A 69,401-nucleotide genomic window follows, 5' to 3' on the forward strand; every position below is an offset into this window, starting at 1 on the left:
CATTCGTGAACCTGCCTTCCGAAGCAAATGCAGTTTCCCTAAACTTAATTGAAATTGTGCCAAGCATCTTTTTTTTTTTAAGGTGTAGGATATTGTAGAGGGATCCACCTCGATTGCCTGAATTATAGCCGCATCTTATTAGCTTTGAGTTAAAAATTATATACAATTTATTATAAGCAGAACACATTTGTAATAACTGCAAAAACGTAAATTAAGAAAATACATGTGATAATGAGTAAGAAAATGAAGAAAACATAATTATATTTTTGAATACATATGCTTATATGCATGGTGCAAATCAAATAAGGAAGGGAATGGAAATGGATGGTCCCACTTATAAACAAAGCTTATACATTATATAGGGCCCTCACGTTAGTATCAGGCCCTTCCGGTATTATTCTGATGCTGGAGAGAGATAAAACTCTAGCAGGTCCGTTTTTACTTGCGTGATGTTTGGCATCATCATGTACATATTATCAGTGTGACACTATAATTGCGCAGTACCTCTTTGCAGCACACACACAACCGTTAAACGCTGATTTCCACACTCTTGTGAAATACGCTGTTATTCCTTTGTGTGTTACATAATTATATTCCCAGTCCATAAGTACGTAAAATTTCTGCACAGTATTTCACGCGTTTGCACCGAAAAGGTTAAAGGTGAGCGACGAGTTCCTTCTGACATATCATTTGCATTATAAATACCAAGGCTTTGGTAAAAAAAAAAAGATGTAAAAACAAATGTTTTGCTACTTGGACGAGCCGTACTATACATGTATATCAATTTGGCAATAGAGTTAAAGAGGAGACACACCCCAAAATAAACAAACTTCGAAAGAAAAAGAAAAAATATTCCCTACAGAATTTAATTAGAAGTAAGGAAGATATGAAACTTCACATTTTTCTTGGAAAATATTTCTTGACCAGTCCTTATGAGCATTCAATTGAGCAAGTTGACGATGTCATGCTCTCACAATTTCTTACTCATATTAGTATATACAGAAATGACAGAAATCTCATATTTCAACTATTATTATTATTATTTCGTTTTATTTATACAGGGACGTGGCCCCGTCAGTAATCAAGTACTGTTTTCCAGGGGGCCCTGTAAACACATACATGCAAGGTAACAATCACAAAAATTAACATAACACAATAGGTCTACATCATACAGACCAGAACTGTTCATAAAAATGAGAAAATAAAGAATGAGACTAAATGCATCAATTTGCAACCAGAATGAAAAAAAGAAGATACTGACTGGGTTTCTAAAAAAATGAACCTTCTATAATAAATATGGGAATATCATATGTATCAAAATATATGTGCCTGAAAAAGTACACAACCATTGAATTCTGTTTCTATCAATATACAAAATCAATAACTATTTTCTATACTAAGATCTTATTTCACTTATACATTATCATATTATATACCTCAAAATTCTCCATTCATTTCTTATAACAAAAATCAGTTATAAACAACATCAATCATCTTACAATATTCAACAACATAACATTTGCTTCTTCTCCCCCCCCCCCCCCCAGTGTTGCCCCCATAATATGTGACGCCATGAAGGCAATGATGTCAACATCATGTCTGTCCACTTGTCGAACCAAAAACAAAATAATCCTAATTTACTGCACAACCAGAGAGCTGACACTGAGTTCCACAAGGTTCCACAAGGTCCACACTGTATGAATATAAAACGAGCTTTAAAACCAACCAGAATATGAAAGAACAAAAGATCTCTGACATATCACTGTGTATCATGGTATGAGAACATGCTTTTATTTGTTTTAGCTGGTTTAGAAATGAAAAAAAAAAAAGAATTTCATATATGACATACATGAAAAAGTGTTAGGGTATGACGTCATTAACCCGCTCATTTGAATAAGGACTGGTCAAGAAATGTTTTCCGAAAAAAAAAAATGAAGTTTTAAAATATCATATCTTCCTTATTTCTTATCCAATACTTATAATTTCTATGTCTTCTGTAGGGAATATTTTTCTCTTTCTTTTGAAGTTTATTCATTTTTCCTCTTTAAATAATATGGCTGCGGGTAGCCCTACTACACTAAAATCTCTTGGTATTATGATTTCAATTGGATCGTTTATTCCTGGCCTTTTTACTCGAGAAATACCCAGGTTTTTCCATTTAATGGCAATTCCTAACCATTGTTTGCACTCAAATCACGTGCTTATATAAATGACACTTGAAAACGCTTAAGTACCCCTTGTCAAATTCTGGAGCCATGACGATATACATTATATTGCCATCAAAGTGTAATTAACAACATTAACCCGGAAGTGATTATAACACCATTAGTGGAAGGATGATGCCAAAGTGTACATAAATATTCTACATCTACTTTGACCGATTCGCCGATACTTATTTTTTCTTTGTTCCCTCAGTTATCTATATTAATCCTACCCAGTCCAACCCATCCATGCATAAACATGCATACGCATATCATACTCACGCATATCACACTGCGTGTACGCACAGACATACAAACACAATCTCATGTGAAACTCGGGGACATGTTGTATAGAGATTTTTAACATACACAGTACACATTCAAGTTGCTTTCTGTTCCCATTTCTCCTCGCCTGTCTGTCAGATGATGTTTAGACGTTTGCACAATCTTTTGTCATTTGTCGAGACCTCCTCCAAGATCAAATAAAGATCTCGATCCTGCGTTTCTTTTCTCTTGTCAAATCCCCACAGCTTTATCTCGAAAGTTAAATAATCAACCGTATTGTTTCTATTTCGACGAAGTCTCATGATATTTGCCAAGGTGGGAGAGCAGATTTAGCTCATCTGATGGGAGAACATAATTGACATGATAGGGAAGATAAGAATGAGAACAAGAATAATACATTGTATGACAAAAAAAATGTGCAATTAAATGGCTTTACAGAATGTCGTCATGCAAGCTATCGATCTCCGTGTGCACCTCGGCCTCATCAGCGAACGTCCAGGGGCTAATCGACGAAATGAGGTCTCGCTTTAGGGATATCGTCGCCGATGTCGATTACTTCAAACTCCCGTACAACGACATCGACAAGTTCTCCGTCGCAGACAGCGGCATTGATGTCATGCTCTTGTGCCACTCCATACACAACAGGCGGTTCGCCATCACGGACGTGACTGACGCCCTCTATCAAAAGTTTCTGCCTAAAGCAGCAAGAGTTGTGGGTAAGGTTTATTGCCACTTGATCTACTTTACTATCAGATGGTCTGCTTCCCAGTTTGCTTAATACCACTATGGCTAAACTCATTTAGTCTATTGTCAATTTCTTCTGATGCCCGTGTGGTCTAATCGTCACTTGGTCTAATACCCAGTTTGGCTAATTATCGTTCCATCTAATAATCAGATGGTCTAATCTTAATATCTCCTTAGGGTTCCCCCCCCCCCCCCACTGTGGTCTAATAAACTGTGGGTTATACAAAATGAGCATAGCCAACCTGGGAGTAGGCCAACTGGTAATGAGTCTAAGTGGAAATTAGACTAAATTGTCACTAGACGAACTGGTTGTAGACGAAACGGGATTAGACCATGTGGGTTGAGATTAAATGGCTATTGGACGAAGTGGGAGTAGACCATGATTGTGATAAATCACCGTGGGTAAGACGAACGATTTATAGATAATGTGATTTATTCGTCCTGGAAATGATGACACATATCAATTGTTATAGTGTATGTCGATGTGAACGGAAATAGATTATATTTGTTGTGCTCCAGTGATATCCATTAGGTTTAGTCAGTCTGTAAACGGTTTGATCTGCAGTTTTATATTTGCGCATATCCTCTGTTGTCCAGTATAGATACGACTTCTTTCTCTCGCGTTATTAGATGCGGACTATTTTATCATGAGTGTTCTCCATCTTTATGTCATTTTCTTTCTCATTTTTCCTTCTTCTTTCTGTCTCTGTCTTTACTGTTTTGGTTCTGTTTTCTGTCTTTTCGTTATGTATGGTCTCAATTATGAACGATACTCTTTACAACAATAATCCTCGAGAATTTGAGGAAATAAAGATCATGTCCACGATTATGAATATCTTGTTCATAAAATCCTGCCTTATTTACTGATTCTCGACTTCACTCGCCGTAGATCTTACTTTTACATCTCACGTCTGTTCTCCTTCAGAGTATCAATAAATATTGTTCCTTGCTGTCATTGGTTTTCTTATGTCTGATTGTGGCAGGAAAAAGCAGAGTTGGCGTGATAGTGCACGACATGCCCAAGGACAAGTTCGACCGACCCGACGTGTATGCCAGAGAAATGAATGTCTTCCGCAGACAGCAACCCAAGACGTTCAAAAATTCCGCGTTGGCGATGATCGCGGGAAAACTGGACTTTAAACCGGTGGAGATCATCCCCGATGACTGGGCGAGGCTGGAGGGGTTTGTGAGGGAGGCGTCATTACACTCAAGGCAGCAAACAGAAAGGGGCAATAATAAGTCACTCGACAGGCAATGTTTGATCGTCACCTTGGCTCTCATCGTCATTGCTCTGGTCGTTGGTTTAGTCTGCCACCTAATGCCGCCATCCAGGCTGGAATTCTCACCATTCAGAAATGATACGCAATGACCCCATGTGTTTCCGTTCACGTTAATGTGACCGCTGACTTGTACATTTTTTTCTTCCTATACATGTTATTATAACATTTCCGGTCTTATACGCAATCATCTTAATCCCCTCGTTAATGTGTGTGTGTGCGGTTTTCTTTGTGTGTGTGTGTTTTTGTTGCTGTTGATGTTGTTTTTATTTATGCTTTAAGATAAAGCTTATCTCCAAAAATGACCTGCTAATTGTAAACCACAAGTAATGTGTCTTTAAACGTCTGTAATATAAAGAGCACAACAATGTCAACATAATACATTATACAATGCCATATTTTTGTCTGTTCGCTAGTCATGCTTTTGCTCCTGGGTAGGAAAATAATGATGTAGATACCAAACGTGAAGAGTGAGACAATTCACAAGGTTAGAATAGCAGATATAAACGAACATCCAAATGTATAGGTTTTACCATTAAGACCTGTTGATTTTATTTGCATTCGTGCTGGTTATAATTATTGATGTCATTCCAACTTCAACGTTTTGCCTTAAAAAGAAGTTTTTTTGAACGTTTAATTGTGATGCAACTGTTGGCTCACAGACATACAGACACACACACACACAATATGTGCTTGTTTTATTGTTGCAGGGGTCTTATTGTTGTCTGTTTATTATCTCTTATCTTGACGAAGGATCCCATTTTACTTTCATTTTGATTTCGCACTAGCAAAACAATGATCCTATATATTATGCACTCCACTCCATGTATGAATTATCGTTATTATAATTAAAGAGTAAACTTTGCCAAAAGGAATGGTCGAGGCTTCTTCAAATAGAATGTGATATAAGAATGTTGCAAGGAACCTTGGCTAAACATGTTTTCATTGAGCGATGACATTGGTCGAATCCACCATGTATAAAATTTAATGATGTTAGCGGCTTGCTGTCATTTCTCACATGTACGAATTAAACGTGACCAGTATCATATTTGTGCAAACATGTGGAACTCTTTATGATCCTTGGCCAATTTATCACTACACTTATTCCACAACGTGTCTGCTAGCTGCACGTGCCCTGAACTCATCGAAGAGGCTTGCTTCACAGGTGACTGAAAAGGCAGTTTCACTGTGGAGACGCCCATTCCATTCCTGTAAATCAACTTTCGGTCGATTAGAACGTGCACAATGAATTTCCCGTCTGAATGTTGAGTTTCAAAAATTCGAATTTTGAAGTTAGATTTTTTTTAATCTAAAAGTTTGAGTCAGTGGCGGATCCAAGGGGGGCGCAACCGGCGCACGCCCCCCTTTATTTTTCGTTAAAAACAAAAGAAATAAAAAGAAAAAATATGAAATGAAACCCGGAAGTGGCACCATTACCAGAATTATTAGTCACGCCCCCCCCCCCCCTTTACAGAAGTTCTGGATCCGCCCCTGTGAATTTTACTTTGCTTTTGGCACGATTAAAGAACCTATACACCAACATCACTCTTGAATGATATTACTAAAAAGCAACATGAAACAAAACAATTTTGATTTTTGCGAGTACTTAAACACCTTTAAATTACACCACAATCTACAGTATGAGATGACAGCTAGTTTCCAAGAAAATGGGCAAGCAGGCTGTTTAATGAAGTTGCTGTTTTCTTGGCATCATTTTGCGCATGTCTTCAATGTTGTTTACGTTTGAGTCATATCATAACTGTGAAATTATATTCCTTCTTGCTCATTATATGAGCCATGAAGGTGCTCATGTGTTTGAATTAAGTTTCCATTGACTGACAACATGTTGGCAGTTACTGTATGTAGTATTGGCAGTTAGTATTGACAGGTAATAGTATTGACAGTTACTGTAGTATTAACAGTTATTGTCGTATTGACAGTTATTGTAGTATTGACATGCAACACATGCAGAATTGACAGATAATGACAGAAATTGTAGTATTGGCACTTACTGTAGTATTGATAGTTAATGAAGTATTGACATTTAATGTAGCATTGACAGATAATGTACTACGCCTAGTATTGCTTGTCAATGTTTTGCGTGTTTATTCAGGGGCGGATCTAGGAATTCCGTAAACACGGTAAAAGGGGGAGGGCGCAAGCAATATTTTGTGGTGCTCCTTCCGGGTTTCATCTCATTTTTTCTTTTTATTTATTTTGTTTTAAAAACAAATAAAGAGGGGGCGCCCCCATCCCCCTTTGGATCCGCCACTGCATGGTAGTAAAGGTTAATGTATAATGTTGACGGTCACTGCATGTAGTATTGACGATTAATGGTTAGCATTGACAGTTAAAGGGCTAGTACAGTTTTGGTGGAGATGAGAATTGGGCTTTTAACTTTTTTGCGAGATACCAAGAAAACACTTATGATATAGTACAGAACATACCATTTTGAGAGGAATTCAAAGTTTATTTGACGAATATCGGGTTTGGAATGACTGAAACATTCAAAAACAAAGTAAAACAAAGCGATCGTAATAAAGTGTGGGTACCACACTTTGTTAGAATCGCTCTTTTTTGATATCTCAGCCATTTCAAAATCAATTTTCATCAAATAAACGTTGAATTCCTCATAGAACTACATGTTCTTTCACATTTTATAAGAGGTTTCCCATTATCTCGCCAAAAAATGCTAGAAACCTGGAATAAGGTCTCAACCATAACTGTATACGATCCCTTTAATGTAGTATTGCATATCAGCTCACAGAGGTAGTTCCCACATAATGCTCTTTCCCCGCTCAACAAGATTACTAAGTATTTGTGGTGAACAGGAAATGCTTGCCATCTGGGCTATCACAAGCGACCCACCTTTGATCTGACTCCTTTCTTAATAATTGCCGTAATGTAGATAAGCTGTTAGTTTACCAGCCGCCTGGGTAATTAAAGGTCCAGTTTACCTTTGGGAACAGTGGTTTAAAAATTGTCAAGATATGACATTTAATGCATATGTGTAGGTCTGTTGTACCACAAAACATCCAATCATATATTATACAATTGCCACAATAAAGCCTGAAATATAAGGAGATATCTGTATTTTTCTCAATAAAAAATAACTGTAGATGGTTTAGTCTGGGAACAGTTTTATTATAACTATTGTTCACATTTTGTATATTTAACAGTACTTAACATCAATTTTACCAATTCAAGTTTTTACAGTGGTTGTTTCTAGGGTGCTGTTCGTTATTCCGAGGGGTCGTTAATCCGAAACACACAAATTCCCTATACCTAGAGGTTTGTTAAACCGAAAATGAAAAAGGGTTCGTTAATCCAAACATTTGTGGCGTTATTCCGAAGGTTCGTTATTCCGAAGATTCGTTCATTCGAAAATGAAATTCGGAAAAAACGATCCTTCGGAATAACGAATCTTCGGACTAAAGAGTCTTCGGAATAACGAACCTTCGGAATAACGAGCTGTAACCGTCTCTATCACTAACTCACATTTTAGAACTATTCTAAAGCACTAAAAAATGCTGGGTTTTTGTTTCATCTGCAAATAGTAGATTATGCTTTAAAGGTAACGTAATCCTGGAAGACTCGACCACGTAACTGACATAATTCAAGTAGGCCACATTGGCTATCGGATATAATCTTATCATTAATATTCGAGGAGAGTGGGGTAGGGTCAATAATTATCCTGGTCTTCCAAAGTTTAGTTGACATCTAGAGCATCCATCGTTAACTTGCTGGTTAGACCAATCATCCTCTCAACTCTCTCACATAAACTCGACCGTGAACACTTATGTGTATAATGTGAATAAAAATTATTATACAACACCTTAGAATGATGTCGAATTGTGATTGGCCAAGAACATGTCACATGACATTCAATAGAAAATACCTATCAAACTCATTGAGAGTGACAGCCGTGCAATAGTGCCCCTGGCATGGGCCTACTGCACGGCTCGAAGGGACTATAGCACGGCTTCGCGGGGAGCTAGTAATGCACGGCCGCTCACACTAGCAAAGCGCCAGCAAACTACGTGCTGGCCGGCTGCGCTGCCGGTATTAAGTCTCACAGACCAGGCGCGACGGAGTACTGCAACCATGTTAACGTGTACGCGCAGCTACTTTACCTAGCTAGTTGCATGTATTGCGGCCTTACCTACGGCTGTGTTTTTACTTTTGACTCTGATCTGCTACGTGGACCACAGTGATCCCAAAATCAAGACTTCATTTCAAGTTGAGAAACCGTAATTTGATTATTTTTCTGTGTTTTTATACAAAATCATTTTCGGAAATAGACAAAGTCTAGACCTTCTACTAGATCTACCGACATCTCAGATCGGCCTATAACGTTAGTGTAGAATGGGTATAGACCCTGCAGAGTTTGTGATTCCTGTGACTGTGTGGTCGAATCATGACGGGTGTTTGAAAGCAGTACACTGGGTGGTTTACAATTCTCGGCCTAATTGTTACATTTATTTTTGGGCCTTCCTGAGTTGGCAGTCACTAATTTTAGTACTGTGATTGTGGACAAGGTGTTGTATAAAACGAATAATTTATGATTTTGTTCGTGCATTGGGGCACGTAATATCGCACTCGGCGCGAGATTCGCCCCTGGTCTATTCAACATGGCGCTACGCGCCTTGTTGAATAGACCAGTGGCTTATCTCGCGCCTCGTGCGATATTCGTGCCCTAATGCACTCACAACTCCTAAATTATTCGTATAATAATTTACTTAAAACCCGGAATTGCTCATTGTCTATACAACGTTCGACCTGAAATCTGCCCAGATCAACAAACTCAACCACGCATATCATTATTGGGCAAATATACCCGTATACAACTACATAATAAATACACGCGCACAGACACACAGACACAGACACAGACACAGACACAGACACATACCCACACATATACATATATACATATATACATATATACACCTATCACATAATAAAATACACGCGCACAGACAGACAGACAGAGGCAGACACTCACACACACACACACGACACACACACACACACACACACACACACACACACACACACACATATATATATATATATATATATATATATATATATATATATTACATATACATATGTGTGTGTGTGTGTGTGTGTGTTATTGTGAGATATGAGAAAGGAAGGAGAAAACGGTGCGTAGCTTTGACATCATTATCCCTCTCCCTGTTCCTCCTTTTTCGGGAAAGTGCAAGAGTTGAAAAATTGGATGGTCTCCGCAGGGAATATAATGTGCATCAATCAAATTAATCTTTCTGCTGTTAAATATTTCATGCCAAAACTCGATAGGCAAAAAAAAACCCCCTCAAACATTATGCTCATTTTTTTCTTGTTTACTTGAATTTCTCATTTAGATAAGCTCAGTCCAAATCAAGCTTCCTGATTAGGTTACCCCAAAATAGCGATGCGAATACAATTTGTCTGTTTTGTTTGTTTGATTGATTGTTTTGTTTTGTTTTATTTCATTTCATTTCATTTCATTTTTTCTGTATGGTACAATACATTCAACTCTGATCACTTTCAGAAATAAACACATGATTTATAATAATTCATGGCTGATTTTGCACATGACAGGTAATCAAATCATTGTGACAAAGAACGAAGACATAATGATAATAAATAAAAAGTCAAGGTACCATACAGGAGGATGTTTTATTTTGTTTTATCTTTGCCATCAGTGGCCTTCCCTGTGATGTTAAAGAATTTTTGCTTCTTTCGTTTGTTTGTTTGTTTGTCTGTTTTATCTTTGCCATTGGCCTTTGATCCGTCTGTCTCATCTGAATTAATGTTTCGATGTTATTTCTTTGCCCCTTTTGAGGGGTTCCCTCATGGTATCCTTCTTTTATTCTCCATCAGAAACCTTTTTTTTTATCATCGGAATATTTTAATAAAATCACCCCGTTATGCTTCCACCCTTTCCTTCTCTTGGTGATCAGGAGTGGGACAAGCTGAACTATCCCCTTCACCTCCCTCTCCCCTCAGTGGGGGGGGGGGGGGGGGGGGATGGTGGCATCATCGGGGAACGTTGTGTTTTCCGCTGACACATTTCTATCTTTGTCGTAGGACTTAGGGTCCTCCGTCATCAATCGTCCTGTGTGTCTCTTATAGCAAAGATCGAATTAGGACGTGTCTTGTACATGTATTTCCTTTCCATTCATCCCAACCACAATTTTTCTACGAGGAGGAAAGGCTTTATAATACTGTACCTTAATTGTTTCTTTTTTAATATCATTAATATGACAATAATAATAATAATGATGATGATGATAATGATAATAATAAAAATGATAAAAACAATAAGAATAATAATAATATTAATGTTTACTTCCATATAGCGCAACAATGCATCAAAAAGATGCTCATAGCGATTTTAAGCTTTAAGGTTAAGAATTAAAAGAAAAAGAAGAAGAAGAAGACATTTACACGCACGTACAGACTGAAAAACAGACAGGCAATTGATTACCTTCTTTCAGTACAGTAAAACGTTTTATCGACACGACGAACGTTTGTTTATTAAAAAAAAAAAAAAAATCCGTAAACGGTCGGAAGTAGGCTAGGAATAGGTTGGGATTCCCCGAGATCGCATTCCCACTGATAGAATACGACTGAAATCAGGAACTGCCTCTCACAATTTTATGTCGGCTATTGTCACATTATAGCTTCTAGAAAACGAACTGTAGGAGTGGAATCATAATTGCTTTTCTTGCATACAATGGCGGACCGTATTACTCAAGAAACTACGCCAGAGTCGGAGGAAATACAGGTAAGCCAGTCGAACTCAGGCACTGTCGCTGATCACTGGGTGTAACTTTATGAGAAGTTATACGTTCTATGCTCATATTACAAGACCATTGTTCTTTGATCATATGATTGTCCTTAATTCTGTTCCGAAAGGAGCCTCGCCACTGCATAATACCATGGACTGGGTAGTAGGTCCATGATGATAGGAAGATATATAGCCATTGTGTGTGTGAACACGTGTGTGTATTTGTTTTTTTTGTTTTGTTTTGTTTCAGCTGTCATTTTACACAATAATAAACAATATCACCGTCATTTGTAGTAGGCCTAAAGTGCATGTAAGATTGAGAAGGGAGAGAGGGATAAGTTTGTATTAACATGAAGTATATATGGATATATCAGTGCAGATAATGTACCGCGTAGATATCACGTTGAAGTGAATGCGTTTCTCGGCTTGAAGTGCTTGCAGCAATGCAATCACAATGAATTCACTTGAGTCACTGCCGAAGTTACTTTCACTCTCATGATCCATTCATCTCCACTCAAAGACCTCAGGGGTGTTTTATAAAGCTAATCGTAAAGTTACGAACGACTTACGAGTTACTGGTGATCAGTTCTTGTGCCTAAATTATGGAAATTCTGATAAGTATAGCACATCAGAACTGATCACCAGTTGCTTGTTAGTTGTTCGTAACTTTACGAACAGCTTTATGAAACAGGGCCCAGGTCATCTACAGAGTTGATTTATTGGGACGTTGATCTTCGCAAACAGTTACATGAAAACAAAATATCTCATTTTGAGTGAAGAGCTACCGTAGTTGCCGAATGTTCTAAAAACATGAGAAGCTGATGATCCCCTTTAATAATAACCATTCCCAGGAAAGAGAGATGGAGAAAAAGGGAGGGAGATAAAGTGAAAGAGGTAAATATGGGTGAGCTGAAGGGAGTGACTGTCGTCCACGAATTATGAATTAATGATCTGTGCAGCTGCATGTAGCAGTTGTGTTTACAAAATCTTTTGTCGGTTTGTGTGTTTAAAGGGATGGTATAATTTTGGTTGAGATGGGGGATTCAGATCTTAACGTCGTAAGAGATATAGTGAAACCGCCTATGACATATGAAAGAGCATACACTGAAAATTCGTTTTGAAATGGCTGATACATGTACATATATCCAAAAACAGAATATGATAAAGTGCTCCTAAGAAAAGGCGGGTCAGAAATTTTGACATAGGACTCTTCATTAACTGTTATGTCTGGATATCTCATCCATTTTGAAATCAATTGTCATCAATTTAAGCTTGAATACCTTTTAGAATTCTATGTTCTTTCCAAGCGGCCTCTCATTGTCTCACAAAAAGGTTGAAAACCTAAAGTTCCATCTCAACCAAAACTATACCAGTGCCCTGTTGCATAAAACCTTTACCGCTGGACTTACCGCTCCTTTCTAGCGGTAAGTCTTCAAATTAGCGGTAAAGCTTATAATCCTTGATGCTGATTGGCTGTGACGCATAATTTTGACGGTAGTTACCATTGAAATTCAACGGTAAGTTTTATGCAACGGGCCACTGCCCTCTAACTGTCTACGTCTTCCATTTCCAGATGCAATCATCGCAATTACCGGGGAAAAGTAATAAGTCACAAGATTAGAATGGTTACGATAAACAATATATATATATATATATATATATATATATATATATATATATATATATATATATATTTCAAATGTATGTATACATATATATATATATATATATATATATATATATATGCATTACTTTATCATGGTTATATAGGTTCTCCTAACAGAATGACGAACTATTGCTTCCTTTTCGCAAATTGTACTTGCTTATGTTAATTTAAGCATCATGACACCCTCGAAATGCAAGAAAGGGTGTTAAATTGCTAATGAACGGTCAAGACAAACAGTCCTTCAGAACATTACACACCTTTCATTTACTTTTCCTATATTTTGGTTCTCTTTTTTTTTCGAGCAGGCAAACATGTCTGTTGGAAAGACACAGGAAAAGAAGAAGAAAAAGAAGAAGAGAGTGAAAGTCACCGTTGGCACTACAGGCGGCTCAGAACTAATTGCAGGCCTCATAGCATTACTTCGAAGCATGGACGATGTTGTAAAGAGTGTCAACTTCAGAGAGATACCCTACAACATCGCCGACATGGAGCAGCTCCAGTTCAGTGACGTGGGTGTGTTCATTCTCTGTCATTCCATCAACAACAGGCGGCTGTCTATCACTGATGTCACAGATGCTCTCTATGATCGATTACTGAGGAGAGCTCGTCGTAAACTAGGTACGAAAATGCCTTTAAAATAATTTTGATGATACTTGGCAGAATGGTACTTAAACTGCTTTTGTATATCTCGTGAGGAAAATAATCCAACTTTCTCCGTACCGAACTATAATCAACCATTTATCTGTAACTCAGATGAAAATGAAAAGAAGAAGTGAAAATGATAAAATCCCTAATTTTATGAAGTTTATTAGGCCAACTTGAAAATAATTTGTTTCACTTGAAATCTACTTTAAAGAAAAAACAACCAAAAGATAACCACAGATAAAGGAACGATACAAGGAAAAGAAAAAAATTCTCCACAGTTTTTCGTTTTGGTAGAATAATGAGTGAGCATGCACAAAGCTTACCTCCTTTAGAAGGCAAGAGGAATGGTATTACCCTAACGGCTAATCATGTAAGTTCCAAATGATTGTGCACTTTTCATAATTATGACACTTGTTGAATCTTATTTATATTTTCTCCATCATCCAGCGACCATAACATGACGGACTGCTATAGTCTTCATATTCATAGCGATATTCAGTCGTCCAAATCTGTTTAAAAAAAAGAAGAAACCCATTAAAAGAAGACCAGGGTGTAAATCAACGATTAAACGAGATTTGATAAACATGACTTTTGTTTGTTTGTTTAGTTGGTTGGTTGTTTTTTTGTTTGTTTGTTTGTTTTTTTGCAAATGATTAGTGAGGTTTTGTCGTTGTGTTGCTAGTAAAAGGTATGTATCTAAATATGCTTGAACGTAGCCTCAAGATCGGCTGCATAAAATCAAATGTACAGGAAAATGCAATGAAAATGTGATGTAATGACAAAATGAAAATAAGCAGATACAGTATTGCCAACCCAACTGAAAATAACGTGAAACTTTACACCGGCACCGTGGAAACTCGAAAGTGCGCAGAATCCATACTGAAGAAAAGGCATGCCTATACATTTATTCGATATTTTAGTTTGTCTATCTAATGTGTGTACTCATTCAGAGCCTGATCATACTTCTGCAATCGAAATAGCATACTAACTATGCGAAAACAGCAGTACCAGCAGCAACAACAGCAACAACTATATGATATCAAAATATCACTTTTCGGATTTTACATTTGATACATTAACTTGGAATAGATAAGAAATGAGGTGAACTAAAGGTTCCGTCAATCAGCACAATATACTTTTATATTAGCCTGATCGCATGCAGTGACACTACGCAAGGCATGCGCCCGCATAGAAGCCGTCTGCATGCAGTAAATAGTAACTTTTCCGGTACAATTTATTGGAAAATTTCTAACGTATTTTAATCAAATACGTATTACAGAGCAAAATTTAGACTTGGCAACAAGGAAAATGACATGAAACAAATATTTTCTGTTTTTGCAGTGTAGAAAATGAATTTGCAAGACCCGCCTCACAAAAAACTAGCCGATCTTTCCAACCATGTACCAATCCACAGTCTCTATTATAATACATGTATACGCGAGTGTACTCTGTGACACTCAAAATCAGGCAGGAAATATTCTTCATTTTCATTTCCTTCTTTTGTTGTTGTTGTTGTTAGGCAAGAGCAAGATGAACATCGTCGCTTACGACTTCAAATCAAATGATCTTCAAGCCGATGCTCTCGCAACCAAATTGGAATCGTTTAAGATCCAGCAGCCAACGGCATGCAGGAAAACGTCGGCTGTGGTGTTTGCCGGACAGTGTGCTTCGTCACCCCCGGAGCTCCCGCAGGATCAGCTCGAAAAACTCCAGAGCAGCTTGCAGGCAGCAGCGTCTCCGCCCTTGCGAGAAAAAGTTGCAGTTTTCTTTAACAACATTCGTCCTACAGTGTCTTGCGGCTCTTCCCGTCATTAGAGTTATTTTATGCGTCCTATATGGCGCATGAATTAAAAAAAAAGAAGAAAGGTGTAGGAGCCTTATTGTTCAATATTGTCGAATCTGTATAAATATACATTTTTCTGCCACCTGATTGCCTGTTTCTGAGGCAATTTGCCTTATAGTTTTGTCCATTATACTTTTTGCTACTGTTTATGACATTGTATGATGGGACTGCATTCTACAAGCCAGAATAATCTTTAAGAGTTCCCTCCGTTTCTGACAACCTTTCCTTCATAACAATCTGCCTGTCCATGATTACATTCTCGCAAACTATATTTTCTTTATTAAAAAAAAAAGAAGATATGAGCTGTGTTGATTCGTAAGGATATGCAAATGTTATTGTACTTTATACTTTTGTTGGAAATGAAATGAAGTGAAGTGAGGTGAGATGGACAATATATTTTTGATTTTAAAAATAATTGCAAGTAGTAAGTGTTGTGTATAGGTAGGCTGTAAACTTTTTGTGATGTTAGGTACACGAGCAAACATCTGTTTGATTATCATTCCAGCTTATTAAACTTTGAGTTATATCGTCATATTACATGAACTACATCGGTAAATTTAGTCAACTGGACTTACTTGTAATTTGGACTAGCGAAGTTTCACGTCTTTTCCGAGACGCTTCATCAGGCCGACTGATCTGCTATTGGCTGTTGACCCGTAACAGGGTCGGGGAATTTCGGATTGTAGGCTCCGGCTTAGTCTGGCTTCCAGACCCTCTGCCCATACTATTTCGCTATTCATGATATTGACGCCCTCAACGTCGAAAACTAGTATAGTTTAAGTTGAGTTGATGCGGCAAAGGCGGCGACTTCGTTTTTTAAAGTAAAATAGACTCTTTGACTCCCCGCTCGAACCACCGTGCCTCGCGATCTAAGATGACAACGTCCATGTTGTCAAAGGTGTGGTTATCACCGTTCATATGGGAGTATACGGCAGAGTCTCAACATCCAGACGACCTAGCTCGTCTGTGCTGCTTTGTCTCTCCTATGTACAGCTCTTCACACTCGTCATCCTTGCATTGGATAGCATTTACCGATTTACCAAATATATTCATGTGATACTTTACCTGGATGACTGAGAACATTCACAGACATATCCTCATATTACAGTTTATATCTTAATACAAATCTTACGTTGTTCTTGTGACCTTATAAATGCTGCAAACTTTTTCAGAAAAATGCCCTTCCAACATCCCACGAATATGAGCTGACTGATGCTGCATGGCGACGGGTTCAATGAATTTTACATAATTACATGACAGGGTTAGAATTACAATGTAAAATGGATGAGATGGATTGGCCAAGGAAGTTGGGAAATTGATGTTCCAAGTGACTATGATTATTCATAACAGATGTCACTTTTCTATAGGGATGCCCAAAAGAACTCCATAAGTTCACTGTGTATGTGTGTCTGTGTGTGTGTGTTTGATCTCAGTGCTTGATGCTGTCGTGTTTCTGACCAATGTTAAGTTTCATTTTCCATCGTGACATAATTCCGAATATATTTTGCTTGTATATATTCATGTAATGAAATGGAATTTCCCCCGAATGATAAATAAGCAAAACATTTTCTTTCCAATCCAGAAATATCTGCAAAAGTGTAAATCAGCGAAGTATGTTACGAGAGTGATGAATCTGTAGCCTCCTAGAAAACCGATAATATCCCTTTTCGCTTGATTTCAACAAATTAAATCTTCAAGAATAGTTCTTTACAAGTTACTAGTAGTATGTTAGATTATGCTCGGGCGCGTCCAGTTGAGTAATTTGATTTTCATATCATTAGTCTTTGCCCAATTTCTGTTCGCACATCCCTTTGTATTGAACATTATATAATACAGCTCACCTTGTTCAAGAAGGGATGGCGAAAAAAAGTAATTACCATCATCAAGACATATTTTTCTTAGAAAGTGTCTGGTCATTATGAAATGAAATTTGAATCAATTGTCTTCCTGTACTCTGTTAGGCAGATCCAATTTGGCACATACTTCAAACACTTTTGAACGTGAATGCAAGGGAAATAAAAACGCTGCGACTGGTTTGCTTTATCGTAATCATTTCGTTCTATTTTTAAGGAGCATCCAATCATTGGGGACGAAGCAGTTGGTACATGTGTATAGCTTGACAGATCACTAATTAAGAATTTCAGCTGAGATTGTTTGGTTCTGTGTTTGTTGGGCAATAATGGCACAATCTTATGATGCCTGTTCGCATGTCTGTATACAGCTTGGTATAAGCGTGTGTTTGATTGTAAATGAAGTTACACTCTGTCAGTGATAATGGTGGAGATAGATACATGATTGCCCTTCTGCCACTTAGTTGATCGAAGTGAAATATGAAAGGGGAATATGAGTCACACTTCACAGTTGGCGCCTTAAAAAATGAATAAAAACAAAAACCGCGGTGGAATATCTGATTATGAAAATGGTCATGAAAAAACGGCATGTATGCATGACGTCCCCGTCCCCCCCCCCCCTCCTCATTGTTGCCTTTGTATCATGGTCCTTTGTCTCTCTTGTTTTCGTCATTTAAGTCTGAGTTCACGTCCCCGTCATCGTCGATGTCCATTCATATTTTATGTTACTCTATTTTTGTCTACGTCTTAGTCCCTGTCCTTCTTGTCCTTGCCTGTATCTTCATCTCTCATAATTCCATACATTACTACATTATTTATAATGCCAAGCACCTGCCAAGGGCACACCCACCGCAAGTTCCTTACTTTAGGAAGGTGTCTCCAAAATATTCAAAATTATCGCATTGTTATTCGTACTTAATATACATGTCTGACAGCTGGAAATAAATATCATTTAACTGAACTAAACTGATCTTTTCAAACTTACAGTCTGCGATTATTCTTGAGTGACTTAATCTATGTCCGCAGGGTGTGTTGAATGTGTTTCCATATGAGGTGATGATGAGGTAGCCTCAATTATTATCTCACTTTGATAACGGTAAAAATGAATTATACATCACTAACGAGGAAACGGAATAGGCAATCAGGAGCATGAATAAACTGTATAACTAACCGACCACTATTCAGTTATTCAACCAGGAATAACATCATATTTTAGACTTAAATGAAAGAAACATTAAATTTTCTTCATTTTTTATACACGATCAATGGAAAGTTGTGAGGTTATGACATGGTCAGCTCACTCATTTGCATATTCATATCCACTGTACAAGAATTGTTTTGCAGAAATATGCAAAATTTCAAAATTTAATAACTTCCTTATTAATTATAATTCATTGCACAACGATAATATATGATAAGAAATTATTTGAACAATATACTGCTAAATATGAAATCTCCGCATTGCCCACAGTATCAGAGTTTGCATAAAGCCATCTGAATGATTGACACCCGTAAGTAACGAGTGCAATAGAAAAGCAATACCTAGGTATGAAATGTGAATCATGCACCGATTCAGAACTTGTGACTTCATAATTGTTTGACATCATGGTTGTGTTAGGAATTGGTTAAGGCCTATATTATTTCCTTTGATATTGCAGGAAATCATTTTGCTGACGGGATCGCAGTGCACAATGAAACGTTATTGCCATGCTTGCATTTCACCAATATGCTCAGTTTAAAATTTAGCCGACCACCATAAACTATCCAAAGAGTTACAACACACAACAAACTCGTGACTTTTGACGGGCACATGATCCTCTATAAATAAATCCTATAGCTCTCACTCCTTTGTGTTCTCAACTAGGTATACTTTGATCTTTTGAAATTCTATGTCATCTCTTTATCTAGTGTCTCAGTGGATTGTGGATCCGTCTCTGTACGTCATAGCGTATGTGTGTGTGTGTGTGTTTGTGTGTTTGTTTGTGACTCGCGTGTGTTTTCCTTTTTTGTCTATAAAGCCGTCATTTTCCTTTGATGGAGTAAAACTGTTCTATATTGCTATACCTAAAGTTGTTAATAGCTGTTGGTCGTGGTGAGCTTACATACAAATTACCTATGCATTAACAGACGTAGAAACAGACAGAGAAAAGATTGACAATCATTCAAAGACCCGCACAAAATAACCTTTATCATGATAGAACGTTGTAGTGTGGAAACAGCACTTGTAGATAAATGAAAACTGCGGCGTCATTGAATATTTACTGACCTTCGGGGCAAATTCAGGATTTGCTTATGTCATCGGTGCTTATATTATTATAGTGCATTTAGCCTCATGCACTACATAGACTCTATATAACAGGCATAGATGGTTCCTTATTATGCACCTCTCTATCTACCTATCCATCCATCTATCTATCTATCTATCTATCTATCTATCTATCTATCTACAATATCTGTATATGCATAAAGTATATATTATACACAGTGTAATCCAATACACGTAATTTTTATTGTTTATTATTTATCATTTTCATCATTATTGTAAATGCTACTATACTTGGTGATTGCTTTTGATCAGATACCTCTTTGCGTCTTCTGAAAATACGTCTAAATACCTCTAAGCTCATAACCCTGCATCCACCGGATTGATTTCTTAACCGTATTTCCTGCCCAGACAAAACGCAATACCGACAATTCATAACTATTTTTATAACGTACATTTCCCGTTTAGATTATTGTGGTCCAAGCCAAGCCATGAATTCTCGCTATCGCCAATGACGTAAAAAATACCAGGATGTGGCTTTTTCGTCAAGATTTCGTGCACTTGGTAGCAAGGGCACTTCCGGCGCGGGGCATATTTGCACAACGCTAGCGTGCGCGTACGTGTACCTTACCTACAGCGCAGCGCCGACCACGGATACTAGTACAGTAGGCCGCTGTACCGCCCGAGCCAGCGAGTGGCCAGGCCTGTCAAACTTGTACACTGTAGTCCCCGCCGCCGCCGGCGGCCGGCCTTGCATTTATAAGCAGGCACCACTGCACGCAGCGCATAAGCTAACACATACCGGTACAGCGTACTGCAGCTTGATCATGCGATCGATGTGCACATCACAGATCAGTCATCTCTGCATACGCTGAAAATATGCTGGAAAATATTCACCCACCTGGATATATAGTATAATATCGTCATGGAATGCCCATCTTTTTTTTTAATTTGTTCTCTGTCGAAATGTCGCGAACTCAATCGGGAACGAACAGTGATCTCGAACTTATCCTGTCTCCGAAGCAACTTCTTCCAAGTAAGTACGTACAATGTACGTAGGCACTAGGCCTATATTATCTAGTGCTACTACCACTACTAGTAAGTCGCGCGTGCACGTACTGCGCTGTGGAGTCACCCGTAAACTTCACCCACGCGGCCACGTCACAACTCGCATGCCAGTAAGGGTCCTATTTCTGCAGATTTTTTTTTTTCGTTTATTGTCGTGCGAACAACACATGGTAGCTTCGCAGCAACAACCAATAGTCGTATTAACAGCAATTTCTTAAGAATGGAGAAATTTCAAATCATATTAAAGCTGTAATTCAAGTCGAGAAAACCGGAAGTACACGTAGAATACAGTCGGTTGTGTGTGTAAATAGCATTAGTCACGTATCACGCGCGTACGAACGGAAGTGACTTTGCTACCGGACTATCCCATAATGCACCGTAAATGACGCTTAAATCAACATCCGGGTACTTTTTACGTCATTGGCGATAGCGAGAATTGTCGAGCTGATATGCTGGTTTCCAGCAGATCTATGCATGTCGAAACTTACAATTTCAGCAATAGCCTATGTTTACACATGACAAAGTTATGTGGAAACAGCATATTTCGTATATAGATAAGTAACCTAACACGGTTGCAATGTAAGCTAGGGATAGACTGCTATGAACGTGTGCCCTTTCGAACTGAGCGGACACTGGTAGAAATCAGTCCATCAGTGAAACATCCGGTAAACTATTTTCAATCAGACAAAATGGCTGGTCGTTTCCATCCAAATACTCCGCTACTTCAGAAGGAAACAGGGGTAAGTAGTTCGAATAATATAGTCACACTGACTTCATTTTGAGGATAGATCCTTTAAGCATAAGAGGGTGGAATTGTCCTCTTGTATAAACAAGTATAGAAAGGCACATTTACGTATTGCGAGGCTATTTGTTTCACGACTGCATTATACATACAGGCTACTCTTCGCAGAAATGCGAACAGCGTGTGCTTTTCAATCATGTATATGATAATAAGTGTGAGGGTACGGGGGTAATTGCCCTAGACCCATTTATCAGTGCTATTTGTAGTAACATACCCAAAACTGAGGGATAAGAGAAGTAATAGCTCGTCTAGTTTAACGCTATGTAATGTGTTTGTACATTAAGTTGATGTTGTGTTATTCATCACGACTTATCTCATCAAAATAGTCACTTACACAGCCATCCCACTCGACGATCTAATGAATTCTATCTCCCTCTCATGAGAACTATAAGTATGCATATCTAAAACAAAGTTGTTTATATTTATTTGATTTCCGTTTTATTTCAACAGGGTAGCCCTTTTAGTTAAAAGACTGCTCTACCAAGGGACCCTGCATAATAAGAAGATACAACAATATAATACACAACATTACAATCAAAACAAACGTACACATTATCAACCATATAATAACAAGAAAAAGGAATAATGTAACAAAATTACACTATAACAAAAATACAATAGGAATGAGAAAGAGACCGAGAGAAATACAATACACGAGTTAAAAACAAGTACAACAAAAACAACAGCAAAACAAAATACTGATGTGTCACTTTCCGGTGTTACAGAAATAAACATATATTGTGTTCTGTTTATCCAAAAACTACAAACAGTGTGTGCATTCTAATCATGTCATGATAATGCACGATTATATTGGACCCAGCTTTTGGAATGGCTTAAATAACAATAAGGTAAATCTTCATAAATCCAGTATACATTTGAATATAAACTAAACAGTTTTCTAGAAATAACATTAGATAATCGTGATAATCAAATCGCTTATGTAATAGCCCTCGTACACGTATAGTCACCTGTTTGGAGCAACGTGTTCACTAACCGCTCTCCCTTTCTTCTCTGTGTTTTCTCCTTTTACCGTGTTCTTCGTTGTGTTATAATGTCTCTGTGTTCTTTAACTGTTCTTGCTGTATACTGAAAAGACGTGGACACTCGTGGACAATGATTTTACCTAAACTATTGTATGTGGGCATTTTCCTTTTTTGGGGGCGGGGGGGGGGATCAACTTCTTCTCCTTCTTTGTATTCCTTTAAGCGTAAGTTGAAATCCTTTCTGTTAAACCCTCTCTGACAACCATCAATCAGTTAATCTCTGAACTCATTAATTCATGAAATAGCCATCATATTCTTTACACGGCTGTATGCAACCACCGGCTGTTTAAAGCATTTTTTCAATTCCCTCTTCAATTCCCTCTTTCGTTTCTTTGATCAGCATGTAGGCATTCTCTTTCTTCCTTCCTTCCTTCCTTCCTTCCATTTTCCACCTTTCTGTCGAGTCGTGTCATGTTATTGTGTGTCTCATGTTTTGTTCCGTCTTGTTTGAATTATACTTGTGTTAAGCATAAACAAATAAGTATTTCGTTAGAGTTTCTTGAGTGGTTCACAATCTACAAGCTTGCTTTTTAGTGGACCTCTCAGTTCTCCTTTATTTCCCAACTGAAACATAGACTTGTATTATTTTGCGTATATATGCATATATATGTAACTATATTATTGTATCATTTGATATCATTTCCAGGTTGTGTGTATACGATTGTGATAATAACCTAATTCATACTGTGTTGTGTTCTGTTGGAAAAAGGAGAATGAAATAAAATGAAATGAAATGAAATGAAATGAAATCAACTGTGTTTGTGTGTATGTATTGTTGTTTTTGTTACCATATTTTCTTGGTACACACGACTCGATGAATAGTGTCTATGCCATATCATTGATATCTTCCATCATGCTCTATCGTTGCATAGCCTGGATTTGGAAATATATTGGATAGATTATATTATTTGCCTATTGCCTATCGAGAGATCCACGTCTTTTCAGTATAGAACACTCCTTTCCATGCATTGCAAAATATACTTTTCTTTTACTCTTGCAAAGTATGCATTGTTTCTCTCATTGATTAATTTATCATTTATCATTAATTTATCATTCCGATAACAACCTGGGAAATAAAGGAGAACTGAGAGGTCCACTAAAAAGCAAGCTTGTAGATTGTGAACCACTCAAGAAACTCTAACGAAATATTTATTTGTTTATGCTTAACACAAGTATAATTCATTTTCGGATTAACGAATCTCCGGAATAACGAACCTTCGGTAAAACGCCAAAAATGTTCGGAATAACGAACCCTTTTTCATTTCCGGATAAACGAACCTTTAGGTATAGGTAATTTGGGTGTTTCTGATTAACGACCCTTCGGAATAACGAACCTTCGAAATAGCGACCCTTCGGAATAACGAACAGCACTCGGTATGGTTTGGTTTACCCCATAAAACAAGACCTGGAATAGCAGTTCTCCCAAACGAGAGATGATCTAATGTCACGAGACCTTAGAAATTCAGGCAATCGGATGTATCACTTAGCAGTCATTGTGTACAGCCTTGTGGAACAATGCAGTTTTCATTTCCCTCCATTTCGATTCCTTTTGTCTTGCAAAGAAAGTGGCAGTCACCGTTGGCACTCTTGGCAACTCAGAACATGTGGAAGGCCTCATAGAATTACTTCGAAGCATGACACACGTTGTAAGGAGTGTTGACTTCAAAGAGATCCCTTACAACGTCGCCGACATGGACCAGGTCAAGTTCAATGATGTGGACGTGTTCATTCTCTGCCATTCCATCAACAACAGACGGTTGTCAATCACTGACGTCACAGATGCTCTCTATGATCGATTACTTAGGAGAGCTCGTGGTGCCCTTGGTACTAATTAATGTTTTAATATGAGTTTGATGGTATGATACTTGGCAGCACAATATATTATCCTTTATTTCTGTAATACCTATTTGTGATGAAAACAGCAATTCTGTCCATATCGGACCCAGGTGTGCCATCCTATACGGTCAATTATTGTTATTCGTCTTTTCAGACAGGAATTTTAAAAAATGAAGAAAAAAAAATATCACGTTCATGAGGAAAAAAGTCGAAGGTAATTTGGAAACTCTACTTCAAGAAATATACATTTTCCCAGTGAATTCATCATTGCGTCATCTTAAAGTTCCTATTCCGAGCATACAATTTCGCGCATTCCACGCTCGCAGCACTGAATCAAATTCTTAATCCGGTCATTCAAATTCACCATTGGAGCATCTTATTGTTCATTTGCGTCATTCATATTTAAGATGGGGCATGCATTTTAGGAACGATCATTCAAATTCAAATCTCATCGATCATCAAAAATTCGGGAAAAGGCAACAATGTTTCAAATAAGTGCATTCAGTTTATAAGAAGTCTTGCATTTAATACTTTGAGGCCAAGTATAATGTGTGTCTTTCACTCAGCTTTGCATAGACTTGGGGTTCGTGATGAAGATTATCTATTTTGCCGTGGATAGGTCCACCTGTTCATACCAAGATGTTATATTCACTAGGGTAAAATGCCAGCTAACGCGGACGCTACATACAGGCACATACGTACAAACGAGCATATTATGTTCCGAGAGAAACAATTCAGACTATTGCTGAATGCGGCCAGTCACATAAACGAAGAATACGCGACTTAAAGAAGTCTAATAAGATCAAAGCAAAATGTTCCAAGCATTGTCGGCTCAAATTTGACTGTCAAAATGAAATGCGCGAGGAAATGCATGGAAAACTTGATGTCATGACAATATCAAAATAAATGGTTATTACCATCCCATCAGGAAAGAATAATCTTTATACCCGTACTGGAAATTCGAAAGTGAGCACAATTTACTCAAGAAGCAGACGCACGTCTTGTTCTTCGACATGTTCGACATCTTAGTTTGTGAAATGCTACTCTTGTAAGGCTTATCGTACTCCTGATACAAAAACACCATGGTCAGGGTGGTATGAGTGTAACGTACACAAATATTAAATCGTCGAATTTCGTCTTCATACGTCGTTTCAGAACAGGTAGGACACAGGGTGAGCTACAGATTTCCGCATAATCGACATGCAATATACTTACTGTGTATACCATGGAACTATGAAAGAATGTCTTTCTTTGATCCATCGTCACCGCCGCCACTGATAATGTGCGTATTGACGAGTACATTCAGATGTTTGGACAATGACGATTGTGCCATCGTGCGTCGTCGTTGACAAAAGGTCTGTTTTCCTTGTCTCGGTCTTGTTTAGCTGAGGTGATTTTTCAGACTAAACTGTCTGTTTGAATAAACACCAATGATAGGGAGCAGCAAACCTCAAAACATGAAATATTTTGTGTGACAAAAATAATAATAATTACTGAAGTGGACACTTGGAGACACGCATCCCGCATGTAACGTTGTTTGGTTTCGTTGATGGTAGGCCATACATTCGTCTACCGTTACTGTCCATGTTTACTCTGAAACAATGTGCGAAAAATTGCGAAACTTATATTATGAATCACAATCAATTTGCCAAAATGTTTGCTATTCGTTTGTTAGGTAAGTCCATGCTTATACGTTATGTATACTCATTACATACTCTGTGATAGGCACTCAATCACCTATCTATGTTTTTTTTTTTTCTTTATATGTTTTATTGATTTCATCTATTGGCATACAAACATAAATCATTTCCAATTATGGTATACAAATAACACAAACAAGAAAAATAAGTTTGCGAAAAAAAGAAAGAGAGAAAAAGAGAAAAAAGGCAGCAAAGTAAAGGTACCAGTCGGCAAAGGTGCAGACAGCAATATAACAAGAGTATTTGAAAGTTAACAGGATAAATATATAAGATATTTATCCAATCACCTATCTATGTTCCTGACATTATAATGTTTTCTTCTTCTTCTTCTTGGCCAGGTAAGAGAAAGGTGAACATTGTCCTATACGACTTTAAGTCAAATGAACTTCAAGACAATGTCCTTGCTCTCAAACTGAGTGATTTGGAGAGAAGTCAACCAACGGCGTGTGACATATCATCAGCTATAGTGTTTGCCGGAAAGTGTAATTCAGCACCACCTGAGCTTCCGCAGGATCAACGTGAGAAACTCCAGAGCAGCTTGGAGGTAGCAGCCCGGCGAGAAACATGCTGTTGTCACATTTTGTAAAAGTAACGACTTTCACAGGTTTCTTTGGTCACTGCCGCATCTGCTCGAGAACGGGGAACATTTTCTGTGACAACGAATATTGATTTTGCTTTCACAAATGCGTGATTATCCCATTGTCGCCTCCGCATTTCATTTTGGGTCTTTGACCCTTCCAAAGCCCAAAGGGGGGGGGGGGGGGGGTGTGATGGCACATTGTGCCCCCCATATAACTTTGTTATTGTTTCATGTTTCATCGTATCAATATTTGACGCATGGGTAGAGCAACTCACACTCTACATGACCGAATATTTGAACTTTTTGAAGGTCACCCATAGAGGGCGCTATTTACCAAAATAAAGAGATACATAGGAAATAATATTATGCTTTAAAAAAACCCCATGATTTTCCTTTATAGTTTCTCTATCCCCAATATGTATGTCTTATCGTAGACCAATATTTTTCACATTTGCCACAAATGATGGGCAAGTCAAAGCTCATTATTTGTTATGGTTGAAATTCCTCAAGGTCATCACATGGGGGCGCTATTCATAACCAAATAAGGAAATACATTATGAGATTATGATATATTGTTTGGGATAGGTACATGCATAGTTATCATATTTCATATTCCCATAATTCGATTATTGGAATTTTAAGTCTGCAGATTGATAATGTGATAAACAAATGATATTAGATGTATAACTTGGGTGAAGGAACCAAAATGACACAAAATACAAAAATGGAAAATACTCTTATTTTCAAGTATCTCTATTACATTTATTGTGTTATGCCGTTGTCACAGAAAAACAAAGGAAATAATAGGAAAAACACTTCAGAGTCATAACAACTTCACATTTAGCTTCTTCAGCAAATTTCAGCCCAGAAACGCCCATTTCATACATTATAATACTGTTAATTGGAATTGGAACAGAAAAATACGCAAAATCTGACTGACATGATTGTCAGTTTATGGTTGCCATGGCAACCAGCAATATCAAATATAGCTAAATTATATATCAAAATGTATGGAATAAGATTTTAGGAAAGGTCACTAAATTTGATTAAAATTGGATTAAGGGCGAAGGAGTGACGAATGAAAATCTGGTAGGGGAGCACAATGTGCCCCCCTTGGGCTTTATAGGGTTAAACGTAACCATGAACTTATCACCATGGTTACCTAATACTGATGACGTCACAAACTTACAAACTTCTTGTGACTTACACTTTCAAACTTGTTAAATGTGCATTTCCAACATTCCACATATAATGAATGTTAGCTCACGATGCCCTGATAGGTTACCTTTACACTGCCGAAAGTAACTTTATTTTTATCATTCATGTACATTAATAATTTACAACTTTAATCATTTTACAATTCTAATATTACCGCAATTGTCATACTGTAATATTGTATAGGGTAATTCCTCCTCATCTCATTCATCTGAACTTGTAAAGCTTCAGAAAAGAGCTATTCGAGTTATAACGCGCTCCGTGCGTGATGCTCCAACACTCCCATTATTCAAAGAAAATACAATTCTTCCATTTCAGGAATTGGTTATACTTAATACTTTAATATTCATGTATAATTTTCATATCAGTAATGTTCCTAGTATAGTTGAGATATGTTTAAGTGGAACTCATCTCTTCATATTTATAATACAAGGCAGAAAATATTGTTACATAAACCTAGTACATATACGACTCAAGCATTGAAATCGTTTTATACGCTACGCAGGAACAAACGTCATTATTATGGAATGATTTAAATGAGAATATATGAGTATGCTCAACTTTGTCAAATGTTAAAGTATTATGTAAAAGGCAAATATTTAACAAAAGGTGAATGTGGGAAGCGAAATACATAGCACACAGACGTGACTGTTGAGATTAAAAATTGATGGTACACTATTAATGATATGGATAATCGGAAAGTCACACTCCAGGGGTCCTTTTCATGACAGTCTTATGAATGACTTTTCGCTCATTAGACACACATACGAGAGACTTCATGAAATGGATTAACTTCTTTTTGAAAATCTCCCATAGCTACATGTTATATGAGGGACTTTGGCCATTCTATGATTTATGTAAAGCATTTTATATGATGATTTCATGAAACGGACTCCTGGTCCTCTTCCAAATTGATCGGTGCCTTCGATACGATCGATCATGACATACTGCTGACAACATTGCGAACATCATTATTGTACTGACGGTACAGTCTTCTTTTAGATCCTGTCGTATCTATCTGATAGACAACAACAGATCGGTAGATAATGATTGTGCTATTTAAGAATAGATTCCAGTACTCGTGGTGTACTTCAAAGGGTTGCATGTACTAGTACAAGTATAAGTCCAGGGGGTGTTTCATCAACGTTTGTCAGCGCTGACAACTGTCAGCACTGACAATTTCAGCAAAATGCTTGGTTTTGATTGGCTGACATGCTCTGGTCACTGACTGTTACTATGGTGATTCAAGTTGTCAGCGCTGACAAACGTTGATGAAACACCCCCTGTACTTTTCACTTCTATGCAAGCAATTTGATAAAGCAAATGAAAGTAGAATTTCCTGGTGTCACTTTTACGCTAGTGATCCAACGCTTTACATGTCTTTCAATCCAGCTATCACTCCACAGGAACAGACTTTTCTTTTCTAAAGCCTGTTTCCACGTATGTGCGTTCCTGGATGCTCCATCATAAAATGTTGAAGCTGAATGATAAAATGCAAAAACAAAAACATAGTTTATATTTGTTGTTCGTCTTTTAAAAGAAAGTATAAACAATTTCTTTTGATTCAGTAATCTCGTTTGACACACGCATGAATGACTTAGATATATTGCTTGCCTAATCACTTGTTTATTGTAATTTTTTTGTCATCTGTATATATAGTCCAATGTATTTTGTAATGTTTTATCATGTGATTGTTATTAACAATTGTATCATTTTTAATTGTCAGGGATCAGCCTTTGAAAGACCATTATGGCCTTTTGTAGATTCCCCCACATGTTATATATTTATTGCATCTTGCATGATGTAAGTTGCGCTCATTGTAATGTTTGTATGTATTTTTATTTACCCTGTGGAAATAAATGAATGAATGAACGCGATGAATGAATAAAGACAGGTAGATAGATCCTTGTAAAAACTTAATCGTAAGTTATTTCATCGTTGGAAAGGCACTATGTCGAGCTTAAAATGGAATATCAAACTTCCTCCGTTTGTATAACTCAATATATTATTTTACTTTCAATCAGTAATTATACACTTACAGTATCTTAGATTTAAAAAGTAGTAATGCAAATATTGTTCATATAATATTTTGATACTGCAAAATTTATTACTGCAACGGTATATTGTGTGGCTTACCTGAGGCACAACTATAAAGTTGCAACGTATACAAAACAACTGTGCAAAACTTGGACCTTAATCTTTGAAATATGATGATGATGATGATGATGATAATGATAATAATAATAATAATAATAATAATAATAATAATAATAATAATAATAATAATAATATTAACAATAACAATAATAATAATGATAATAATAATAATACATTGCATTTGAAATGCGCTTAATACAGTGTTTCTAAGCGCTAAGGGAAAAGAAGAAAGAAAAAAATGAAAAAAGGAGAGATAACAGACAAGTTAAAACACAAATAAGAGTTACTAAATAAATAAACACATACAATAACAATAATCATAATAATCAGAATGATAATCAGAATAATGATCATAAAAATAATAATAATCATATTACTTCTCTTTGAAAGAACTTTACTCGTTAAGGCCGTGTCACACCTTTCCGGGCAAGCCTTGCGTGCTACTTGTGAAGAACATTTTTAACTTCCCGGAGGTCCCCGCAGATGACCAGCACATGAGAGTACCCAGCACGTATCTCATATCACCCGTAGTCGCCCGGAGGTGCGCACGCAAATCTTTTTACCCGCAACCATGTTTAAGGCCGGGTCACACCTTTCCGGGCAAGTTACGCGGGCTTGTGGCGAGGAGGTAGTTTCCAGCACGCGGAAGATTTTCCGCGGGCGAACAAGAATGTTTGCAAGTTTCGCACTTGTTTCTTACCTGCTTGCTACTAAAGGCCGTGTCACACCAGCCTTGCGTGCGACTTCCGAATAACATTTTTGCTATCCGGAGGTCCCCGCAGATGACCCGCACATGACAGTACCTAGCATGTATCTCAAAAGTAGTTACCCGGAGGTGCGCACGCTGGCTCTATTTACCCGCTGCCAAAAAAGGCCCTGTCACACCAGCTAAGCGGGCTTATTGCGTATGGGGATTTTTCAGCACGCAGAATAATTTCTGCGGCCGGACAAGGTTTAGGGCGAGTTTGGCGTGGGTATTACATGATAAACGCGTGATACCTAAGTCCTTCTTGCGTGTATTCCGTTGAACTGCGTGTTAGGCGCGTGGGTGTCACGTGATAGCTTCGTGATAGCTTCGTTTATGTCAGTTACGGGCGACATACGGGCTCTGCGAAGTACCTGCGCCACAACTGCGTGTTATCTGCGTACTAGTCGCCTGCGAGGTGAGTGCTAGCCTGAACAATAGGCTGGTTCGAGTGGATGGGCAAACAATAATTTGTCAACTAGCTTTCAAAAAGTGAAGATGCCCCGTAGACGGAAAGTGCACAAGGGCAGAGAACGTCCAGTGGATGGACAGCCACAAAGCCCGGAAGATTAACAGCAAATGCATCAAATTGCTGCTGAAGTCCATTCGGCGGATGAAGTCCTGTCCGAAAGGGACCAGGTAGTCCTCGACGCCACAGAGGACAGAGGACAAAGAAGAGAATGAGCCCACAAATGGCACGCACTCCCTTCACATAGGCATAGATCAGCGGGCAACTTACCTACTTCAAGTGGGTCAAATGCCTGTGAATTGCGGCGGCTACGGCCCTCCTGCGGGTGTTCTGCGTGGAATTCTTCGGGCAATCCTCGCGACTCATCCGGAAATAGTTTTGGTCATGCTCAAAACTTTGCTGCGGGAAAATTGGACTAGCGTGCGCACCTTCGGGCAACTAAGGACGAGATAAGTGCTAGGTACTGTCAAGTTCGGGCCAACTGCGGAGAGCTCCGGGTAGCAAATTTGTTTCCCCGCAAGTCAAGCCGCAAAACTTCCCCAGATACGGTATGACAAGGCCTTGAGCATGCTCAAAACTTGTTCTGGAAGAGTCACGGGAGTTGCCCGTAGAGGAACGCGCAGAACACAAGTAGGAAACCCTTACCGGTAGCACCTCACAGGCAACTCCAAAGCAGGTACTTCGCAATCCCCGTAAGTCGCTCGTAACAGAAAATGGATCGGTTTCAAAGCTCTCACGCGAGTCACACGGAACGCACGCAAGTAGAAGCTAAGTAGCACGCGTCTAATAAGTAAGAAACAAGTGCGAAAATTGCAAACATTCTTATCCGCCCGCGGAAAATCTTCTACGTGCTTTAAACTACCTCCTCGCCACAAGCCCGCGTAGCTTGCCCGGACAGGTGTGACACCGCCTTTAGCTTCTACTTGCATGCATTCCGTGTGACCTGCGTGAGAGCTTTGAAATCATCCGTTTTCTGTTACGAGCGACTTATGGGTACCTTAAAGGCCGTGTCGCACCTTTCCGGGCAAGCCTTGCGTGCGACTTGCAAAGAACATTTTTTACTACCCGGAGGTCCCCGGAATGAGCCGCACATGAGAGTACCTAGCACGTATCTCACCCGTAGTCACCCGGAGGTGTGCACGAAAATCTTTTTACCCGCAACCATGTTTAGGCCCTGTCACACCTTTACGGGCAAGCTACGCAGGCTTGTTGCGTGTAGGGATTTTTTAGCATACCGGCAATTTTTGAGGGCGAACAAGGATTCGGGCGAGTCAGTGCATGTGTCTTACTTGCTGGACGCGTTCTACTTTATTCTACTTGCGGGTTTACAGTGTGACCTTTGTACCAGTCGCGTGGGGGCTGACAACTCAGTGAAAGAATTCCTCTGATGGAATGGCAAAGTCCCACGGAATGTCATTATCTTGGCTGCATACGGGGACTGCGAAGTACCTGCGTGGGGGTTGCCTGTGAAGTGTTGTCGCTAAGGGCCTCCTACTGGCGTTCTGCGTAGACCTCTCCGGGCATTCCCGCGACTCACCCGGAAAAAAGTGTTTTCCGGTTTTGGTCATGCTCAAAACTTGGCTGCGGTTAAATCGGACTTGCGTGAGCGCCTCCGGGCAACTACAGGCGAGATACGCGTTAGATACTGTCAGGTGCGGACCAACTGCGGAGAGCTCCGGGGAGTAGATTTGTTTCCCGCAAGTCGAGCCGCAAAATCCCCAGATACGGTATGACACGGTATGAATGAAATTGCAAACATCCTTGTTCGCCCGCTGAAAATCTTCTACGTGCTGGAAACAGCTTCCTCGCCAAAAGCCCGCGTAACTTGCCCGGAAAGGTGTGACACGGCCTTTAGTATTTAGCACACGTGCGAAACTCGCAAACATTCTTGTCCGCACGGGGAAATTCTCCTGCGTGCTGGAAAATTCCTCCTTGCAACAAGCCCGCGTAGCTTGCTCGGAAAGGTGTAACACGGCCTTTACAAGTATATACGAGAAAGAAGCGTGTTTAACGTGTCAAGCGTGTCTTGATTGTACACAAAATAACTTGGTGCGATCCAAGCTCATTCTCGGAATCTGCGGTGCTGAAATTATGATCAAGGGCCTACTTTTGAAAGTTTGCTCTTTTTGGAGAATAACGCCTATGCTAGGTGACAAGGCATGCATATTATACAGGTTGTCTATATAAAGCTCTGGAATTCTCTCCCAATAGTCAGTCAGTTTGTCAGTAGACGAGTTAAGTCAGTGGATGAGCATAACGCAAATTTGACTGAAGTCACATTTGTGCAATTTTTTTTTCTTTGTAGTGTGATAAGGTGAGCAAAATATGTATGCTCTGTTCTCTCTCTCCCTCTCTCTCTCCTATCCCCTCTGAAGGTACCCCTATTAGCTAGGTGGTTATGCCCATTCTGTAAGTAGGATTAGACGTGTCTGTTCTTATTTCACCAGCGCTGACATGCATAGTGCACTGATCACACATGCAGATCTCCATGTCGATGAATGGAACAGACGCATCTCCGCATTGTGGTACGGGGGTCGATGCTGACAGGACTTCCGTTTCCTGTCTCTATGGCACAGTGCTTCGTGGCAAAAATGTATAACATTTTGATAACTGAAAATTGTTTAAATTTGTAATCATTTTGAGTTTCATGACGTAAAAAAAAAACACATGAGTTTCCTTATGCAGTGCAGAAGAATTTTATGTTTGTATAACTGCACTAAAACAAAGTAATGCACACCTTGCTGTTATAGTTTACTATTAGCATTATTATTATTATCATTATTATTATTATTATCATCATCATCATCATCGTCGTCAATATCATTATCATGTATTTTAATTAAGAGATGGTTTGTTTTGTCGCGATCAATTAAATTAGCAGCGTTCAACACAACTCTGGGACAGAGCAGTTGATAAAGCCCATCAGTCACGCAGTATAACTTCAGCGAAGATTCCACGCCATTAATAAACATTGTAGTATGCAAAATTAAAGTGACTGTGCAGTTCTGGTTGAGGTGATGATTTAGCTGTTAACGTTTTGCGATATATTCAGAAATCACTCTATGAGATGTCAAAGAGCATGCAATTCTAATGGGTATCAAAAGTTTACTTGATGAAAATCGGTTTTGAAATGGCTGAGATGTCCCAAAACAAGGTGAAACAAAGAGATCCTGATAAAAAATGTGGCCAGTAGCCTTTTATTATTATCACTTTTTTTTGGATATCTCTGCCATTTGAAAACCGATTTGCATAAAGCATCAAATAAACATTGAATCCGTCTTAAAATCACATGCTCTTTCATATTTCATAAGAGGTTACTCATTATCTCACCGACAAATGTTAGAAACCTGAAATTAGGTCTCAACCAAAACTGTACGATCCCTTTAACCTATACACACAGATTCCTCTCCATCACGCTCGAAGCACATGACAAAGAATAATGGTCCCAACTTTATGACTCTTGCCTTTAAATGAATACAAAACCTTAAAAAAACAGTATGTAGCCATCATTACCTTTCTTCATGAAATATTATTATTGGTACAATTTTGCACCAATGATCATCAGCGAATATGCATATTATATCCCTGTTTCATTTCTGGAAAAAACCCCCTCCAAATATTCATGTAAATCAGTAAAAATGCAGATACAACTGCCGAAGTGATTTGCACTTGAATCATGCAAAGAGTAATTCTTATTCTGTTCTGATGTGCAGAGAGAGTCCCTATAGTTAATATTCATCTCCTATGTAAAGTAGACTAACTGGAAATTTGGGACAACCTGTATAATCGCATCTCAGCATGATGTTTAAATGTGAATATATACGATACCATAATGAATGGCCCGTAATTGATCCAAAGAAAGTAGAAAAATGTATAAAGAAAGAGTTGAAACATGATTAAGAATTCTCAGAAGATTTGAATTAGGTACAGAAAGTCATCAACACATGATTTTTTTTTTTGTGATGTTATAATTGCGTCATAGTTATATATGACAGTGTTACGGATGAAAAACTACTTAACTGCCTATACCCCTTCTGCAATCGCCCCTTTTTCGGAAAGCAAAACACAATAATAGAATTGAGGATCCATATCTTTTCAACATTGGTTGTCAACGTTTTAAAGGAAGCTTATTGAGTATTGAGCGTATAGGCTCATGTTTGGCTGCAAGTAATCGAACGAGCGAAAAAAAGCATTCAGAACGTGACGCTCTGACAAAGTGAAAGTAAGGGGATATTGCCATCCTGTCAGGAAATAACTTGAATCTTTACACGGCACTGTGAGAACCCCCCCCCCCCCAAAAAAAAAAAAGAAAAAAAAAAAGAAAAAGAAAAAAGGATGAGGGCAAATTCCACAATTAAGAAGAGACATGTATATTTGGTTCGACATTTTATTTTGCGTATAATGCGTATGCTGATTCAGAGCCTGATCATACTATAACAATGTCACATTACCTGGAACGAAAATGTTGAATGAGCTGCCAACACTCTCAATAAAACTTGCTGTGTATGTAGACGTGCCATGCTTATTCACTCAAAGTCAAGGTACATTTGATTAGAACGACATGTATGATGCTATTAATGAGTATACTTTATCTACTTTTTATGGTCACTCTTCTTTGTCAGTATATTACTGTCCTGCCTGATTAACGTGGCTTCGTTTCGTTCTCCAGTTCTCTTATTCTTTTCCTACAATTTTACTAAGCAATATCTCCCATTGACCACTTGATATTAATCGTTATGCAAGGCCTTGCGTGTTCACGTCCCAGTCAACGTCAACGTCCATTTTGTAAGTTTCTTTCTTCAGCTCTGTCTGCCTCTGTCTGTGTCCTTGTCCCTGTCCTTGTCTGTTTTTCAGAATATTGATTCCGTTTATATTTCTGCATAATAATCATTCATTGAAGGTCAAATTATCCACATGTTTCCTTGTTTGTTGTGCCCCAGTGCATTCACCATTATGACACTGTCACTTTATACTTTATATACATGTTGATTGCTAAAAATAATGTATTGAATTGAAATAAAATTTTGAAGTCTCAAAATTTTTTATCATTCTTGAGTGCCATTATCTATGCTTGCTGAATTTTATTGATTGCATTGCCTTCACACCATGAGATAGATTCACTTATCCATTATTTATGTTGTTATTGGTAAATATGAAATAAACTTTACGAATCAACACGGATTTTGATCTTCATAATTGCTTACTCCCCATATGCCTGTGTTGTATTCAGGATAGGAAATGTTTCATTTCGTCTTTCATATCATCAATATTACGCCTGCTGACGGCAAAAGCTACGATTAAGAATGTTATGTTTATTGTCTCGATTGTCAGCTTCTTATCTGCTCCGTATCCAAAGCCGAATACCCTGAACTATCCTAAGAGTTGCAGTACAAGCCCATGGTAATGCATTTCTATAAATACATAAATAATGCCCTTGCATGTAAAACATCCATCTATTTCTTTCTATATTGAAGTTAACATGCAAATAACACACACACGCACATATATATATATATATATATATATATATATATGTATATATATATATATATATATATAACATATATATATATATATATATATATATATATATATATATATATATATATATAAATTTATACACGACTGTATTATAAATAACGTCTTTGAGTTGTCAATTGTTCTTCTGTAGGTAAGACATTGGTTTCTTTGATTTTGTGTCATATATCTGTTTGTAGTTTCATTATCAAAAGAGTCCTTTTTTCGTTCTCTTATGTATTTTCTGAGGGTCCCATACCGTACAAGCTTTGCTTTTTAGTGGGACCCTCCATTTCCATTCCCATCCTTGTACTATGTATATGTTCTACCCATAAAATGCAACTACAATCAAACCTGTTTTAGCGGCCACCGTCCTGTCTATAGCGGCCACATGTATATGGCAGCCACTGAAAAATCCCCCGCACGAAATTGCTGTATGATAAACCCTTTATATTAAGGCCGTGTCACACCGTTCCGGGCAAGCTACACGGGCTTGTTGCGAGGAGGGTTTTCCAGCACGGAGGAGAATTTTCCGCGTGCGTACAAGAATGTTTGCGAGTTTCGCACTTGTGTCTTACCTACTAGACTCGTGCTACTTACATTCTACTTGCGTGTATTCCGTGTGACCTGCGTTGGAGCCTTGAAACCGATCCGTTTTCTGTTACGAGCGACGTACCGGTACTGAGATGTACCTATGTTGAAGTTGCCTGCGATGTGCTGCCGGTAAGGGTCTCCTACTGGTGTTATGCGTGTACCTCTGCGAGCGAACCCCTCCCCCCCCCCCGACTCACTCGGAACAAGTTTTGAGCATGCTCAAGGCATTGTCATACTGTATCTGGGGAAGTTTTGCGGCTTGACTTGCGGGGAAACAACTTTGCTACCCGGAGCTCTCCGCAGTTGGTCCGCACCTGACAGTACCTAGCGCGTATCTCGCCTGAAGTTGCCCGGAGGTGCCCACGCAAGTCCCATTTAACCGCAGCCAAGTTTTGAGCATGATCCTAACTTCTTCCGGGGGAGTCGCGGGGATGCCCGGAGAGGTCCACGCACAACGACAGTAGGAGGTCCGTATAGCGGCAGCACCTCGCAGGCAACTCCCACGCAGGTACCTCGCAGTCCCGTATGCAGCTACGATAATGACATTCTGTGGGATTTCTGCCATTCCTTTAGAGGAATTCCTTCACTGAGTTGTCAGCACCCACGCGACTGGTACACAGGTCACACAGTATACCCGCAAGTAGAATTTAAATAGAACGTGTCCAGCAAGTAAGACACATGCACTGACTATGGCCCAAATACTTGTACGTCCTCAGAAATTTCCGGTACCCTCGAAAATCCCCACACACAACAAGCCCGCGTAGCATGCCCGGAAAGATGTGACAGGGCCTAAACATGGTTGCGGGTAAAAAGATTTGCGTGCGCACCTCCGGGCGACTACGAGTGAGATACGTGCTAGGTACTGTCATGCGCGGGTCATCAGCGGGGACCTCCGGATAGTAAAAATTGTTCTTCACAAGTCGCACGCAAGGCTTACCCGGAAAGGTGTGACACGGCTTTAACGGTCACGTGCCTAACGCGGTCAGCGGCCACTCAGTTTGTATCCAGTGGTGAATATCTACCTGCGTATAGCGCCCATAAAATTTAGCTGAAGCGATAAATCATGATTGGCAAAATTAATGCAGCTCTTCGCCATGAAGAAGCTGTCTTACAATTCAATTCATGAGCAGTTAAGCTGAAGTAAACTGTACAGCAAAAATCACCATAGCTGCACATGCAAACTTATTTGCTGGTTGTTGGTTTTAAAGAATAACATGCGGTATTCTGCTATTATAAAATGCAAGTACATGTATTGAACAATCAAAATGGCCACCAACCTGTCTATAGCGTCCACCTGTCTATAACGGCCATCTTTGTTGTTTCTCTTGGTGGCCGCTATAGACAGGTTTGACTGTTTGTTCTAACTAATGATCTCGTGAATTTTGTTTATCTACTTTATTGAATTTATCATAAATATGTTTTGTTAATGCATTGTACATTTCCCTGTTTATTTCATGGAAATGAAAATAAGTTGAATTGAATTGAATTGAATTGTCTTCTCTGCTACGCATACTTATAGGGCCTATTTTCGTCTTTGAAAATTATGTTTTAGATGTCTTCTTTATTGCTAGTGTATGTTCGTTGAAGACTAATTATCTGTTACATTGAATATGGACGTGTCTCATTAATGGTTAATTCTGTTTGTTCGTTGTTTTGTTTTTTAGAGTCATTCTTGTCTGTGATGAAGAGGAATGTTCTATATTGCTATAGTTAAAGTCATTAAATTCACCCTGTAAAGTAGATATAGCTACAGAAGAACAATGAATTGACAAGACCTGCAATGATAACCTTTACGTAAATTATCAGAAAGGTCTGTGAAAATAACATCCTGTACATAGATAAAAACCTAGTAGCGACTGAACGCAGGCTACGAAATCATGACAATAGGCCGGGGATTCCCCGCACTGTAGCGATTCCCTCCGTACTAGTACATTTGTGTGTCCTTTTACACAATGCGACATGGGACATCTGTACACAAACTAATGTAGCTGAAACGTTGTAGCTCGTAACAAACGAACCAAACGAGTGCCTGACTTCATATCAAGTTAAGTGCATCTGTGAAACCGTTCAAAATGGTTGAAGGTATCGATCAAGAAGCTACACAGGTAAGCATTTCTAATGAGTCACGGTTACTGACTTCACTTATGGAACACTGTTGAGCTACATTGTATGATTGTAGTACAGTCATGTACGAACTACTATATAATATTATGTAGTAGGTCATAGATCACCTGACGGGTCGGGTCCCGTGACTGCGTTGGATTGTACTTTACATTCGCATATTATAGTGATGTACATAGCCTCTCTGTGTATAGATGAGACATGTATGCAAACAATATCTTCCCCTTTTCATGAGCAGAATCATGTCTGTAAGGTAAAGGAAAATAGAAGAAATTGCTCGTTCAGACATACATGTAATTTATGGGGTTCATCAACGCAGACAAATATTGTATTGGTGAATAGTTAACGCTGAAGTCGAGTGTTTTCATAGCCTGACCTAGCCTTATCTTGAATCCTATTGACTCCATCCGTTTTTATGAAATCTGTATAGCATAGACCTCCAGCACCTGTGGCAAGTTAAACGTAGCTCAAAGAAAGAAAGAAAGAAAGAAATGTTCCCCAGTATTTTGATTAGATTTTACGGCATAAACGCCTATTGATACTGCAAGGTCTTTATACTAATTCTTTGTATTATTATCTAACGGTGGGCATTCCGTTCCACATTCTAGCTTGCGTGATGTGCACTTTCAATTTTGTAATTGCCAGTCCGTAGACATTTTGTGATAAGCATGTAAGTATGCAACCTATTCGAAAACCTATGCGACATGCACATGTGTTGCCACCTTGCAACTATCTCGGTACCTAAGCCCCTTTATTATTTCATTATCTAATTTGATTCGGATGTGATTTTGTAACCTTCAGTACTACATTGGCCACATTGGGGCCACAACCGACAACAATTTAAATTTCGTAGTATTTTAATTTATACGGATTACCTTAGGTTTTTTCTACTGTTGTAACCCTTGTCGCCGTCCTACATCCATCTTATCAACCAATAATGACTAAAATCAGATATTGTTTATGTACGTCCTTGATTAAAACATGTTTTTTGCTCCATACAATTGTTATGTGCAATTTAGTAACAGCAGTGCAACTGCAAATTAATGCTACTGCATACTACAATAACAATAATCACCAAAAGTTTGTAGTATACATTTTTCAGAAGATAGACTTCTGTGAGGATGAGGATGGCGAAGTAGTTCTGGCATATTAAACTTTAAAGGTTCAACTCTGTTGGAATGATGAAATAAGCTTTGAATACAGGTGTAGGTATCAAAGGGAGAGTTCAGCTAGCTTAGACAGAGTTTGGAATAACCCCTTCGAGGTTGTATACGAAATCGCTTGGATTACGAAAACCTGTTCTTACGAAATATATTAACTTCATTTATATACTGTGAAATTAACAGAGAAAAAGAAATAAAATCTCACTAATTTGATATGTAAAAGTAATACATTTTGGTGTGTTATACAGTATATTCTAATCTATCAAAATTAATTGTAATTAATTTATAAGTAATCATATCTTTCAAATTTAATGCGTTTGGGAATGAAATTCGAGTGTCAATTTGATATTGTTTTCAGCCAGAACACCCTTCTACCAAAAATACTGAACTCCCCCTTTACACCAAGTATGTGGTTATATTGCATACCTTGCCCAGGTAAAGGGGCCTTAACAAATTATTCACGGGGCTGGTACGGCACCCGTACAGAGAGTGTTTTGATAGTAGCCAACCAATATCTTATTCGAAAACGTTATTAGCATGAAGGTTGGCCGATTATCACAACATGCCGACTCCAAGGCGATCCACAAATTCGTATTGGGCCAGGTGGATATCTGACCTAGGCTTTACTAACTTAATTCATTCACTCACCCCTATTCAATAGCAATATAATAGGGACGCCATCTCCCCTGTTTTGTTGTATACTTATCCGGAATCATGTCTTTCACGCAACAGTATTTATGTAGTCCCCCAATGATGCACCTGCGTAAACTCTCACAAATTTTCTTCAGCCAGAATATCTCCTTAATCAGGTGTTAATTGTAATTAAAATGATGTGAATTCATTGACTGCATTTCAAATGTCAGCCATTCTAAAAGTGTCACTGTAACGTGCATTATGATACAGAGTGCCGAAGTTTTGAAGCCACAATTTTATGCATGTGTATTGCAGTAGTTAAACGGTCTTAGTGGGGCCCTCGAGGATGATCTCGGGCTATGCATGTGAATCGCAAAAAAAAAAAAAAAAATCTTACCCTTTATTTTTAATTGTTCCACTCATCCTTGTATGCCTGGATTTGGCTTGTCTGTGGGAGCTACACTCGATAGGTTCCCAATGGTTATCAAACGAGCCTAAGTGGCACTACTGTGTTCTGTGGCCCCACTGTTAGGCACTCTGCATAGTTACATCTGACTCTACATTTTACTTTAAGGCATAACTTGTCATTATTTCCTATATCACATCCACTGTAAAGCTCCATTTCAGACAACGTTTGATTTTATATAATGTAGGTCCCTCTTTTTGATATCAACTGGTATACAATTGTAAATGTCATCTGTTTCTGAGTCCTTCATGGTTGTCCGCAATTTCTCTATAAATAAGATTTATATAGATTTAGTTCTACTCACTTTACGGGGAAAAAAAAAGACCCAACAAACTAACATTTGTATAATGTACGGTTGATAATACCTCGCATACAGTATACTGTTTATCAATAATTCATAGGTAATATAACATTTATACCTGTTTCTTAGTTGCATTCTAATTTCTGCAATTACTGTCTCATTTTGTAAATCAAATTTATAATTGCATTTCCTTAATTACACCCATAGTGTAGCAGGGAGCTTCCTCTGGTATCATGCTAATGTTTTGCATTGGTTTTTTTTTTTTTTTCCAGCTCATGTACATACCCAGACGCTGACCATGGCCTTGAGTACCATCCGTAACGATGTTGATTTTGTTTCATGTGTGTTCATGTTCGTTTCCTTGTTCTGTGTGTGTTTCATGTTTCTCTGTACACATTCCGTTTTCCTTTCTTCTTCTAGGTCTGCATACCCCCACGTAGCTGCTGATTCAGGTCCAGGCGAGAAGCCAGTTATTAACTCCCGAATGTTTTATTATAACCATGGCTAACATAACAAATTTTGTTTTCAATTCCTTGAATAGTGATGAATTTTATGACACAGTAAGGCATTCTGAATCTGACCATGCAAATATTACTTCCAGTTTGTATGAAGATTATATATCCAATAAATACAATACCTCAGCACAAGAATTTGAATATAATTTCGACTCAAATGATCCAGTTCAGAGTCCATCATGTGTTTATTTGACTGAAAATCAATATAAGAATCGTATTATGAATACAGTCAATGAAACATTGTTGTTAACTCACTTTAACATACGCAGTATCAACAGAAACTTTGACAAGTTGCGTTTACTCCTAGAAAACCCAGATCAAAAATCTTGCTCCATCATAGGGCTAACAGAAACATGGTTGAACTCTAATATAAGTCATTTGTTTTCTTTACCCGGATTCGAATTTGTATTTAGAAATAGAAACAACAAAGTCGGTGGTGGAGTTGGTTTGTACATCTCGAAAAAAATTAAATATATTACACATGAGGAGATCAGTGTTATGAACGATAAACTCGAATCCCTTTTTATTGAATTGATAAATCCACATGGAAAAAACATTGTGATTGGCGTAATTTACAGACCCCCTCGGTCGAATTTGAATGATTTTCTGACATATATGCAGGATTTAGTACAAAATCCCATTATACTTAACAAAGATACATTCTTAATGGGCGATTTTAATATTGATCTCATGAAATGTAATTCCCAAAACAACCCACAAGAATTTATAGAAACATTAATGTCTGCTTCGTTTTTACCATTAATTTCCAAGCCTACCCGAGTCGCCAGTCAATCGGCTACCCTCATAGACAACATTTTTTCTAACGTTCTTCCACTTCCTGAGTCTGGTATCGTTCTCTCAGACACCACTGACCATTATCCTATATTTGCCCAGGTTCCAATTAAACTGACTAAACAAAATAACTATCACAAACGACGTAAGATTACTGCAGATAAGCTTACAAGTCTCCAAAACAGCCTCAAAGAAATCGACTGGTCCTTTGTATACAACACCACCGATGCCAATTTGTCTTATGACTACTTCATATCTACTATTACCTCTGAAATCGATAACCATATTCCGCAGCGTAACATAAAAGATAGATATAAGCAAATTCCAAAACTCCCGTGGATAACCCAGTCCATATTAAGATCTATAAATAGAAAAAATAATTTATTTTATAAATACAGATGCAATCCTACTGAAAAAAATAAGAAAAAATATGTTTCATATAAAAACACACTCACCACATTATTACGTACGCGGAAGAAAAACTTTTATGTAAATCAGATAAATAAATATAAAAATGATATTAAAAACACATGGAAAATATTAAAAGATGCTATGAATACACCTAACAATTCATCCAATATTACTGAAGTTCGATGGGGCGATGCCTCCAGCAACACTCCCGCTGGCATGGCTGAAATTTTTAATGACTTCTTCTCTTCAATTGGACAAAATCTTTCTCAAAATATTCCTCTTTCTAGTAAAACTTTTACTGATTTTTTAGATACACCTAACTCCAAAACTATATTTTTTGACCCTACATATAAAGAAGAAATAGTAAGGATTGTTGCCAATTTGAAAGAAGGAAAAAGTCCTGGCCACGACGGAATTGATAACCACCTGATAAAAAACATAATTCCTCAAATAGTGGATCCCTTAGTACATATTATCAATTCATCGCTTACAACTGGCCATGTGCCAAATAGCATGAAAATTGCGAAAGTAATTCCTATTTTCAAGAAAGGGGAGAAGGATGATGTCAACAATTATAGACCTATATCTTTATTATCTTCTATCTCCAAGATTCTTGAAAAAATAGTTTACATCCGGACAGTACGTTTTCTTAAAACCTGTGACATATTTTCAAATGTTCAATTTGGATTCAGGGAAAACCACAGCACAACACACGCATTACTCGCCCTCATCGACAAAGTCACACACGCACTTGACACATTTTCACACACGATAGGTATCTTCTTGGACTTCTCCAAGGCCTTTGACACGATTAACCATGGAATACTTCTCGCAAAATTATCCCATTATGGCATACGTGGAAAGGCCTTGGAGTGGTTCACGAGTTACCTATCAAATAGATCCCAATTTGTACATGTCAATGGTTTTGATTCTCAAAATAAAACGATAACATGTGGTGTCCCACAAGGGAGCTTACTAGGCCCGTTGTTATTCATTATTTATATCAATGATTTTCATAGATCCTCGGAGAAACTATCATTCATATTATTCGCGGATGACTCTAACCTTTTCTTTTCCCATCCCGACCCAAATATCTTAGCAAGAACAGTAAATGAAGAACTGAAAAAGGTTATACAATGGATATACGCAAATAAATTGTCACTTAATATTCAAAAAACAAAATTTATGCTTTTTAGTAACTCTTTAGATAGCCTCCCGGGCAATATATCATTTGATACTACTCCCCTAGAAGAAGTTTCTACTTTTAAATTTCTTGGTGTTTGCGTTGATAACAAGCTTTCATGGAGGAATCATATTGATAGCATATGTAAAACTATTTCACGAAACATTGGCGTAATGAACAGATTAAAATATTATCTTCCTTTATGTGCATTATTAACTCTTTACTCTAGTTTGATACTACCGTATCTAAATTACGGGATTCTTGCTTGGGGTAATACATATCAGATATTACTTGATAAACTTTTTTTATTGCAAAAGAAAGCACTCAGAACTGTTTTTAACCTAACTACACGAGAACATACAGATCCTTTGTTTTTTTACCATAAAATACTAAAAATAAAAGATTTGTATGTGTTTCAACTTGGTCAGTTCATGTTTAATTATAACAGCAACTTTTCACCCAAAATATTTCACGACTCTTTTCATCGAAACAGTCATGTACATAACTATCCTACGCGACGATCCAACGAATTCCATCTTCCATTCATGAGAACCGTACATGCCCAAAATACATTTCTGTATACCGGACCCAGACTTTGGAATAATCTAGATAATAGCTTAAAAGACTCACCCTCATTCCTCACATTTAAATACAAATTCAGAAAACATTTGTTAGCTACTTATAATTCTAGATAATCTGAATTAATTGTTTTAATTTATGCTTGAGGTTTCACCTGTCCTGATGTCGCAGCACTTGGCGTGTTCTGTATGCAGACCTCTCTTCTCTCTTTATTCTTCTTTCCTCTTCCTTCCTGTCTTTGTTCCTCGTAGACTTGTATTGTCACCGTCTTCTCTCTTCTCGGTACTGTCTCGCGTCGTATATGTGTGTGGGTAACTGAATGTCTGTACGAGTGTGTCGTCCTTCTTATATTTTCCCGGTACACCAGTTCAATGAACACCGTCTGGGCATTAGCATTGATACTTATTTCCTATTATTGTCGAAGCCAGCGTATAGCTATATTTTTACAAACGACTTAAGTAATCTATATTTAATATAAATGCTGTAAGAAAATAATAAAACAAACTTGAACAATATATTGCATACTCATCAATTATCTAGGGTTCCACGTCCTACAAGCTTTGCTTTTTTGTGGATCGCTATTTTCCAAAATTGAAGTTATTTTCTGAAAGCTCGCGAAGTATACATGTATACGCATCGTTCCTTCTGATTATTGTACATATGTTGATGTATATAATTTATTTCGTATATTACAAGAACCTTTTGTAAAAGTGTAGACAATATCATTTTATGATATGTATACTTTGCATTACGTTTTGATTTTCTTTGATTGGAAATAAACTATGATTGAACTTGAAACTTGAACTTGACTCGCTCTGCGTGCCCCCGTATAGCGCGTTTACCCCACAAACCTGTTGGCCGGCGAGTGGCTCGCTCCACTCGCCGGCCAACAGGTTTGTGGGGTAAACGCGCTATATGGGGGCACGCAGAGCGAGTTGCCTTGTTTAAAGGCTAAGCCTGACCAGACACCGTGGTGGGTAGCACAGCGAGAGGACTGTGTATGCATCTCTAGTATACTAGTAGTGTACATGTAGGTTAATTTATTGACTTTGCGTGCAGCGCATGCCATTATTGCCTACATCATTGGAAATAAGCCTTCAGTATACATGTAAGTCATTTTTGTTCCATTTAACAGTTCGTTTCCGCTGATAATCATCTAATCTTGAAAACGATTATTATTATCATTTTTTTTTTTTGGGGGGGGGGGGGGTTTGCCTGGAACCAACAAATTAATGTTGAATTTCATTCTTTCAGTCATTCACTCGTTCATTCATTCATTCATTCATTCATTTTTTTTTCCATTTTCAACAGAAACATATAAATACATTACAGAAATTGAATACATAGATTTCATCATAATACAGAATAAAGGATAAGTTAACAAAATATTGTAAATATTCGGAAATTTTGGAAATGGGGAGGACTGCTACAAAGCAATGCTTGTAGGGAGCATCCCCCCCCCCTCACGCGTAATACAAGAAATTATCGTAATGATCGACTCTACGTGACATTCGCAAATGAAAAAATGGTAATTTCCGACACGACAATGAACTGAAGGAGAGCGATAAGGAAGGAAATAGGAAAGGGGAGGGAGAGGGATTGTAATTAGGGGGGGGGGGGCTGGTAGGAGGGAGTGTCATCCATAAAAAGTTGTGCTACTATGTAGGCATGTGATAGGTGTAACTGCAAACTCTCGGCGTTATCATTATAGTTGCTATTTGATTTTGTCAATATATCTGATAAAGAAGCCGTGTTGTGTAGTTGCCATGGGACAATACAATGACATTGTGCTGAATTTACTCTAAATAAAAAGAATCGTGTTTTAAAAGCTCTAACAGTTCATTAAGAAATCTAGCAATGTTTGTCTAGTAGATAAATAATACGATTACTTTTTCTCGGTATCTCTACCTCGAGGCTGATGACTGATGCTTCAAAGTTATAAACAGTGAGTATCCAATTAACAAGCAGGCAAAAACAAAAGAACACATTTTGTCCATTTTATATTGTTGTTTCCAACTTGCATTGACTAGTTTCCTGCACATGCACCCGCACAATTCTCATCCCAGGAATATTTGAATATTTGATAATTACGTAAGGGGGTCATTCTATAACGATGATCGAACCAAATGACGTTGTGCGTAAAATAGTGTAACTTAAAGGGGCAATCCAGTCCAATTATTAGTCTGATATAAAAGAATAAAATCTTACGAGTTCAACGGTAAAAATTTGACTCAAATCGGATGAAAAATAAAGAAGTTACTATGACATTTTAAAGTTTTGCTAATCTCTGCAAAACAGTTCTTGCACAGTGGATACGAATATGCAAATGAGTGAGCTAACCATACATGTCACACCCTTACAATTTTCCATTGATCGTGTACAAGAAAAAAATGACGAAAACTCAATGTTTCTGCCATTGAAGTATGAAACACGATGCTATTCCTGGTTGAATAATCTCAGAATAATAATCAGTTAGATATCAGGATTTGATCCTCGTATTTGAGCCTCATAATAGCGTTTGAATGACAAACTAGAAATTTAATAATTTTATGTACAAACTATAAGTTGTGAGGGGATGACATGCTCGCTTTGTCATTTGCATATTCATATTGACTGTTCAAGAAATGTTTTCCCCAAAAATAGCAAATCTTCAAATGATAACTTCCGTATTTTTCATTCAATCTCGATCAAAATGATACCATTGAAATCGTAATATTTTAATCTTTCTTATCAGACTAACTTTGACTGGATTTCCCCTTTAAGTGTTCTTTTTTTTTTTAAACAAAGTAACAAAAAATAAAGAGACACTGTTGCAGCTCCCACTTCATCCTTATCATCGCGAAGTAATCATTGTTACCAGTGGACTACTGAACAGTCTGCTCAACATACCCATACTGGCCAGCCAGTATAAGTACATATTTAATTGGATAAGGAAGGAATGGTATATATCCAGACTTCTTCCTCTTTTTCTTTTTCTTTTTTTCACGGTGCTTCAATTTATCTTTCCTTCGATGTTCTCCTCCAGAGGGGCCAACATTCCACAAGCTCTGCTTTTTTAGTGGGTCCCTCCATATTTCGCACTTTAAGCAAGGTTATACATGTACACTAATTCGACCACTTCTGTTTCTGTGTTACTACAATGTGTAATTACTATAAGGTTCCTCAATTATGGTATAGTCTTTTCATTCTTCAATGTTCATTTAATATATTATTCTCTTTTATCAAAGGAAGTGAAATATATGTTTTGTCGAAAAATGAAATAAACTTTGATATTGAAATTGAAATATATATATATATATATATATATATATATATATATGTATATATATATGTCATATACTTAGACCTATACATTACAGCTGTATATACAGACATATTTAAACATGACTTTCAAAACTCTTTTTAAAACATGTCGCAAAATAATAACTTGCGATTTTATGTTACTACATGAACATCGAAAATCTACCTTTTATATTTATGCAGTCGTGCAATTAAAGTGGAATCCACAATCATTTGATAGCCTGGCATGAAAACGATAGCAAAAATAATATGTCGAGAGGTGCTAGTCCGTCAGACAACGCTTGGGAGAAGTCTCCATCAGGAATCAATGAAAGAAGTCCCCTTAAGGTATATCTGTTGTGTTCTTTATTCCGTTGCTGCGTCGAAGCAGTGCAAAGATATTTGGATAAAGAGTGGTTACTGTAACCGAAGTTCTTTTTCGACACGTTGAAGCAGTTGAATCTTATTATACGTTTTCCAATTAAACATCGAAGAAAAATAATGGATGTAAATTGGGATTCTATGTAACTTTCCTAAACGACCAAAAAAAAAAAATAATAATATCGAAACGTTGCACAAAAAAGAAATTATGATTTCTATAGTTCGTGAAGTTCAAAAAAGTGAAAATTTCCATATCATGTACGCTGTTCACGGAAAATTCTGGGTGATCACGTGACGTTTTAAAAGTGCTATTGTTTCTGTGGTATTTTTCCTTTTTTACAGTGGAATAATTTTACAAAGCAAACACTGTCGAAGACTTGTGATATTATGATGTAAAGCACAATAATTGAGACTGAAAACTAATATATTTGATCAGACAAATAAAAACAGTTAAAAAAACGAAAATGTTTCAATTTCACAGTTAACTGACATCAGTCGGTTGATAGTGCCACTACCGTCGGTGTCGGCGTCAAATCTAGGGCTGGTTTACTACTAATATTTATACACTTGGCCTTTCACAACATATCTAATGTTTTTCTTTTCTTTTTGGAAAGCAACAACAAATAACAGCCATGCATGTTATTTTAGATTATTCAAATACCGGTCACTCGACTGACATAGATGCATAAATGATCAACATGCTGAAAGAAACCGTCCGATTTTCCGTTCTTCGCACTAAACGAAAGTACATAATGATGTTGATTATATCTTCTCTAACTGATAAGATAACGAAAAATCAAGATGGGTTAATTTGATTTCTTTTTTTGTTCGTGATTCACATGCCATAAATTATGATTTGCGCCTCTTTTATTCTTTTTACTAATCCCTCATAACCATGTGCTGAAAAGAAGCTTAACAGAGTTGCATATACATGGCAAACTGCATTAATACATATAGGCCTACATGATAGATATACATACATTTTTTTTTTTAATTGGCACTATATTTTTGAAGGTATATCACTTGCTTGGAATGAAAGGGATAGTACAGTTTTGGTTGAGATGAGAATTTGGGCTTTTAAAGTTTTGCAAGATACCAGAAAACACTTATGATACAGCACAGAGCATACCATTTTAAGAGCATTTCAAAGTTTATTTGATGAAAATCGGGTTTGGAATAACCGAAACATCCAAAAACAAAATAAAACAAAGCGATCGTTCCAAAGTGTGGGTCCCACACTTTATTAGAATCGCTCTTTTTGGATATCTCAGCCATTTCAAAACCAATTTTTATCAAATAAACGTTGAATTCCTTATAGAATTGCATGCTCTTTCATATTTCGTACGAGATTTCTTATCTCACCTAAAAATGTTAGAAACCTGAAATTATTGTTGTTGTTGTTGTTCATTTTCCATCTGTGAAGATAGCCCATATTCAGCTACACTAAGCTGGTCTTCCATGGGGTCCAGTTGGATGTGGGGTGGGACCACTTCACCGGGTTAGACACCCTGCTCTTTGCGATGAATGAATGAAGCGGGATCTTTTACGTGCATGAGTTGTGACTCTCTCATACACGGGACCTCCATTTTATGTCCCATCCGAGGGACAGAGTGTTTTGCCTCTTGCTAGAGGGGACGGTATGTTTACACACAACATTGCTCAGTCCAGACTCGGGTTCGAACCCGGGCCGCGTGATCGTGAGGCAGACGCGCTACCGACTGAGCCAACTCACCGCCCTATTAGGTCTCAACCAGTACTGTACAATCCCTTTAACCTCGATATTTCTTGTGTATCTGTTGTTGTGTTATACCAGTATAATGACAGATAAAATGATGTGATTAAAAAAAAGATATTGAAACTTGAACATGAATTACGTTGTACAACATAGCATTAAACTTGATAATGTGCAATTTGTTTATAGCGAAGAGGTTGACAAACTATATACAGTATAGTTCAAGCAGTGGCGGATCCAGAGGGGGACGCAACCGGCGCACGCCCCCCCTTATTTTTTGTCAAAAACAAAAGAAAAAAAATGAAATGAAACCACTTTACAGAATTCCTGGATCCGCCCCTGTTCAGGGGTCAAGAGTTGCCATCGTATAGGGCCAATATAGCTGGTATCAAGATATCAAGACCCAAGCAGTGATGGTATATACATGTATACTACAGTCTTCAATATATCGCACAGGCACGACAGGGTTTGTGATAAACCCATTCTGATTCCTTTTGTCCAGCAGCCGCAGCCACAACCGCAGGCGCAGCCTCAGCAGAAGAGAGTTGATGTCACCGTTGGTACTACTGGAGGCTCAGAACTTGTGGCTGGCCTCATGCAAGTTTTACGTGAGCAAGGCGTTGTAGAGAGAGTCAACTTCAGAGAGATGCCCTATAACGTGAGAGACATGGATCACTTCGAGTTTGATGACGTGGACGTCTTCATTCTCTGTCATTCCATCAAAAACAGAAGGCTGTCTATCACTGACGTCACAGATGCTCTCTATGATCGGTTACTTCAGAGGGCTTGTTACAATCTTGGTATGCAGATATTCGAGTTTAAAGATACTTAGGAAAATAATGTTTCGATAAATGTAATCCTCGAATGAAGGTTGATGATATGTGAGGGAATCAAGGTGTAGTCGACCTTTAGTCTGTCCGTTGCAAAATAGACTACTTCCAAAGTTTGTCTTTGCAAATGATTTGCCCTTTAATGTTGGCGTGCACGACACATTTTTTTTTCTTTGAGGCAGGGGAAAATTTGTTGTATCATATAAATGTAATATCATATTATATTCAATTATTGTATCCCCCGAGCAGAGTTCGGAGGATACTATGAATTTGGCCTCGTTGCGCCGCGTCCGCGTCCGCAGCTTCCGCCGCAGAGATTTTCTTGTGAGCGCTCTTCTTCGATCATCTTCAAATTTGGCATGAAGGTGTATTATGGTAAGACGAAGAAGCCTATTGTTTTTGGTGATGGTGCCCTCGCTTGTTCCGTCTTTATACATGAAAACTAGGGTAAATTTAAAAGGGTCTGCTTGTGTGTGCGACGCTGGCCTTGTTTTTTGACCGATGTTTTTTTTTTTTTTTTTTTCAAATTTGGTATGTAAATGAATCATAGTCAAATCTATACACCTATACCCATCGATAATGCTGCCCCCACTGTTCCACCTTTTACAAGGTCAAAGGTCACCCTGATCATGTCAAAATTTGCAAAAGTGCTTATTCATGCAATAACATGATTGTTACTCAATGGATTTTATTCAGACTTGCTAAGGAGGTGTATGGGTGGTCATGCCACATGAAGGACACAACAGGTTGTGGTGACGGCGCCCTCAGTGTTCCGACTTGGATTCCAATGCACATTTCTTGTGTGTGCTCAATCAGCCATATTATTCTTATTATCAGATTTTCTTCAAATTTGGCAAAAGTGTATAGTGAGATGAAGATGCCTATATTGTTTTTGGTGATGGCGCCCTCGCTTGTTCCGTCTTTATACATGAAAAGGTAAATTCAACAGGGTCTGCTTGTGTGTGCGACGCTGGCCTTGTTTCTTGACCGATTTTTTATTTTTTTTTTCAGATTTGGTATGGAAATGTATCATAGTCAAATCTATACACCTACACTTAGTGATAATGCTGCCCTCACTGTTCCACCTTTTACAGGGCCAAAGGTCACCCTGATCATGTCAAAATTTGCAAAAATGCATGCTTATTTAGGCAATAACTTTATACAGTGTACTTGATTTTACTCAGACTTGCTAAAGAGGTGTATGGGTGGTCATTCTACATGAAGGACACAACAGTTTGTGGTGACGGCGCCCTCAGTGTTCTGACTTGGAGGCCATGTCACACTTCTTGTATATGCTCTATAAGCCACATTTCTTGTCGGATTTTATTCAAACTTGCTATGGAGGTTTATGGGGAGTTATTCTAGGTAACACTAGAAATGTCGCAATGGCAACTGGTATGCCTCCGCCATAATGCATGATTCTCCTAATAGGTCTAGATAGTACATGCGGACAATGAGGAATTACATTTTCACAAAATTGGCAAAATACTAAAATGACAAGTTTGTCACAAATGTGTTGAATGTTCACCTTCCTTGACCTAGGTTTACTTGGATGAAAAGGAGAGCATGTATTTGGGATTTAAGGACTTTAACTTGACTTAGACCCATTCATACGTTTATGCATTGAGTAATTTTCAAGGTATGGAGAAAAAGTGCAATTTCTGTATTGACTAGTAAATTGTTGCCATTTTCATCTGGCCTTTGACCCTAAAATTCATAAGATAATCACTGTCAGGCAGAACATGCATAAATATGTAGTAAGCTTCAAGATAACTTGAGCCACTTCCGAGATGGAGGAAAGAATTAGTTCAGCACTTTCACTTGATCTTTGACCTTTTGACCTTAGAGGCAAAAACAAAACAAAAAAAATTCCAGAGAATCTCTATTAGGTTATACATGCATTCACCAAGTGTAAAAAAAAAAATAATCCAGCTGGCATTCCATAAACATGAGGGAAATAGTAAAATTTTGAAGTGTTGCCCTTGACTTTTGACCCCTGACCTTTGACCCCATGAACCCTAAATTATCTACGTAATCACTACCAGTCAGTACATGTATATATACTATGTTCCATGAAGATACCATGAACAATTTCCAAGGTACAGAGAAAAAAGGTGAAGTTTTAATATTTTTACTTGACCTTTTGACCTTTGACCTTTGAAATCATGACCCAAACTTTCACCAGATAATCTTAATTGGGTAATACATGTATACACTAAGTTTCAAGAAAATATCTTCAGGCATTGCATAGATATGGTGGAAATTTTTATGTATTTGACCTTGACCTTTTGACCTTGAACATATGCCCCCAAAAGTTGATAGGCACAACTTCACCCCCTAATACACATACATGCCAAGTTTCATTAGGATACCTCAAAAGGTTTTGATAGTTACCCTGTCCACAAAATTCATTACGGACGGACGGAAGGACGGACGGACGGACAGATGGACGGACGGACGGCAGGACGGACGGACGGACAACCTGAAAACATAATGCCGTAAAGCTATGGAATGTCAGTTTTCGTATTAGTTTCATCTCCAATGCAAATGATTACGGTAATTTCTTAACCCACACACATTTTCACTGAAATTTATCTTTTCTGCTGAAATAGAAGACAAATAAACTTGCATCATTTCATACATTTTGCATAGTGACGATGGCTTTTACGGCCATGCAGGTGGTTGGAGGGAAGGAAGGGTTGCAAATAATCTACAAAAATGTATTTTGTGTAGACACAAAATTACAGGAAGAATTATGAATTAATCACATTATCACGTTTGCTTATGCCTTCAAAGTATAATGTGCAGTAATATTTCTCTTTGGCAAAACAAGTGAAATTCTAGATTGTAAAACATTGCAAATCCGAATTAGATAAAACTTCGTCTATCTGTTAGGCTTACTCTATATGTAGACTGTCAACATAGGTGATCCCAAGCATAGCGAATTCACATTACGTGAACACAACCTTGCATATCATCTGGCACTTTTACCTGTATACATCCGTACGTCTGGCATTTAGTTGCTTCTTTTTTTCAACGTGTTTTCTCCCGCCGCGATGATCCATCTCTCTCACTTTAACACCGAACCGACTCGAATATGCCTTGTCGACAATGTGAGGAAATTGATGGTAAAAACCATGTCATTACGATGCAAAATCATAATCAGCTGTTATCAAGTACAAGTATAAAGTGAACCGTTTACACGTATAAGATTTATCGTGAATTAAAAAAAAAAAAATTACTTCCCAGAAATCTAAGAGTAATTGTTGTACATGCGATCCTCATCTTTCTTGTGCAATGACTGGTAAGATTGATAACCAATCGTCAGAGCTTCGTTGTCTTTATACCATCCATCTCGTATGAATGAATACATCTAAGAACAAATGAGTAGGAACCCTTTTTACCTTTTAGTCCATTAAACTGTCCATGCCAGGCTGAGGGATTATGTATTTTATTTGTACTTTATGATAGACAAAATCAATTAGCGATTAACGATCTTCATTGAAATATGGGTTCTTTTTTTTTTTTTGGTCAGGAAAGAGCAAGGTGATCATTCTCGTGTACGACTTCAAATCGGGTGATCTTCAAGCCGAATTTCTCTGTAACAAACTGAAGAGCTTTGAGATCCAGCAGCCAACGGCGTGCAGGAAATCGTCGGCTGTGGTGTTTGCCGGACAGTGTGCTTCATCAACCCCGGAACTCCCGCAGGATCAGCTCGAAAAACTCCGGAGCAGCTTGCAGGCAGCAGCCTCGCCGCCAATCATTGAGAGAATTATTGTCTTCTTTAAAAAATGTTTTCCCTCTCCTTAACCCTTTACTACGCGTTCTAACATCTGTGCAATTTGCAGGAAAGGGCCTTTCATATAAAAGACATATTCTTCTTGTGACGTTGTTATACTGTTCATAAGTTACATCATAATAAATGTACTGGTTGTCACGTATTCCCGTTTCATCGTATTGTGTCTGCAAAACCTGCCTGCAGTAGACCTTGCCCATTTATTTTAACACCGGAACTATTTTACTCATCTATTCAATTCAACGGGAGATGATTGTCTGCCAGGCTGATAGTTCATTGGCGTGAGAAGGATATGAAGGGATCACTGATCACCACGCCCAATTCATTCAAGATGAATCACGAGTACAATGTAGCAATCTTGTATGCTCAATTACCGTGTGATTTGCTATTGTGAATCATGTTATAAGCATAATGCTATTATACCACTTCTATTAGCAAGAACATAATGGAATCACAGTGGTCTGGTAAGGGATCGTATCGTGGTCAGTACTTTGTATAGTAGTTGAAATTGTGCCCACAATGGATAATAGCAAAATCCTCGATGGTTGTTTTCCACTGAAACAAAATAAAGAACTAATTTCCATCCATGTCATTTGCATAAAATATTCTTAAAATGCTATAATTGCCATGCATCTCACTACTGAACGTATTCAGACCTGGACGTTTTTCTTTAAAACAACGAAATGAGAAAATATTTATCACTTTTCTTTTCATGGTTTATTCAACTGCACACCGCCACCTGTCTAGCTCAGGCTTTTATGGCGTGCGATGCATGAGGAAATAAGTTTTTATTTAATATGTTTATGTGGCTTTTAACCTTTTTGTGTATAAACTCTTCTCCTTTAGTCATTTTACCTCCTTAGTGCAAAAAGAAAGTGAATTTTAATAGGTTTTCAAAATATTAAGATGTGATGTAGCATCCATCAGTGTCAGAGAAAATTCAAGAGATTTTTTTTTCTTTTCTAAAAAGATAATCACTTCCAAAGGAAAGTTAAGGAAGGCTTCCATATAATGTATATGTATATATATATATATATGTATATATATATGTATAATATATATATATATTATATATATATATATATATATATATATACATAATATTTGTGTGTAAGTGTAAGTAAACGTGTGTATATCACCATTACACAAAAATGTGATGTCAGAAACGTGTCAGACCGAAACATTTTATATCTATCCATATGACTGCAAATAAGTTTGAAATTGATGATTTTAAAAATCGACGTATCAGTACCTATGTTCATGTACTATTGTAATATAGGATAATGATATCTTTATTATCTTCTATTATATAGCGATACTAATACTATTATCGTTATAACTTCAGTACAACTGTATATGTCTTTGGGTACATATTATGCAAATCACTTCCAATTATATATACTTTTCAAACATAATCACTTCCAACTATATATGGCTGGTGTTAATGATCGGTCTAATGTCTTTCACATAACATTGCAGGTATCAAAATGTGCAAAGAAGGGATGGCTTGTTTCATCGCGATGAGCAGCATTGAACTGACAAAGTAGTTTATACAGCTCAGTAGCAATGCAGTAATGATTTCTTCTGAAACTGGCTCTCTGGATCTGGAGAAAAAGGCCTGAATGACCATACTATATAATCTTGATCCTAGCTGCACTTGTGTGCTTGTGTATATTTTGGTTATATTCCATTGCAACGAATGTTAAGGAAGGCTTCCAATGTATATAGTATATATGATATATATATATATATATATATATATATATATATATGAATGAATATATATGATATATATATATACCTGTTTGTAAGTGTATGCATGCATGTGTATATCGCCATTACGCCAAAATGTGATGTCCAAAACGTGTTACAACTCATGAATGTAACACCGAAACATTGAATAACTATCCATATGGCTGCAAATAAGTTTGAAAGTGATGATTTCAAAAATCGACGTATCAGTACCTTTGTTCATGTACTATTATGACATGATAACAATATCATTACGATCTTACTATTATATAACGATAATAATACTACAGGGCCATTCTCAGATTAAGTGTTCAATTCCATGTGAGTAAAACCGAAAAATCAACCACAAAGTAATACATTCAAAGATGTGTTTTCGGAAACTTCAAAACCGGTCAAATACGAAACAGAAAGTGGAACATTCTAAATGATGGCCATTCATTGAGTAAAAATGAATTGAAATAGAGCATCATATATGATTTTTGATCACCAATCAGATACGTTACCGCAAATTTACATGTTGTAATGGACTCCTAACTCTGAATTAGATTTATTGTTTCGATCCAATTTCTGTTCAGGAAAAGACATCTGTCCCTCCTAAAGATATTGGGGTTTTTCAAGAGGTAAAGATGTTGTCATCCCTTGCTAATTGGTAGAAATTATTTCTGTGTGGTAGGTTGAAATATGCTTTTTGCTGAAATGAAATATAACCTTAAGATTCACTTTGCATTTTTTGCAAATTTCGCTTACAAATAAAGTTTCGAATCCCACAAATCATGCAAAGGGAACGATCCGATCTGGAATTTCCACAGGAAACAAATATGAATTGCTTTCCTGGGGAAATAACTATTGAAAAACATCGAATCACCTTTGGTAACGTATCTGGTAAAATATAAGTAATAATTTTAGTTGTATATGAATAAATAAATATCACCTGTTTAAGTATTTACCTCATGAATTGATGTAAAAATGAATGATGTAAGCCCAAATTAAGCATTTTAAACATTGTACGTAATATTTAAACTATGAAATGTAGTGGAAAAGAGCCCTAAATGTGAAAGCTGAGTTCTTCATTGACAGAATATTCTCATCTTACGTCTGAATGTATTTATCCATCTGACTATAAATATTCATTAAGTTTTGATGGATAATGCAAACAAGGTTTAAAAAATAATATTTTTGCAGGCACTTAGAAGGAAGTAGGTACAGTCTCTATGAACTCGATATGCTAAACAGTTGTTTGACCTATGGTAACGTATTTGGCTCATCCCTTTTAATGAAAATGAATAAGTAATTGTTCAACTTATCAATGAATCTTGAGTAGTTCTTCATATGTTGAAAAACACTAGAATACATATGCAACACAACACTGAAACTTTTCTCGGAAGCGTTTCATAAACTACTTTTTACTCTTTCAAAGTTTCAGGCTTTCAAGTGATCCTACTTTTCCTACTTTTTCCTACTTTTTCACTGCTGTTCCTACTTTTCCTACTTTTTTGCTCAAAATCCTACTTTTTCCTACTTTTTCCTACTTTTTTGGTGGAAAACCCCGCCAAAAAAAAAAAATGTGCAAGACTACTTGAATAGTTGATATTCAGAAATGATGAGTAGACTCTAGTTGCAGATTCTAACTGGTGGGGAGAGCCTCTATCTTCAACATGAAAGAGGGATAACACAAACCAATCAACCACAAGACTGCTGCCAGCCTCAGCTTTTGCTCCTGTGTAGATGTGATTGATCCCACTGATATTGCAGCCTAGGACTTGGAGCAGTGCTCAACCAGCTCTCATCATCGCTCAAAATTACCAGGTAAGCTTGCCATTTACTTAAAAGTAGAATTTGACATGTGACTTCCAAAGAATACAACTGAGGGAAAAATGCCACCTACAGCCAGTTTTAATGGATGTAGAGTTCAAGCATATCATGTCTCATGCATGTGCTGGCATGCAAATCCTCAGAAACCAGAAATTTCCTTTGCTAAAATATGACTTGCCACGTAAATCGTAAAGGTCATATTAAAACAAGAAATAACACCTTCAGATCCCCTTTGCCTGAAATCCTTCAATAATATATGTTTTGATAATAATTAACAATGATTGCAATGTGACAAACTTAATATGAAAGTAAGTTTTTCATCACAGAAACTAGATCTGGTTGATGTGAGGATGAGTAAAGCCCAAGAAAGCATGGATTGGTAGGGACCCATTTGCATGAAACTTGTGTATTACTGAAGCTAAATCAAAAGCACTCGGGTTACATCAGTTTGATCTTTTGGTAAGAGTTCAAGAAAAGAAAATGTAAGTTGCCAAATCTGTCAAAAGATAAAACTTTGAAGACTTGTGAGGTTTAACATGAGACATGACTTGCGATATCCATTTGAATCGTGGGCAGGTGGTAGATACGACTACTAGAAATCTTCCTTAATTCATCTGAAGTTAAATAGGTGAGGAAAGTTGCTGAAAAATCAGATGAACAAGAAGAAATGTTTAACAGATCCCACAAATTGTTAATAAGGAGTGAGAACAAAAGTAATTACTTAGCCATCTTGAAAGATAAAGACTAATAGGAGAGCAGAAACCTCTTCATGGAAAATCTTAAAAGTTGATGGCTTGTTACACCTAACAAGTATTATTTAAGAGGTTGAATTGTATCGTAGGTAAGACATACATTACCTCAAAGAAAGTAGGAAATGGAGGAATTTCATGGAAAATAAGTTTACACAAACAATATTTCGTTATCGTTTAAAGATTGATTGAAGTTGAAACCATGAGACGTTGAAGTCCACTTCCTGAAGACACTTACAGAACTATCAGAAATATATAGAGAGAAAAGCCATCTGAAGCATACCTGAAAAAACCCAAACAGTCAGGAAAGATAATGAATATTCCACAAATAAGAGCAAGTGTGTGAATGTTTTAAATTGACCCGCCAAGAACAGTTTGTTAAGTTTGGAGGAATCAACTTGCAGAAAAATTAGAAGCCATGACGTCTTTTTATTCGACAGATCTTGCAAATTTTAGTTAAGGCTGAACATCTTTTTATTACCCAGCTAGTTTGAACAAGATGTGAGAAAATGGTAGAACAGAAATCCCTTCATGAAAGTGGTTAAAGTGTGATGGATCATTTGAAGTGACATACCCAAAATATTGAACCATTTGAAAGTCTTGGTAAAATGTGAGACAGGGAAACTTCTTAAAGGAGAAAAAAGTGAAAGGATGGATGTGTATGCCAATTGTGTAAACATACAAAACTTAAGTTGAAGGTGAAAACCATAAGAACAATGGAGAGTATCAAAATTGAAAGGGTACAAGACACTGTATTTAAGGGGGGATGAGAACTGCATGGTAGATATACAGATCATCTAGAGTGTATTTGCTCTCAAATGGCCTAAAAAGTTTGTTAATTGGAATTTGCTGAGAAATCAGAGAAGCTAGCAAGGACTTAAATGATAATGACATTCACTGTTTATTCCCCACATCTTGCAAAGTGTAGTTTATAAAATTGACAAACTAAAATACTGAGCCAGCAAAATATCTGAAGAATGAAAAGCAAAATCTCAACCTTGTAAAATTTTAAAGGCTGAAGGATATAATCTCCAAATTATATGAAGAAGTTTGATTTCAAGAATGTTGAATGAGCTTAAAAGTGAGCTTAAAAGAATAATGAGCTTAAAAGAATAATATGGCAAATTGGAGAAACTTCCTGAAAAGATCAAATAGCTGTATGTGTATTCCACAAAAAAGGTCATGATGAGCTGAAAAAAAGTTGAATGTAAAGAATTATTAACTATCTACAGTGAATTTGGCAAAAATTGCAAACAGTAGAAAGTCATTGGAAAGTACAGAATGATAAGTTTCTACCATTCTTTCTAAATTAACAAATGTAAGTTCATTCAAGAATACATGGAATCTACCATCTACAGAACACCAAAGAATGAAAACTGATTTATTTGTTATCCACAGAAAATTATCAAAACATAGAGTCATTTTTGCTACCTATAAAGTCGGTAAAACTACAGACAGTAGAAAACAAAAAGCAGATGTGTACATGCTCCTCACATTTTGTAAAGTGGAGTCATTTGGTTATATTAATCTTCTGTAACTCTACATGTGACAATACTACATTTCCCTGATTGATACTGAAATGTTAAGTTTGCTGGGTTTTTTTTTCTCTCTGGATGTTTTGTGTTCTATTGGTTAAAGTGTTTCAAATTGAGCTTACCTTATGTTTCCATCTATATCATATGATTATACCAAGATAATCTATATCACTGGAAATTCAGTGGTGGACACTGTGCCATAAATTCACAGTATTTGAGTGTGTAGATTTGTAGTGGGCCAGGATTTGCAAAGTAAAGATGTTAATGCATTGGTAGATATAATTTCACTTCGTAAGGCCTGACTGTCGTGAGACAACCCATTCTTCATGCATGTCTTGCCAGAAATGTAATATGATAACACATGCTCTCAGAGACTAGACTGACCGCTACATCTAAGTACTTGGTAGTTTAAATTATTCTGTTATTTTAAAATGTTTGAACACATGTTACATGCTTACATAAATTTGAAATTGAAGGTCTCTTGGAAAGTTGGTGTATTGCTTATCTCATGGTCATTCAGCTGGAACTTGAAAGCATACTAACCTTGTCTTGAGCATCACTTGAATAGCTTTGTCAAACATCTTTATTTCCAGTCTTCTTCACACTTTGAAATGAAGCAAATCTTCACAGCTTCAAATGAATGTAGATAGAAGTCATCTTTTTTTTAGATTGCTTTTGTCAAAGATCCTTATTTCCAATCTTTTTCACATTTTGAAATGAAACACATATCTTCACAACTTCAAAACATTCAAAAGAATGCAGATAAAAGATGTCATCTTTTAATTATGGAAGTGTATAGCGTACAGGTACAATTGGCATTAGTGTATAACTTACACATCGTGGAATGTTTATGACATATTTTGTGGGATGATATGTGACCGTGCATCACAAAACCAACAAGAAGTTGCACACACTGATTTTGTGTTAGGACTGAAACTAGGTGATATGGGCCAACGCAGCCAATCTTGAGTTTTTCATATTTTCTGAAAGAGTAAGTCTTCTTCTATATTATACTAAAGTTTGGGATCATAAAATGAAAATGAAATAGTGTTTTTAGCATTTTTTTTTTCTGGAACACTTATGGGTAGAATAGTGTGATTAGATGTTTCTCATAGAGTCCTCTTTTCATTTTTAAAAAAATCCTGTCCATACTCCAATAACTTTAGAAAGGATGATGCTACTGCTTTGAAAGTTGGCATTGATCATCTACAGAATGTGTTAATAAAGCATGCACAGCTTAATCTGATAATCTCTTCATTGTTGTTGCTCCAGGGGTTAACATCCTGTTATTTGTTCCATTCATTGCAGAGCTAGCAGGGCTTGATAAAGCTATACTTCTGAGCCCATTTTCTTAGTTCACATTTTCCAGAGTGTGTGCTTTCATTCCAATATTAGGATAGGTTAGGAGAGTCCATTTGTATCGAGTTACACATCATTTTAAAGCTTAAAGTTTGCTTTCAGAATCTGCTCTTAACTAAAAAAATCCATGTCTAGCAACTTTTTGTTGGTGTTGGGACGCAGGGTCACATATATGGTAGGTGTTCATGTCAATCACAGAATGATGTCTCTTCTATGCAAGTATTGTAGTAAGTGATCAAGATTCATATTGCCTGTACAGTTGAATGTGCATTTGTGTTTGTTTCCGGACATTGTTCTAACGAATATCTGCCTTTGTTGTATTTTTCAGGCTCTACCAGGAGCAAAAGTGAGGCTGCGGCAGCAGGGTTGTGAGTACAAATTAAGATTTACATGTAACATCAAGAATTCTGGTGAGTATCGACGAAAACTACTCCAAAAAGCCTGCACATGTCCTGATTTATTCCTACATTTTTTCTCTAATGTCCTACTTTTTCCCCCTCATGTCCTACTTTTTCCTACTTTTTTAGAGATTCTGTTCCTACTTTATTCCTACTTTTTTACATTATCTCGCTTGAAAGCCTGAAGTTTGGTAACGTATCTGGCGTACCGTAAATGAATCTGTCGGTGAAGTTACAGAGCAATTTCTACTGAATATTCTTCATTTGAACATAACTTTAATTTTTTAATGGAAGCGTCATTCTATGCAGAATTGTTTTATGAACACTTTGTTTTACATAACATTATTTGTCACCGTGGGTGCCCTGAATTATACGTAACGTATCTGCTAAATCTGAAAAGCAAAAAACTGATATGCTGAATCTTAGCTTCGTCTTGTAAAATAAACGTTCAAAGTTGTTGCATAGAATATGAAAGTGGCTGGGTTTTATAGAATAGAACTTTGGAGTTTATGAGCACACAACAATTTGTTTGTACAAACATTTACAATTTCTTTTCAGCATTTTGATTATGTGGTAACGTATCTGTCGGAAAACTTGGCAGTAAGTTGTGAGACACTGACGCACAAAGAAAAATCATGTGGAAGTGTTGATCTTTTTCACCTCTCTGTCCTTTTGGTGTAAGAATATAATCCTGAGGTCCAACAAAACGAAGCATGTAATGTGTAGGGATGAATTTTGACCAGATTTGATCCCTAGAAAGCACAAGACCAATGAGTAAAATTCGGTCACGTATCTGGGGTAACGTATCTGTGGCAACGTATATGGTCGATCATATTATTATGAGAGCGATATCTACCATGGGCGTAAATCCCGGGGGGGATGGGGGGGATATATCCCCCCCTGAAATGGAGGAGGGGGGGATGGCCTGTACAATCATCCCCCCTGAATTTTGAGGGGAAAAAATGGAGGAAGCAGAAATGTGATTGTATCAATTTTGGCATATTGCATGACGTTTGTACGCCGGCCTTCAGACAGGTAACAGAGCTGAACAGTATTCTATCTTGTAGGAAAATGTATAATTTTCTCAAGCGCTCGCTCGCTTCGCTCGCTCGCGAAGAAAGTAACATCGACATACACTGTAAGGTATGGCTCAGGCGTTGACAACGTCAAATAGTATAGGTCTACATGTAAACATGCTATGACGCGAGTAACTGGGGACCATCTGCAAAATATGTACGAAAACATACAAACAAACAATAACAACAACTTTATCGCCATACAAAGAATCCCCTCCTTTTCCTGAATCATTCCTGAGAAACGACAGTGACTGATGACTCAGTCAGGATACATCTATGGGCATACCAAGGGAAGATCAGGGACGTCGAATCTATGGGGGGCAAAGGGGCATTTGCCCCGCCCCAAAGGAAGTGTTTAGACAGACAAATCATTTATCCCCCAAGCAATTCCCGAGATGAGGACAAATCTCGAACTTTCTTAATGGAAAATTGTCCAAATATCGCCAGAACTATGCACCAGATCGTTGTATTGCAATCATGAACATGCGAAAGGTCCGCTATACAGGATAAGGGATAAACTTTGTACACTTTTGACATAGACGTATATTCCCTAATTTATCAAAGAGTGTGCAGCAGATCTTTCACTTAACAAAAGCAACCTAATATGTATAGAGGCGTCGATGGGGGGGGGGGGGGGAGGGATGGTTCTCAAATAAAAGTGGGACAATCAAAAGCGAAAAATATAGCTACAAACGGCAGTTTTTGGAGTGTAAAATGTTAAAATATTAAAGCTCGCTCGCTCCGCTCGCTCGCATTTAACCGCTATGCCATTCTCCTGATGTTGCTGCCAGTGATTGACAGCAGGTGCTCCCGGTGCGCCCCCCTTAATTTCCAAAGCGAAAATATAGCTACAAACGGCAGTTTTTAGGACTGGAAAATGTCAAAATTTTCAAGCTCACTCGCTTCGCTCGCTAGCATTTAATCAGTATGCCATTCTCCTGATGTTGCTGCCAGTAATTGCCGGCAGTTGTGCCCGGTGTGCCCCCTTAATTTCCAAAGAGAAAAATACAGCCACAAACGGCAGTCTTTGGACTGTAAAATGTCAAAATTTTGAAGCTCGCTCGCTCCGCTCGCTCTCATTTAACCGCTATGCCATTCTCCTGATGTTGCTGCCAGTAATTGCCGGCAGTTGCACTCGGTGTGCCCCCTAAATTTCCAAAGCGAAAAAGTATAGCTACAAACGGCAGTTTTTAGACTGTAAAATGTCAAAATTTTCAAGCTCGCTCGCTCGCTCCGCTCGCTCGCATTTAATCGCTATGCCATTCTCCTGATGTTGCTACAAACGGCAGTTTGGGGACTGTAAAATGTCAAATTTTTGAAGCTCGCTCGCTTCGCTCGCTCGCATTTAATCATTATGCAATTCCTCTGATGTTGCTGCCAGTAATTGCCGGCAGTTGTGCCCGGTGTGCCCCCTTAATTTCCAAAGCGAAAAAATACAGCCACAAACGGCAGTCTTTGGACTGTAAAATGTCACAATTTTCAAGCTTGCTCGCTCCGCTCGCTCGCATCTAACCACTATGCCATTCTCCTGATGTTGCTGCCAGTGATTGTGAGCAGGTGCGCCCCCTTAATTTCCAAAGCGAAAAATATAGCTACAAACGGCAGTTTGGGGACTGTAAAATGTCAAATTTTTGAAGCTCGCTCGCTTCGCTCGCTCGCATTTAATTATTATTCCATTCTCCTGATGTTGCTGCCAGTAATTGCCAGCAGTTTTTGCCCGGTGCACCCCCTTAATTTCCAAAGCGAAAAAATACAGCCACAAACGACAGTTTTGGGACTGGAAAATGTCAAAATTTTCAAGCTCATTCGCTTCGCTCGATCGCATTTAATCATTATGCCATTCTCCTGATGTTGCTGCCAGTAATTGCCAGCAGTTTTCGCCCGGTGCGCCCCCCCCCCCCTTAATTTCCAAAGCGAAAAAATACTAGTACAGTCACAAAGGACATGTGGGACTGTAAAATATCAAAATTTTCAAGCTCACTCGCTTCGCTCGCTAGCATTTAATCGTTATGCCATTCTGATTTTGCTGCCCGATTGCCGGCAGTTGCGCCCGGTGTGCCCCCATAATTTCCAAAGCGAAAAAATACAGCCACAAACGGCAGTCTTTGGACTGTAAAATGTCAAAATTTTCAAGCTCGCTCGCCCCGCTCGCTCGCATTTAACTGGTATGCCATTCTCCTGATGTTGCTGCCAGTAATTGCCAGCAGTAGCGAGTTGCGCCTGATGCGGCCCCCCTTAATTTCCAAAGCGAAAAAGTATAGCTACAAACGGCAGTTTTTAGACTGTAAAATGTTAAAATTTTCATGCTCGCTCGCTCCGCTCGCTCACATTTAATCGCTATGCCATTCTCCTGATGTTGCTGCCAGTGATTGACAGCAGTTGCGCCTGGTGTGCCCCCCTTAATTTCCAAAGCGAAGAATATAGCTACAAACGGCAGTCTTTGGACTGAAAAATGTCAAAATTTTCAACGCAAAGAGATTTCACCGTAGGAGGGGGAAACCCCCCTACCATATACCCTCCCCCCTCGCTTGATTCGTTCCCTCACATAACCGCTCCTCCTAAGATCAAATCCTGTCTACGCCGATGATAGGCCCCATTATTTAGTAGGCCTTCACAGTGATGTCGCACAGCAAGAGCTGAAATACCACGATTTTGTCATTCAATAATGTATTGTGAATATTTCATTTTCGTATTGTTTTTTTAAAGAAAAGAAAACAAAATTTTCACCACAAGTGAGCACCAGATCGCTGAATTTCAGGTCTGAAAATGCAAAATCTTCCTCGTGTGGGAGAGGGATACCCCCCCCCCCCCATACACACCCTTCCCCCGTTCGGTCGTTCCGCTCCCTCTCACAGATATTTAAAAAAAAAAAAAATGTTTTCATACTTTTAAGGTCTGATTTTCCGCCGAAAGTCGTCTGACAAGCAAAAAAAAAAAAAAAAAAAGCAACAAGAACAAAAAGTCTTTATGTTGTTGCTGCCACTTTTCTCCCACTTTATATTTCATGCAAAAGAGTGGGGCATCCGATCCCTGTAAAGTGTGTGTGTGGGGGGGGGGGGGGGAAGGGGGGCACAAAGCTTCTCCCCCCCCCCCCCCCCCCAAAAAAAAAAAAAAAAAAAAAAAGGCTGCGCCGGTCCGGTTATGGGCTTGTAATCGTGGTGATGGTGACCATCCCCCCCACTCCTCAGTATGGATTTACGCCGTTGATATCTACCAAATATTTCTCACTTGTACTAAACTTTAATGTTGAATCGATGCGTCATTCCGAGGAGTAATGTATAATATACAATTTGTCTGACATTGCAATGTCTGTCGCCGTGGGTGGCGTGAAAAGTATGTAACGTATCTGTCCAAATAAAAGTGTAGAAAACCGATATTTCAAACATTGTACCGTATTCTCAATAAAGAGCTGTTGCACAAAAAATCTAAGTACTTGCAGTGTATGAAGTATATCCTCAGGGTTTCATATACACGGGGTCATTTCATAGTCTTGTTATTTTCGCGATGCTGTAACACTAAAGAAACTGGTAACGTATCTGGCGGTGAATTTGGCGACAGGTTTCAAAAGGCTATAAAAAAAGAAGTCAATAAAAATTTTGGAACTTTTTGAGTATTGTGATTAGCACATATGATATGCTCATCGTCCATGAAAATGATATTTGGAAAGTATGTTTGTGGACGGAGAGGAGCAATAAAACATAATTCTGAAATAGCCGGCGACACTGCGTTTTGGGGGTCTTAACGAAGTTTAACAGCAAAATTTTATACAAAAAGGCAGACAACCGCATTTGATCGTGTTTATTTTTAACAAATAAACTCCTCGTGATACATTATAAACATTTAAATAGTATCTAATAGGTTTCAGGGAACCGCAAACTGTCATGGAATGTCGGCGACACCAAAATTCCGTATTTGAACGCTTTTACTGAGAATGGGCCTACAGTATTATCGTTATACCTTTAGTACAACAGTATGCCCTACATGTATATGTCTTTGAGTGTATAAAAAAGAGATATTATCGTAATTATATGCTATTATATGCTATATTCTTTAGATCAGTACAACAATGCCACAAAACGAAACTTCGGACAACTTATGATATTGCATCTTAATATATTATGACTTTTAGAATATCTTGAGAAAATATATTAAATAGTTTTAGTCGAGAATCTACATATAAAATACAACAAAAAACCTTCTCCTTTTTGTGAAATAAACTTCTATGTATTTGTGGAACCTTCATAAGATTTGAAATAAAAGAACAGAGTAAAGTAAAATATATACTACCCTCTGAGTGTCGTCAACTTTATCCTTTCACTGTTTTGATGAAATTTATCATGATACAATGTGATATGGCGTGCTACAAAACTTTCACCACTCACCACGTGGTATTGTGTAGATTAAGGTCCATACACTTTGGAATTATCTGGGTCGTTTTGGTTGTGACTGGCAAACTCTATTTTTTTATATATACTTAGAGCCGTCACGATTCCAGTGACTCATTTTCTGTGTGTCCCCTGTGACTGGTCGTGATTGTGATATCGGTAAGACAGAAACATAGAAGATATTTCTGATATGATGGATGGGGTATTAGAAAAACTTGTCAGTACACACACACACACACACACACACACACACATATATATATATATATATAAAGTAAAAATACATAAACATAGACCGCCTAGAAAAATGTTCACTCTGTACTGGTCGACAATAGGGCAATAGCAATAAGACAATATTAACCACTTTATGCTTGTTATTATTAGGAGTGCATGGGAAACGAATTTATAGATAAAGTTATTAACACATTTAAAGGACAAGTTCACCTTCATTAACATAAGAATTGAGAGAATGTAGCAATATTAGTAGAACACATCATTGAAAGTTTGAGGAAAATCGGACAATCCTTTCAAAAGTTATGAATTTTTGAAGTTTTTGTGCAGTCACCGCTGGATGAGAAGACTACTGCAGAGTATGATGTCACATGCGTACAATAATCTAAGGAAAATGTAAAGAGAATTTCACAAAATTTAATCTTTTGAAAAAAGTACACATTCCCTTGACTCGTTACTGACATATGTTATGGGTAATATTATTCCCATTGCCTGTAGAAAGAGGCAAGTCAAGTGCTCTTTTATTGTGCGAAAAAAAATGAAAATATGTTGATTTTTTAAATATTTTCTTTATACTGTTGTACTCATATAACATCACGAGCCTTAGTAGTCTCCTCATCCAG

General features: G+C 37.7%; 3 protein-coding genes across 3 annotated transcripts; all 3 read left to right on the forward strand.

The window, feature by feature from the left end:
• Window positions 1-11,252: 11,252 nt before the first annotated feature.
• LOC140230218 (uncharacterized) lies at window positions 11,253-15,432 on the forward strand. The gene is made up of 3 exons (XM_072310397.1): window positions 11,253-11,303; window positions 13,278-13,590; window positions 15,137-15,432. The coding sequence occupies exons 1-3, from the start codon at window positions 11,253-11,255 to the stop codon at window positions 15,430-15,432; spliced, it is 660 nt and encodes a 219-aa protein (XP_072166498.1).
• Window positions 15,433-21,330: 5,898 nt separating this feature from the next.
• Window positions 21,331-26,608, forward strand: LOC140230219 (uncharacterized). The gene is made up of 3 exons (XM_072310399.1): window positions 21,331-21,381; window positions 24,049-24,310; window positions 26,361-26,608. The coding sequence occupies exons 1-3, from the start codon at window positions 21,331-21,333 to the stop codon at window positions 26,606-26,608; spliced, it is 561 nt and encodes a 186-aa protein (XP_072166500.1).
• A 22,404-nt stretch (window positions 26,609-49,012) lies between these two features.
• Window positions 49,013-55,498, forward strand: LOC140229935 (uncharacterized). Its single transcript, XM_072310135.1, has 3 exons — window positions 49,013-49,077; window positions 51,342-51,655; window positions 55,221-55,498. Exons 1-3 carry the CDS (start codon window positions 49,013-49,015, stop codon window positions 55,493-55,495), a joined length of 654 nt encoding a protein of 217 aa, XP_072166236.1. The 3' UTR covers window positions 55,496-55,498.
• Window positions 55,499-69,401: the final 13,903 nt, after the last annotated feature.

Source organism: Diadema setosum, chromosome 6 (assembly GCF_964275005.1).
Source record: "Diadema setosum chromosome 6, eeDiaSeto1, whole genome shotgun sequence".
Taxonomy (NCBI): Eukaryota; Metazoa; Echinodermata; class Echinoidea; order Diadematoida; family Diadematidae; genus Diadema; species Diadema setosum.

What these genes read in the sequence shown, in the direction of transcription:
- LOC140229935 (XM_072310135.1), top strand. Translation starts at nt 49,013, where the DNA reads ATGTCGAGAGGTGCTAGTCCGTCAGACAACGCTTGGGAGAAGTCTCCA. An exon ending in CCATCAGGAATCAATGAAAG is followed by an intron (nt 49,078 to 51,341) that starts AAGTCCCCTTAA and finishes TAAACCCATTCT; the next exon opens with GATTCCTTTTGTCCAGCAGC. An exon ending in GAGGGCTTGTTACAATCTTG is followed by an intron (nt 51,656 to 55,220) that starts GTATGCAGATAT and finishes TTTTTTGGTCAG; the next exon opens with GAAAGAGCAAGGTGATCATT.
- LOC140230219 (XM_072310399.1), top strand. Translation starts at nt 21,331, where the DNA reads ATGGCTGGTCGTTTCCATCCAAATACTCCGCTACTTCAGAAGGAAACA. An exon ending in TACTTCAGAAGGAAACAGGG is followed by an intron (nt 21,382 to 24,048) that starts GTAAGTAGTTCG and finishes TGTCTTGCAAAG; the next exon opens with AAAGTGGCAGTCACCGTTGG. An exon ending in GAGAGCTCGTGGTGCCCTTG is followed by an intron (nt 24,311 to 26,360) that starts GTACTAATTAAT and finishes CTTCTTGGCCAG; the next exon opens with GTAAGAGAAAGGTGAACATT.
- LOC140230218 (XM_072310397.1), top strand. Translation starts at nt 11,253, where the DNA reads ATGGCGGACCGTATTACTCAAGAAACTACGCCAGAGTCGGAGGAAATA. An exon ending in CAGAGTCGGAGGAAATACAG is followed by an intron (nt 11,304 to 13,277) that starts GTAAGCCAGTCG and finishes TTTTTCGAGCAG; the next exon opens with GCAAACATGTCTGTTGGAAA. An exon ending in GAGAGCTCGTCGTAAACTAG is followed by an intron (nt 13,591 to 15,136) that starts GTACGAAAATGC and finishes TGTTGTTGTTAG; the next exon opens with GCAAGAGCAAGATGAACATC.